Source organism: Poecilia reticulata, chromosome 16 (genome assembly GCF_904066995.2).
Source record: "Poecilia reticulata chromosome 16, P_reticulata-male-v2, whole genome shotgun sequence".
NCBI classification, from domain to species: Eukaryota; Metazoa; Chordata; class Actinopteri; order Cyprinodontiformes; family Poeciliidae; genus Poecilia; species Poecilia reticulata.
In genome coordinates this window covers 4791627-4863715 of record NC_088845.1, presented here as the reverse complement: position 1 = coordinate 4863715, position 72089 = coordinate 4791627, and the positions used below count along the sequence as shown (strand labels likewise).

At 36.6% G+C, this 72089-nt stretch overlaps 3 protein-coding genes across 4 annotated transcripts in view; all 3 read left to right on the top strand.

Annotated features, from left to right (window-relative positions):
• The window catches only part of LOC103477638 (semaphorin-7A), a 52702-nt gene extending 19698 nt beyond the window's left edge, over window positions 1–33004 (top strand). The window contains exons 4-14 of the mRNA XM_008430866.3: window positions 2352–2447; window positions 2758–2863; window positions 6157–6264; window positions 6565–6704; window positions 9178–9356; window positions 10859–10967; window positions 11179–11386; window positions 21237–21352; window positions 22124–22296; window positions 22716–22771; window positions 25592–33004. Of these exons, the coding sequence (XP_008429088.1) occupies window positions 2352–2447; window positions 2758–2863; window positions 6157–6264; window positions 6565–6704; window positions 9178–9356; window positions 10859–10967; window positions 11179–11386; window positions 21237–21352; window positions 22124–22296; window positions 22716–22771; window positions 25592–25941 (1641 nt within the window). The 3' untranslated portion in view covers window positions 25942–33004. The remainder of the gene's footprint in view (window positions 1–2351; window positions 2448–2757; window positions 2864–6156; window positions 6265–6564; window positions 6705–9177; window positions 9357–10858; window positions 10968–11178; window positions 11387–21236; window positions 21353–22123; window positions 22297–22715; window positions 22772–25591) is intronic.
• A 5065-nt stretch (window positions 33005–38069) lies between these two features.
• Window positions 38070–53454, top strand: tlr18 (toll-like receptor 18). Of its 2 annotated transcripts, XM_008430864.2 has the most exons (5): window positions 38070–38227; window positions 46168–47172; window positions 47752–47829; window positions 48784–48934; window positions 49451–53454. In XM_008430864.2, the coding sequence occupies exons 2-5, from the start codon at window positions 46178–46180 to the stop codon at window positions 49874–49876; spliced, it is 1650 nt and encodes a 549-aa protein (XP_008429086.1). In that variant the 5' UTR covers window positions 38070–38227; window positions 46168–46177; the 3' UTR covers window positions 49877–53454. The 2 variants fall into 2 exon arrangements, with proteins under 2 accessions (XP_008429086.1, XP_008429085.1); XM_008430863.2 differs by having other exon boundaries at window positions 47752–48934.
• Window positions 53455–55338: 1884 nt separating this feature from the next.
• s100a1 (S100 calcium binding protein A1) lies at window positions 55339–57398 on the top strand. Its single transcript, XM_008430862.3, has 3 exons — window positions 55339–55488; window positions 56721–56871; window positions 57085–57398. The coding sequence occupies exons 1-3, from the start codon at window positions 55427–55429 to the stop codon at window positions 57247–57249; spliced, it is 378 nt and encodes a 125-aa protein (XP_008429084.1). The 5' UTR covers window positions 55339–55426; the 3' UTR covers window positions 57250–57398.
• Window positions 57399–72089: the final 14691 nt, after the last annotated feature.

Genomic DNA, 72089 nt, shown 5'->3' with positions numbered 1-72089 from the left:
AACATTTAAATATATTCTAAAGAAGTTGCTGTCTGAAACCTGCAGATGTCTCAGTATTGTTTTATATTGTTTTATGACCTCAACAGTGTTGCTGTTTGTTGATTATTGTAAATGTGTGCTGCTTGTTCTTTCTACGTGTTCTTGCTTCTCTGCCAGGTCATTAATGTAAGAATTTCTTATTAACTCATCTGGTTAATTAAGGGTTAAAAAAAACAAACAAAAAAAAAACTGATACACTCTCACACTATAATTTAAAAGATTAATGATCTATACGATGTAATGGTTTGAAACTTTTGTTCAACCTTGATATGAGGGAAATGTTTTCATGGTAAAGGCCTCCCTTTTGACCTGACAATATTTTTCCCAAATGACTCAACAATTTAAAGACTCCACTGCATAACATAAAATATACCAGGACTAGTGAATTTGGTCTAACAACCATAGGGTTTTTTTGTAACAGTCTGATTGACTTCACCCTTTACTCTGACATTCACGCTGAAAGTCAGACCTTTTTGGCCGCGTCCGCATCCTGCCTGTCTGAGTGTTTGATGCGATGTGCTCAGTCTGCACTCGTCTCTGGCTCGACCCAACAGATTCATGAGAGAGAGAGAGACTCGAGTTCGGTGTTTTAACACTTCTGTTGTTTATTTCTGTTCAATTATTCATCTTTTATACATTAACTTGAACAATAAATAGTTGGAATGCATTTACTTGTGAAACATGGAATTCAGATAAATCGTGAGCAAAAGAAGCATGTTTCTTAGATGGAGATGAATCAAGAACTCTGTCTACCTCTGCATAAGTTTATCAGGAGCACACACACCGTTTCTTGGGGCTGAACATGACAGTTCTTCCTGAATATGGGAGAATTAAAAAAATAAAAAAATAAACCTACAAAGTCTGCATGACTCAATCAAATCTCACCTGGGGTTTTCCAGGCTGTTATAAAAACATTCCCACTCTTGAAGATAGTTTTTTTTAATTCCAGGTGGTATTAATCAGTGTGTGAAACCATCTCTGTAATGTGTTTTTCACTCTTGGTGAGCGGTCCTTGGTGATCATGCTGTGGACATGGAAACTACTGTGTGTTTAGAGAAGGTGTATGCAGACTCTGATGTTTCTGCTCATTATAGTTCCCAGTCAATTTGTCTGGTATCAGAAGATTAAAGCCAAACTTTGTCACAGATAATTGAAATATCAAATAGTTAAATCCAAACAACTACAATGGCTTGCACTCACTCACAGCTCTTTCAGTATATTATAACCACAAGCTGCAATTTATCCTCTAGAAACATATTTTTTCAAGAGATATAGGTTTATATTTTAACAGTTCATCATTTGAATTTCTTAAGGTGGTTGCACAAGTGCCCAAAAACAACATAAAACATACACAGCATGTGAAATGAACTGAAATGTCAAAGGGCTTGGTTAAGATGTAACATATGGAACCAACAACGTATAAACCTGTCTTGTCTCGCCAGGTAGAAAATATCAGTCCCAGTGTCGGGTGCAACCGTGACTTTACAGCTCACACATTTTAACTTCAGCTCTCCATTTGATCGTGAACATCAAAAATCAATGCCCAAACATGCACCAGCAACTATGTCTTTCAAAAACCGAAATACGCGTGGACACAAAATAAAAGAATCTAAGTAAAATAAAATCTCATCCCACTCTTCCACCTATCCAGCCACCTACATACCCACCTACACACGTCCAGTCCTCGTTCTGAATTTTAGCAATGTTTCTCTATCATCACTGGATATGTATCTAAACTGATGTCCTTGTTATTTTCAACATGGGGAAAAAAAAACCATCTCTTTAGACACACTTTGAAAATATCTTGATAAAGAATGAGCTGATGAGCTAAAAAACTGATTATTTATTAAGAATATTTCTGTAACCATATTCATTCTGCATCCATTTGTGTACAGTGCAGTCCATTATTTGTCCCTGTTGATGAAGTGATGCATATGCAGCATTGCAGTATTGTACTGCAGGTCTAAGCCTTTTCTGTTGTCTGCCAAAAGTGCCAAGCATGGATGGCTTCCAATCTTTTCTCAGCAGCCCATTTTTCCCCAGTAATCTGTTTGTTTTCTGTTGCACTTCTGCTTTGTTTCTCCATCCCTCTATTCTACCTTCCACTGCTTGAGTCCCATGGTAGACTTTCTGTTGTCTTTCATTTTGTTCTCTTTTTCCCTTAATCCCCTTTTCATCCTTTTCCGTTTTTCTCCCCTTCTCTTTAATCCTTAAACCCTAAAAGAATCAGCATATTTCACTCCCCTATCCTCTGCATCCTTCCTTGATGTTTCCCCTTTTTCTGTCTCACTCACTTCCTTTTTCTCCAACAGATGGAGTGCGACAATTTCATCACCGTCCTTCAGAAAGTTAATGACACCTTCATAGTATGTGGGACGAATGCTGGAAGCCCCAGATGCTGGATGCTGGTAAATATCTACAGATGAATTCCTTTGAGTTTCCCTGTCTCTGTTTCTGCTGCCATAAGTGCTTTCTGCAGTAAATTGAGCCATCTGTAGAGCAGCTGCAAACAGCATTTATCTATTTCCTCACTTATTTCTTCTGTTCATAAAATGAAGGCTAACAGTTATTTACACTCAAAGAGAATGTTCTTACTTCAATTTGATCCTTCACAGATAAATTGAAGTTTACCCAGTGAGTGAAGGGTAAAACAAGTAATGAGACAGATCTCAAGGAGACCTCCGCTTGGCTCCAATATCTTGCACCTTTCCCCTGCAGGTAAATGAGACGGTGCTGACAGACGTCCAAGGCGGTGGGATGATAGCGCCAGCCTCTCAGATTTCACCTCCCTTCCCTTCGCAGAAGTCAATCAACTTGCCTGCAGGTAATGAACTCCCAAAAACGAAACCCAAAATTGTGCCCAATGAGTTACATTTGCAGGGAAGAGAATGAAAACGTGGAAGTAAGATTAAAGGCAGCCAAGGGATGGTGCATGTGGAAATGAGGTATATCTTTATGCATGTTCTTTGCATGTCAAGTTCAAGTTTATTTGTATAGCACATTTCAGCAACAAGGTAGTTCAAAGTGCCTCACCCCACATAAACATCATACAGTAACACATTATGAAACAAGCAATAAACATTACATTTTGTCAAATGTCATTATTAAAATCATCATGCAAATACATAAAATGTACTGTCAACATGTCAGATCAGAAGGGCGCAGTGTTATTTCTCTAAGCCATGCTTAGGATCTCCATGCTGCTCCATGACTAAATTACGCTATTTTCAAAATAAAATAAGCAGACATGTTATGATATTGGAGATTACTTATTGCAAATAGCTTTGGCAGTGCCTTTCCTGACTGAACTTCACTCATTCAGTCTTAGTTTTCCACCACTCATGTACTGTAAAGCGTAAAGGTTTTGCTACCCCTTGCATATTTAGTTTAAAGTAATATTTGAAGTTCACCAACATGTTTCTTTTGACTTGAAATAATATTAGTGCCTAGCCCATACATGTATCTGATGCAGAATCTCTTTCTATTTATCTGCTTTTTCTGTACATTAAATCTAAATCTAAGTTCCATGCATTTGTTTGAGGCATAGAGATGAACAAGATAAATATTATTTGGGGAGTGAGTGAGTGTTTTAATGCAGTAGAAATTAGAAATTAATGAGCAGATCGATTTTCTTTAGCATTTGGTTCTCTAGAAGCGTTTCAATCTATTTCTAAAGCTTCTCCTTGGCACCTGCCTTACTCTGGAGTAAAGCCACCTTCAGCTCTTCATATTAACTCGGCCTATTTGTGTCAGGAGCAACAACGTGACGCTTATGAATCCTGGGCTGCCAAGAGCAATCTTGCTCTCGTAATCATCTTCTATTCATGTCATGAAGATGACTAAAGGTTTCTTTTCTCTGAAGTCCCTCAAAATATTAAGTGTAAAACGCTTTTTGATGGTTATACAGACTCACCATAAAAGTTATTATGTTGCCTATTACTGAAAACTCTGACTTGTTATTTAGACTCATAATCAAACCGTAGTTTGCTTCTTTATTATTAAGTTATATTTGGTTATAATTGGAACTTAATCACATAAAAGGTTTATTAATCTTGACTAAAAACAGATTTGTTATAAAATCCACTGTGGGCTGAGTAACTTGAGTCATTTTGAAATATAAATAACATCACTTATTCTGGCAGATGACTAATCCTAACATAAGAACAAATTACTTATTTGTATCAAAGGTTTTATGAAGCTACAGTTGAAGACAAGAACTGAAAATCACGACCAGCGTATCTAAATGAAATATTGCATTCCAGTTGAACACAAAGTTTGTGGTTACATCACTCTCAAATGTGCTCCAAATGCGTCGTAGAAACCAGTAGGATTCAGTCATTATTGTGTGCAGTGACCAGGCAGGAATTCTGGTAAGAATGAGTTGAGTTGCACTTGTATGTATGCAGACTCTGTACCAGATCATTTATTCATACTGGTAATAACATGGTACAATATACAAGACGACTTTATTGAGGTAAAAACTTGGCAAGTAGAAAACCAATCTTTTTCTTAGAGATTGAATGCAGTTTTATCAGTAGAGCAGCCATGTTTTATGTTGAGGTCAGGGCCAACAGAAGAAGTCTATTTTAACAGGTTAAGTCATCAGTCTAGCTATTCAGAAATTCCAAATTTTGAGTTCAATAAACCCTTTGCAGTCACTAAAGTTGCAATTTACATCACAAAATTGGATGTTTTTAGAAAATACTGTAGCGTGTTCTGTAGTCAGACTATTCCATTAGTCATCTGTGTCCTTAAGTATTCTGTAGTTAGATTGTTCCCGTGGTTTTTCTATAGTTGTACATTTTCTACATCAGCTCTGTGGTCAGGTGTTCCTGCGGAAATTTATGTTGCCATGGAGAAGAAGTTGTGAAGGGAATTGTGAAAATAACCTTCAGTTCGTCTGTATGGCTTAGCAGTGGCTCACAACAGCAACTTTATAAAATGTCCCCACTTAAACCAGAGTTATAAGGCGTAGAGGGATAAAGTGTTACAATAGTTATTAGAAAAACTGCCAAAACAGACTCTGTACTAAATAGTGCAACGGTAAGTTTTTGAGACCAATTTCATTTTATTTTTGCTTCATCCAGGGATGGAAATCCTATCATAATTAAAAAAAAAAACTCAACAGCTTTGCTAACCATTCCAATGGTAGGGTCCCCAGTTAAGACTTAGATAATGCATACATTAATCATAGTAAACTCAGTATATTGTTACAACTCGGCATCGGCAGATCCCCGACCCTGAAGTGAATGGTACGGCAACATCTGATCTATTTCTGTAAAGATTTTTACACTGTATTTTTTCAAATCTATCTTAGATTTCTTTATGTAAAGACAGTTCATATATAAGGCTGGATTTACTTGCATTTGCAAGCTAGACAGACAAAGCTTTACAACATAAAAATAAGACTCTTCAAATGAAACCCTTGAGTGTGTAGGTATTAAGTCTTGCATAACATTGCCTAAATAGGGCTGTATCTAATTAAACTGACCTTCAGTAGTCATTGTGCATGAAGAGGGACTTGGAAATTGTGTGTTTCTTCAGCCATCTAATGCAGATGGGCTGTTTGAAGAGGCACTTAAATCAGCGAGGGTTTGGGCTGTGCTGCTGGATGCTCCTCCACATGGGGGGGTTGATTGTGCATGCAATGAGTCGACCCCTTTGCTTGAGCTCAGTGGCATCTACATACTGATCAGTCCTGATTAAGATGTTACTGCCATGATTTCAAATGCTTCCCCCTCTGCATTGCTATGGAGACAGAGCTCTGCATTGGATTGTAACAATATGGACGTCTGTAGCTCATGGAAGCAAAGGCTGCTCTGCTTTATAATGTTGTCTTTACTTTGCTCTCGGCTCCCTATTCTCTGCCCTGCTTTTTTCATATTCTGTCTTTGTCTTCCAGGCCCTACTTTTGTTCCTCTAAACTCTGTGTTTAATGTTCTCTCCTCTTTGTCTTCCCCATTTTTCACCATAGTCAATTCTCTTCTTGTGTCACTCCAGGCGCCCCTTTCCTCCATTTCAACCTTGTACTGATTTGTCAAGTGTGCCCTGTTTTTTATTACCTGCCACTCACCATTTCTTCTCCTGTGCATCTTTTGTTTTTCCTGCCTGTCTCAGATGGGAGTCTGTACTCGGCCATGTCATCAGTGGGAGGTCACGCCGGCTCGATCCGTCGTACATTTGGCTCCCAGAAACTCCTGAAGACAGAACACATTTGGCTGCTGAGTGAGTAGGTGGGGGGGAGGGGGGGGGAGTCACGTGTAAGGTATACACGTTTAGATAATTGCATATGGAGATGGTGGGTGGTGCTCTCTGTAAATCCTCTACTATCGTTCCCATAGGGACAAAACCATGTAGGTGTATTCACGACTGCTGTCAAACTGTCTTTCCACTCAGATCCTCCTGGAGAATCTGACATGGTTCTTTTTTAAGATAGGAAATAACTGCACAAAAGTTGTAGTAAGGCTTTTAGTTTAAGCATTGATGTGTTTGATCTCTGTGGATATATTTAAATCTCACCTGTAGGTCCTCAGTTTGCTGGAGCATCCATAATCCCTGCCTCAGAAAAGTACAAAGAGGAGATCTATTTCTTCTTCACGGAGTTCAACAAGACAGCCCGAGTGGATGAGGAGCCATACAGGGCCCGCATAGGTCGAATCTGCACGGTAAAGAGTCTGCAAACAGTTTTTGCCAAATTTAAATACAATGTATATAAATAAGCATAAAATCCAACATTTTCTGTGTCAGGGAAGCTAGAATTACCAAAATGTATATTTACCTAACATCAGCTCAACATATAGTATCTAAATTCATGTGTCTGCTTTTGAAAACATTTGGCAGCATCAGTGGCTTCAAATCCTGTTGGGAATCTTCCCACTCTTACATTTTTAGTCCTCTTCACTGATGTTCAGACTCTAGCTGGGTCACAGCAAGAGATCAACAGAAGCCACTTGTGTCCTTTATTGGTGGCACACTCATGATTGATTGAGAAAATGTAAACCTTCACTTTGACTTGAAGAAACACTCCCTCATTCCCAGTAACAATTAAAAAAAATCTTATTTTAACAGTGTCTCATACATTACCAGCGTATTTTTATTTCATCCAACATAAAACTTAAAATCAAGGTGACCAACGTGTTTCTCTCCTAACCTTGCAAATATATTGCCAATAAAAAAGTATTGAAAACTCCAGGACTGTACAAATATGTTGTATCTGTGATGAGAAAAAACTGATAAATTACTGTGCTGATATTGCAAATGTCTGATAACATTGTGACCAAAGTCTGTTGCCTGGAGCAAAGACTTTAAGAGACAGATGGGAGCTGAATCATTTAGGATTAAAATCAGATAAACACGTCTCTGTAGTTCTATTGGCTGCATTTCTTCACACCATGTAATTTAGTGCATCATATTCAAAATATGAAAATGTATCAATGCTTACGTAATAGAAGTTATATTAAATGACTGCTGAACATCCAGGTAGTTTTTAAAGAGGGCTAGAAGGGGTTAAGTGTTGATCTTGGGGTGTCACACTAACATAAAAACCCAGACGAGAATCAGGATTGTAATATACTTTATAAAAGTGAATTATTCACAAGATGGAGGTCGAAGATTACATAAACGTAATTTGTTAAACGCATACATAATTCAGACTAATTGAAGCTATTGTCTTTTCTTAAGTGTTCATTAAAAATATTATCCACACACGACTTTCTCATCAGAGGGTATTATGGGATGACCCAAACTGAGGTGGTTGATGGTCATGCCTTACAACACTGTAAAACTTACAACACTGTATTTTTGGTAATGTCATTCATGCAATAAATAAAATGTTCTCCTTCCTGAGGGCTCAGTTAGTGATGTAAGCAACTTAACAACTCAGTTATTCTCCAGAACAGTTCATACTGAAAACCAGAGGTATGAACGCTATTCATTATGGCTCCTCAACATCCAAAACAATTATTATAAATCACATTTCAAATGATACAGTCATATTTGGAGTTAGAAAAGACCCAAATTCAGAGAAAAACTGTGGTGTAGCATTTAACATAGTAATGAGACTTTGTCAGAAGGTTTGAATGTTGTTCATGTATGGAGGTATAATTATTCATTTAAATAAGCAATGAGGTGGAAAAACCTTTCCGAATACGTAAAAAAAAAAAAAAAACATTACAGGTTGCTAGCTCTATTTCTGCACCACTTTACTTGTTTTGATTAATAAATAAACAAAAAATACAAAACGGTGAGGCACTTGAAGATGCAGTGGATCTCCAGGTGTGAACTACGCTACAGTTCCTATAAAATTATTTTAATGTTTTACTATCGCTCAGAAGACTGAATCTGTCATTGCGGAGTGAAAAAGTGCTGCCGCTTTGCTTGGAGGATGTTTTTAATCAAACGTTGCAATCAGCAGCATCAAATCAGGTGTTTCTCTAATTAGCTCTCAAAGGCAAAACACCTGCAGCTCTGTGTGAGCCGTGCCTCAGCCTCAAAATTCAAATCAAGAACTTAAATGTAATGGGGAAATGTTGAAGAGGTATATTTTCATGTTTACTGATCAATAACAGTCTCGGCTTTTTATGAAATGTCTTAATTTCTTAAGTGATTTTTTTGAGTTAGCATTTATTGTCTTTATTTCTGGGAGGAACGTGAATGAGTCCACCTGCTCTGGAGTGTCTCTAAGCAAAAGGGAAAATATATTTAAGGTTCAACAGTTTCCTTCAAACTTCAAAACCGCTGATAAGACTGAGATCAGTCCGGAAGGAAAACATGCAACAGGTTTTCTCCTTTTTCACAAAGTCACTGAAAAAGAATGTGAAACTTATACATCTGAGTTGAAACTGTCATTATTATTTCAGAGACTGCTTATTGCAATAAAAAGTATAACTGCATATTTAATCACTGAGCTCTAAATGAAGTCAGTAGATAATTAACATCTTGGACTTAATAACCAAAGCTTTCTAAAATAAACAGTGAACTGATTCTTTTCAGAGGGAAATGAGGTTCTGCTGCTCTGTGTTGTGGGACAGAACTGTGTCACGGGCAATAAACACAAAGTGATCAGAAACACAATCAGCCTGCAGACCTGGCTGCCCCTTTGTGTCATTGTTAATAAGAGCCCCTCTGTGTTATTTCCAGGTGGATGAAGGGGGCATCAAAGCCCTCCTGGCAGACTCTTGGACCACCTTTATGAAGGCTCGGGTGATGTGTGGTGCAGGAAACACACAGCAGCAGTACAACAACATGAAGCAAGCTGTGGTCCTGACAGCTCAGGACAAGAGGGCTGGGGTCATGTATGGCCTTTTTTCCAACGCATGGTAGGTGCAAACATGGCAACCTTTTAATTCTACCCCACAGTATGATTGGCTCTGTAAGAAAGCTAAACACATATGTACGATTTTAGAATACTGCTTCTTAGGACATGCTAAATCAATTGGAAGTGAGTGAATCCTCCAGCATAATGCTCATTAGATTGAAGATTTAATGTTGGAGTTGGGTCTGGAAAAAATACGATGTATAGTGAGTGGGTAGCAAGATGAATTTAATTAGACCTGGTCAAAATTCATTATTTATGCTAAGGGTATATCAGTTATTTGCAGCTTACTGTGAGGTTTATTTGGTTGTTTTCAGGTTCTTTATGTGGAGATTGAGATGATTCAGTTTTTTGAAATTGTATAAATTAAGCTCTATTTTAAACAAATGATAACGAAACTTGTATAAAATAGAACATGTTAAACCATTCAGCCAACTTCGTGATGACTGATGTTTTATAATTTACTGAATCTGATTGTTTTAAGCTAAGCATTTGAAATGAATTTATACCTGACGGTGTAGGATTGACCTAACTGATGAATTAGAGGCTGATGGGAATAAAAAAAGGTTTGTACTAAACCTTTCACTTTTTCACAAAGAGCACCAAAATAACCTTGATTCTCCATTTATGCTGTATGAATAAAATCAACTCGATTATTATAGTCATCATAGCCGTGGTGTTCAGAGACAAATCTTTTAATAAAAAAATATATGGTTATGCTTTGCTTTTACCATATTACAACCACAGAGTTTAACATAATTTGATATGTTATGTAGTAAGTCGACGCAAAGTTCAGTTGCAAATTTTCTTTACATATATAAATTAAAACATGTGAGCTGCATTTGATTGCAGCCCCTTTACTCTGATACTTCTTAATGAAATCAAATGCAATCAACTCTAAGAAGTAAATTCCAGTTGTATGGTTTAGTCAAAGCAGCCGTCTACCAGTAATTTCTACTTCCCTCTGTTGACAAGCCTTGTGGAGATGCAAATTACTTTTGGCAGCAGGACTTGTCACCTGCCCACACTGCTAAAAGCACCAATACTTGCTTTAAAAGCCATGGCCAGAAATTAGTCTGACCTGAATCTCATAGAGAATCTGTGGAGTGTTGTCAAGAAGACGACAAGAGGCACCAGAGCCAACAATGCAGAGAAGCTGACGGCCGCCATTAAAGCAATCTGAACTTCCTTAACCCCTTCAGTGCATTGAAGCAGTCCCTCATACTGCAAATTCAGTTTCACTTTTTGAATCGACAGAAATGTAGTTTTTGATTATGTTTTATCAAAAGAAGATATTTCATTTATCAAAAAGGAAGGAGTAAAATGAGCATGAGCAATGGCTAATCCTTGGTGCACCACGTACTAATCTAATTTGCACAGAAATTAAAAAGATTTTAAATATGCGTCCAATTTCTTGTTTCAAAGTGAAAGGTTGAATAAATAAGTTTCCCACATGAAAACTTAAATACCTTTTTGAGGATTAATTAACTTTTTCCTCCATTGTAGGGGAAGAACGGTGGTCTGTGCCTATTCCATCGAAGATATTGATCGAGCCTTCTCTAATTCTAAACTGAAAGGCTACAGCAGCTCATTCAGTGGCAATCGACCAGGGATGGTAAGAAAATTTGCCTTTTTGTTCCCTTTATTTGTCACAGTGCAGAGACAATATGTGTAAAAGCATGAGTCAGTCTGTAATTTAGTGACTAAAATGCTATTTTAAAAAAGGTAATAAGGGAAAAGCAATTTTGTGCTCTTTATATAAGCAATGTTTTACTTTTTGTACAAAACAGACTGATGTAAATCCATTATTCCCCCTTTCTCTTCAGTGTGTTAAAAGTCCCTCACCAGCAGACTCTCAGAACAACATCAAAAACCTTGGCGTGATCAGATACTACCCTGAAATAGAGGATGTAATTCGGCCGGTTGGTGTGAATCCACTCGACCTCCCCACAGATGATCAAATCACCCATGCTGTTGCGGATATTGTCCTGGCAGTCAATGATGAGCATTACACTGTCCTGTACCTCGGAACAGGTACGTGTGCACATCTGTGTGTCAAAATGATGAGAATGATGAGAGTGGCTACATGTGTAACATTTTTTGGAAAAAAAAAATCCATGTTTGCACCATAAAATTTCAAATTCTGACTGTTTTAACTCATATTATACCTGTTCTTTCTGGAAAATTGCTTCTTCTGAACCCAGTTCTTTCATTTCCTCTCAGTTCTGATTGGTTGGCGAATGAATAAACTGCCACTGAAAGAGGAGATCATTGGTACTCACTATTGGTGCAGCATACAGTGTCAAGAATTCAATTTTTATATCTGTTTTGTTAAACAGTTTTAGAAAATCTTACTTCAGTTAGAATAGAGGAGAATTTATGGGATGTTTATACATTTACCTCAGCTTAAGGAGGTGGCAGTGTTTGTGAGCTACAGAGAACTAAACTCATGTTGACACTATTCATCATCATCGTCAGCTTTATTAAAGACACAAATAGGTCCATAGAAAATAATACTACTACTACTAATAATAATAATAATAATAATAATAATAATAATAATTATTATTATTATTATTATTATTATTATTATTATTATTATTATTATTATTATTATTATTATTATTATTATTATCACATTGATCCAGTAGTTTTCATATCAGATGAACTTGACTAAGACAGGCATCTAACTTCTTGGTTAGGGATGTCTTTTCACCATCCTGTGTTCAATGTCTCTCTGGTAACTATGGGCAGGCTTAGTTACCAACATGTATTTTACTGCTTTTGCATCAGAGCAGAATTACACCACAGCATCAGGATACATGGTATACAGCAGATCCACCACTTGTAGCTGCCAAGCACCTATAATAATTGCAGTAGGATTCAGAGATATTTCTATAGAGATGCTAAAAACCAAAAACACAGCATTCTCTTACTTGTTGGTAATGTAGAATGTGTACTTTAATTGATCCTGATATTATTAGCTTTAGTTGTTTTACATGCATCAGTTTTAATCTCTTGCCTCTATTTCATAGCAGAGCAAATCTTTTGAGTCCTTGATTGATCAGCTAGCTGGCCTCCAGAGCTGTAGGCCATCCATGTCTTTTAATGTAAAAAGTTATTGATTTTCCACACATCACTGGACATTCAGAGGTTTTTACTGGATCTAAGGGTGCATTCACACCAGCCTTATTTTGTCTGCTTTAATCAAACTTTGTTTTGTTTGCCTAGAGAGTCTAGTTCATTTGGGGAGGTGTGAATATATAATTAAACTCTGACGGAGACCAAAAAAGCAAGCTTTGATTCACCTACAACCCTTACTCTCAGTTCAGTTCAACTGAACATTAGTGCGGTTCAAAAGCATATGAATACAACCAAAACAAAAAGTCTAGTGCCAGCAGGTTAAATGGCTCGTTGCCATTTTACAAAGACAAAAGAAAAATCTTACAACTGCTGATATTTAACACCACTTCATATTTGTTTCACATTTTGTGAATAAGCAATTTGTGGTTTAGTGTTTTTGTGTTGTCTCCTTCAGCGGGTCTTGGTGCAGCGCCACCACAGGTGAGGAGGTAAACAGGTTACTTAAAGCGTTTGGTTTGTTTGATATAAAATTGCAGCAAATGTTGCCCTTTTGGTCTCCAGTTGAACCAGACTATCAGGTGTGACAACAACCTTAGTGTGTGATGACAAGAGTAATACAGATGACATATGAAGGACTAAGCAGAACTAGAGATGTGGAAAAATACTGATTGCACTACATAATTACTGAGCTAAAACTGCAGAAATTTCAAAAAATAATTTTTTGAAAATTGTCAAAATTGTGTCCACATATATTCTAAGAGTTACCATCTGTCACCTCCCTTCAGTCAAAGCAGTGACTCTGAGGCACAGCTGTTGCTTGTAGCAATTCATCTAAAAATTGTGTTGCTCTTGAAGAGCATTGCTATGGCAACCATCACAAGTTGTATCCTCATGCTCTGTATGTTCTGAATGTGTCACAACTCTGAAGTTCACCAAAAAGATGTTTGTCGGTTCTCTCATTACTACAGTGGCTGTGTCCCTGTCATTCATCAGGCCTTTCTGGGTTGGGTGTATTTTTAGCAGACAGAAACGAATGTAATGTTAAAAAAAAAGAAAAGGTTGATGGCCGCTCACTGTGGGCTTTACTAACTGTGTCAGTTATAGCTGTGGAAAGGGGCAGTAATGAACAGCTGTGGATTTCTATGCTGGCCTAAAAAGAAAGTAGAACAGTTTAATTTGAACTGAGGCCAGGGAAAACATTGCATTAGAAACATACTTTTTATCTTTGTTGTTTTTATTTTCTGCACCCATAGATGCAGGCCTTGTCGTTTTGTAGATTTGTGGTTTGCCATAAAAGGTTTTCATTTTAAACACTTTTGATGTTACCTTGCCTTCACTCAGAGGGCAGGGTGTGAATATTCACCATGCACCAAGTGAAGCTCATCAGTCATCATAATTACTTTCAAAGAGCCTTTTATATTTGTGCAAATCATGGAGAGAAGTTACCTCTATGAAATTATTCAGCGTCAAATAAGGGAAACGGGATTAGTTTCAAAAAGTCAAAGCCAATCAAAGGAGCAGCTGTGGGTTTGCATTGAGTCCAGCAACGATAAAAAGGACATTTTGGCAGACTGGGGTTATAACTCCTCACCACTGAGGGAGAGTCCAGCAAATATGTTTCATAAACATAAAAGAGGCTGAAAAATTAGGTTTTGCAAAAGCTAATTGTAAGATGTGAGTCCATAAAGCAAACATCACTGAGTGCTCAAGCTATAACTGCAGTAATACTGGCTTACAAAGTGAAGCAAGACAACCACATACAGTTTAAACCAGGAGCGTGCATACAGTGTATAAACGAACATATGTTTTCCACTGTCAGATATTAAATCAGACTAACCTTCCCCTGTTGTAGGTCAGTTAGAATTGCCAAAAATATTTCTGTTTCCTAAATGCCTGAAAAATAAAATACATGTTGTTTTTTTAATTTGTATTAGGTATTAAAATAAAAATGTCTAATTTGAGGATCCTTTCCAAAACTTTGCATGATAGTTTGAAGGAATTTTGACCTAAATTGGTTTTCAGTTCTGTCCATTATTTCTCAAGACAATATGACCAGTTCAAAACAATTACATTTTGCTTAAAGACATTTTTAAAAGTTGGTGGTTTGACTGGCATCCTTGTTCGTTTTGTGTCAGAACTTTAACCTTCTGACTAAAGTCTAGGAGTAGCTGCTTCTTCCTCACTGAATGCCTTTTCAGCCCATGTTTGTACTGGAATCCTTTTACTGGTATACTCAGTTTTAGTTTATTCACATTGTGCTTTGAAACATTAATAATTTTCAAAGTCAAACAAAATAAAATGAAGAGAAAATATTACAAGAAATTTGTCAATGTGTAACAAAGTGAAAACACAACTTTGACAATATTGGTAGAAAGATTTATATCAAGATGGTGTTTTTTTTATGATTTGAGGTTTTGTTATCTACTTTTTGCTTTAGAAAACAGGAGAAAAGAGAAAGCAGAAAACAAATTACTCAAGTTTAATGTCACAGAGAAGAAACCTCTGGTTTCAACTGCAAGTCTGTCTTAAGTTGCATATCGGATACCTTGATATACATCAGATATGAAGCGTCTATCGGACGGGTACCACAGAATTTGGTTAAATATGTATGTTTTAAATTGGGTCTTGAAAACAGATGATGTTTGATACTTTGAAAATAAGTTTTCAAAGTTATTTTCAAACTAACTGCCATAAAGTAGAAAAAAAAATCTTTTATTTAGTTTTCACCCTTTTAGTAATGCGGCTGGGTACAAATCTTGTTAATAAGCAGAACGTCTCCTGGGTTTGGAAGCTAAAATAAATCATTTAAGAACACTGCCTTTGGACAAACTAATAAAGTGTCGCCATGCTCCTAATAAGTAAAAGCGCATTTTACTGTGATTTAAACACCTTGTACTGGTCCCGCTGGGACACAGTGAACCAAGCCAGCAGGGTGAAGCAGGATTTGACTAAATTAATTTCTTCAGCTTTTGATCACAACCCAGGAAACATTTAACAGGATTAAATTGATTTTTAAAATGCCAGTTCATGTTTTTTTTGTTTTTTTTATCTGTAGCCACCAAAATAAAACAAGGACATATTGTTTTTTCCTTGAACAATGCTTTGAAAGGTAAATAATTGGTGCAAAGTTTTTACTTTTCCACATAAAGTTAACTTGATTCAATTTAAACCACGATGGAAAGAGTTTGGAATTAAAATTGTTAGTATCTTATTACAGATACTGATTTCACCGAAGCTACATTTTATCACGAGTATCATAAAGAGGTGAGTCACAGAACTTTACCGCAGGGCTCATGGGCATCTGGGCATTTATAAAAAATAAATGTATAAAGTTGATGCGATTCCACAGGGATTTATGTGGAAGCTCAGAAACACACTCCAGTGATGCCTCTTAAACGTTGAGAGCAATCTGAAAACGAAATCACAGGGGTGGATGTGAGGAAATATTCACATGAGACCGCTGCCAAACTCTGAGTGTCTACTTGTCTATTATAACTAAGGGAAAACATGGACTTAAAAAAGTAGCATTAGTTTAGAGATTCACTTGCTCCTTGCAGTAGAATGGAAAGTTCACAGATAATCTTTTTTTTTTAGAAGAAGCTCTTAGAGCTTTTGCTGCACTTCAGGCTGAGCCAAGAGAAGTGCAAATGGATTCCTAAAAGCAATACAGAAGAACCCTTTCAGAAGGACTAAAGCCAAACAAATTAGCCTGCTTTTATTTAACTTACGTTTTCTTCAGTATGCAATCTTGATTTTAAAAAAAAAAATGTTTTCATCAGGTGAATGATTGTAAAACCAGTAGTACTAAAACTGTAATGTAGAGATGCAACAATCAGAGATTTTGTGACAAGTTTCTGACTCCGTCAGGCTGGTCTCAGTTTTAACCAGTTATTCTCTGCCTTTCCGGAAACAGAATAATCACAGCATATTAAATTTACATATTACAGGTTTCAAATGTGGCATAGCCTAAGCACTTCCCCTGCTAATACAAATAAGTATTTTCTACTGCCGTACCTTTAGTGATCAACCTTTAATTATTCCCATAAAAAGCAGGAGCTGCACTGTAGTTTATCATTACTTTATAAAATAAACATTTTGGTTCACAATCACAAGGTTAAACATAATTGAGCAAACTGGACTCAGTCTAAAATGACCATGTATAAATTTACCATTTTTCATATTCTTTATCTTAATTCAATGAGGCTGTAAATGAAACGTTGTGCAAACAATTTTGGCAGCGGATTTGTTTTGAAATTAAGGTGATTTTTTTTTTCCCTCTGAAAATTGACTTTATTTAGGTTTCCTGTAAAAAACTTGAACATGAGATAAAACTTACTTTTCTGTTTTTATTTTAATAATATTTCTTTGCAAGACAGTTTATAGCATGCAATCGTTTTATACCCACTAAAAACTAGAAGTGCATCATATTATCAGGGTACCTTTTTGTCACATGATCTGTTTAAAATAAACAGCTTTGACAACATTTCCTGCTTCACCATATTCTGTGACACAGAATTGGATTCTTCCAAATTACACTAGCTTTATTAAAGGGAATGGAAAGAACTGCATCAAATATGCATAAGAGCAGCAATATTGTAGTTTGATGGCTGAAAGATGCAATGAGCCCTAAGAAGTTCCTTAGCTGAAATAAAGATAGCAGACATGTAAAAGCCTGCAGAGTAACTGAAACAGTCAATATATCCATCAGTAGACTGTTAGAGGTGAAAAAAGAACCCATACTAAAGCGATTTATTTTACCTGAGTAAGTCAGTGACAGATTGTTCACCACAGGCACAAAGTGGTTTTGAGTGTTTTGGTCATGGAGGTTATACAGAAGCTTTCCTCAGGCCTGAAGAAATGTCAGGCCTGATATATATATATATATATATATATATATATATATATATATATATATATATATATATATATACTATGAAGTCAGGCTGTTTCAGCCTGACTTCATGTTCCAGATTAGAAGTTATAATCCTTTATTTGTTGCTGTGCTTGGAAAGTCACACAGCAGAGCCCCATCTGGTTTATCAAAATTTCAGTCGGGAAAGAAAATCAAAGTTGAGAGAAGTAAAACAGATTATTTCCGTAAAATTAGGGGATGTTTGAGTCAAAGCTATGAAAAAGCTTCTCTAGCTTCTTGTCTTCAACTAATTAAAAATAAACTTGTGTAATTGTGGAGGTTTAAAGGTAAAATGTGAAGCTTTTTACCATTAAACAAATGTCCCCTCAGCATTTTCTGCCTGGATAAATATAGCTAAAAACTGATTTACCAAGCAGATGTCACAGGAGTTCAGTAACGTCACCCTTTCCCCTTCAGCTGTTTCTTTTTGTGCTGATATGCTGGTTTGATAAAAGAGCTGAAAATAGCTGCAGACTGGATTAAAGAATCATGAGAATAAACAGGAAAGAATGGAGAATGTTATCTTTGACAACACGGAAGGATTTGAAGTCCATGAAAAAAAAAGAGACAAAAGAAAACAAAGTGACAGCAAGAACCTGATTGTCTGATTATAAATGAGAAAGTGCCTGACATGCAGAGAATTCAGAAAATGTGCAATAAAAGGCATCACAGTTCCCCAATTTTAGAGTGGAGAAGGTAAAACAACCTTTTATGTGACAAAAGACCCAAAAAAACAATCTGGGACTCATTTTTACATCAAACTGACATGTTATCTGGAGATGAAGAAGTTGTTTGTAGACATTTAAAACAAGCATTGTTCAGAAGTGAGAAGAAAAATTAACTATTAGAAATAAAACCCTGCAGGGAAATAGCAACCGACGGTGGCAAGACTGAGATACTGTAAACGGTGTAAGCTGTGGCTGCTCAGATGGGCAGAAAAGTGATGGCTCATAGCTGAAAATAATGACTCATCATCTTTCAAACTGAGAGTTCATGCACTATTGACTAACGGAGTGAAGCTGTACAGTCATGTCTGGATTTTCAGCTGCATCTTTTTATCTGTTGGAAGTTTGTGCACTTTTATCCATAGAACAGAAAAAAAACTAATTCTGTTTAAATTACAAAGCTTCATACAATCCTCATCTCTGGGCTGCATAATTTGTGTAGTGTTAAACATCAATGCTTGTTGCTGACAACAAAAACACAAATGGACACAAATGGTGAGATTGGCCAATAGAAAAAATTCAATCATTTAACCTAGCAACATGAATACAATTCATTAAGTCAGAGGTTTATCTTGGTTTTTCCCCCAGCCTGCTGCGCATTAGAGCAGAACTTCGAATGCAGACAGCAGACCAATAAATGAGTTTCTTGGTAATCAGCTCCCTTGTCACTCTGTTAGAGCAGTGACATGCTGCTTCCACAAGCGTATTTACATATTTAAAGATGCATTGACTTAAACAGCCATGGGACAAAAGAAACTTTCAATGAGTGTCACTTTGTTCTTGGAAAAACTAAGCTGATCAGTTTGAGAAATGGCTTATAATTTGCAATAATTTGACGTAGCTGTTTTCTGCATAGCTTTAAAAGTCTTTTAAATTGCCAATGGGGAAATTTGGTCATCTGTTTAAAAATCCTTTACAGGATCACATGTTGCATGTCAGAAATAATGTTGTAAGACCAAACCAAACATATTTGTCCAACAGTTCAAACTCGAACGTGGAACAACTAGTGTCTTCAGTCAACTGTAAAGGATTTTTACCGTCACCGTCATAGGAGGACAAGCTCCTACATGGGATGAACCACCGACAAATAACTGAAGTGGCTGATATCAGGAAATCCTACCAATGGCTGGAGAAAGCTGGACTCAAGGACAGCACAGAGGCTCTCATCCTGGCTGCACAGGAACAGGCCCTAAACACCAGAGCAATAGAGGCTCAGATCTACCACAGCAGACAAGACCCAAGGTGTAGGTTGTGCAAGGAGGCCCCTGAGACAATCCAGCACATAACAGCAGGATGCAAGATGCTGGCAGGGAAAACGTACATGGAACGACATAACCAAGTGGCGGGCATAGTGTACAGGAGCATCTGTGCAGAATATGGACTGGAAGCCCCGAGATCAAAATGGGGAAAACCCCCAAAAGTGGTGGAGAATGACCGAGCTAAGATCCTGTGGGACTTCCAGATCCAGACAGACAAGATGGTAATGGAAAACCAACCGGACATTGTGGTGGTGGATAAAGAACAGAGGAAAGCCGTTGTGGTGGATGTAGCAATACCAAGTGACTACAACATCAGGAAAAAGGAGCACGAGAAACTGGAGATTTACCAGGTCCTCAGAGAGGAACTGGAAAAGACCTGGAAGGTGAAGACCACAGTGGTGCCTGTGGTCATCGGGGCCCTCGGGGCAGTCACCCCCAAACTGGAGCAGTGGATAAAACAGATCCCAGGAACATCAGACGTCTCAGTCCAGAAATGTGCAGTTCTAGCCACAGCCAAGATACTGCGCAGAACCCTCAAGCTCCCAGGCCTCTGGTAGAGGACCTGAGCTCAGAGATTGAAACAGACCACCCACGGAGGGTGAGAGGGGAATTTTTTGTATATATATATATATATATATATATATTTTTCAATTTTTCTAAGCATTACATGTTTTGACATTCAGGTGACATTGCTGGGACATTTACTCTGATAATCCTAACTTCTAAATCAGATTAATGTTGAATAGCAGACTTCAAGTTGTTTGTAAATGTTCTGTAATGCTTTCCCAGATCAATGAAAAGCCTTAGCTGCTCATTTATTAAATCTTCATTTTATGGTCAAAGCTTTTCTATCAGATCATTGCTGGTGCCTTTCTTCCTTGTAAAACACATATTTTATCTTGTATCCATCCTGCAGACCCTGCTTCTCTATGATCGTATTGGAAACTGTGGAACTTTCTTTTTCTTATCACTGTATGGTATAATTAATGAAACACGCAATTAATCCGAGCACATTGTTTTCTATTATCTGCAAGGATGCCATGCTTTAAACCAGAATAACATCGCCACACTGAAATGAGCATAAATTAATTAACACTTCAAATAGAAAACAGATGAAAGAATGAGAATGTAACTTCAAAAATGATGGTGATAGTGATGGAAACTGTCAGGTTTGGTTGTTAGGAAACAGCAGAGTTCGCTCTGCTGTTTCCCCCAATTAGATTTTTTTTTATTTAACATTGGGCATTTTTATTTTTTTGACTGCATGTTGTCATAATTTTCACTTTGAAATCTTTTTACAATTTCCTGCTTTGTAACCACATATGATTTATAGACATTCCGTTGACTTTGTGCCGTTGAGCTGATGGTGTGTTTGAAAACAATCACATGTTGCTTCTGGATTATTATTCTTTTAATTTAAATAGGTAATGTAGAGGTTTCAGCACTTAAAATTCCAGTGAAGGCAGTAAATGTCTAACCAAGAATAAACTCTTCATGAGCTACCTGAAACAGTCATTTACATCTGCCCCCACCTAAATATATTAGACCAAAATAAATTGACATCAAAACTCTTTTTATATAGAAATAAATGACCCCAAAAATAGCAGAAGGAAAAAATGAATACGTAAAAAAAGTCAGATTTTTCTTGTTTGAAATGAAAACATTATCTGACGCATGCACATTAATGTTAATTTATGCATTACTCAGCCTTTTAAATTGGAATTACCAGTTGCAAATCCGTCAAATTGCATAATATTGACTGCCACTTAAGCTAAGTAAAGTAAAATTCATCAAATTTTAAAGTTTGAGTGGCAGCAAAGGGTTTTCTTTCGATGTGATTAAAACATGTCACATCTAACCTCCTCAGTCTGTGTCAAGTGTGTTCTCCTTCATTATTTCTGCAGATCAAGGCAAAGTTCTCAAGGTTCTTCACACCATCCAGGATGTCTTCATCATATCTCAGTATTCTCTGTTCCACAACGAAGGGCCTGTTCTAAATATGGCCATCGACTCACAAAAGGTACAAGTGATGCTTCTATAAAGCATAGCACAGGCTTATTTAAAGTGAATTTACGCTTTTAATCTTTAATGATACTCTATGTCTTTTAAAAAAAGGAACAGCTGCAGAAACCTCTTTAAAAAACAGCATAGAAAATCTTTTCTGTATCAGTGTCTCCTTCATGTGACCTGATTCCAGTGAAAAGAGATAAATTCAGCTTTACCATTTACCACTGATAAAGCTTAAACATCCACATATTCATAATTTATTGATTGAATACAACAGTCAAATGAAAGAGATGTGATATACTCACAGCAAGAAAACTGAATGAATATTCTGCATTTGGTGTATAAATTCAAAGCTTATGTTTAGAAGATGCAATTGCTTACGGTCAGGATAAAAAAAAAGTGGCTACATAAAAACTTTAAAATCTTATTTATTGACAGTCCTCACAAAAATGTGTAAAACGCTTTACAATAAATTCATGTTTTGTTACAGTAGCATCACATTGGTGTCTGGCTCCAGTTTTCATGGGCCGATGTCCTGATAGTTTTAAATGCTCCATACCAGCTGATTCAAATGGTCCGTTTATCTCCTTCAGGATGTCGCAGCTTACAGAGACTCATTATTGAACCAACGTTTGATTGAGGTTGATGAACCAGGGAAAGAACTAAAACATGCAGAATGTCGGCCCTTGAGTCCTGAGTTTGGACACCACTGATCTAGCACAACAAAAATTAGTGTCATTCAGTGACATATGAATACTAAATTGCTGACTCTTTTTCTCTCTAGGGTCACTTGTATGTCGGTACCGCCATGGAAGTCCAGCGTCTGCCGTTGGCTGACTGCAGACGCTATGGCCACACATGCAGAGAGTGCATCCTTTCCAGGGATCCATACTGTGGCTGGGACAAGGCCAGAAGAAAGTGCATCGCCATCCCGCCCGGATACAACGTCACAACTGGGTAAGTTTAGATGTGATGTCATCACTGCAGCACTATTGGCTCATCTAATTGCAACCAACAGATAAAAGACCCTTCGTCAGCTAAGTTTCTTTAACTCCTTTCAACACTCTAAGGGGAAATACCTCTATGGTCTGTGTGACAAGACGGATAAAAAAGTTAAAGAATGAGATTCTCAAATGTAAAACCATGTTACGTTTTGACTGTCAAGTTTTTCTCTGCTGTATTTCCAATATAAAAACAAGAGCAAAGACCTAGCCTATGAATAATTTCTCTTTTTTCTCTCTATTTTTGCTGTTATAGCTCTGCTTATGTTAATTTATGAGTAATGCCAGCTTTATGAAAAAAAAGAGACTCATTAGCCCCTTTGTGAAATAATTGTCTGCTCCTAATTCTGTCTCTCTCTCATTTTTTCTTCACAGAACTCTTATTCAAAATCTCGATAGTTCCAACTCCTCCATTTGTGAGGAAGCTGCTGGTGAGCTCTTATCTACACTCTCACACTCTCTCCCCGTCTTAATTAAACCAAAGTGGTAGCGTTTCTGTGCAACTACAGCAAAAACAAAAGATGACTATCATATAATTGAGGACCGTCCAAATTCCCCAGAGGGACAGTATCTTTCTATTTCACGACTTGCCCTGTCTCAAATCTCATACCCCAATGCAACCTTGACTGTGCATAGCAACTGGAGGCACTTAGTTAATCTGATGTTTGACATTGCATCTGTTTCAAGTTGTATCACTGGTTCCGGTTCCTGAAAACCAATATAGTTTAGTCTTATTCTATTCAAAGAAAGAACACTTTGTTTATCCCAAAGGAAACTTAAATGTTGTTTTAACTCAGATCATCCAGGAATCGTCAAAGAGTTGTTGCAGATGATGATGTCATGGGCAGAAAGGATCTCCGGTAGCGGTCAGTCCTGCAAAGAAGCTAGCATGTACGACAGTTTCATGACTCCCAAACACGACCATAAACCCTACTAATTTTCTAAATAATTCACAGTAGCATGGATATTGTTAGGTTTATTTTAGCAGAGATGAAGACCCACTAAAATGTTCCATTGACTCGAGTAATTTTATTCCTGCATGAAATCAGTACCCTACAGATATGCATTCTATATTCAAGGGGGGTATTATGTAAAATTATTTTTTTTCTTTATGTTTTTCCCTCATCAAAAACATACCTCAGGTGTTGCTTTTGATTCTTTCATGCATGTCTGAGTAATTCTTGAATCTCCTGTGGCAGACATTTAGAGTTCCTAAAAAGCTTGCTCGTATAATGTGGCAACTATTTCCATAAACCCACAGTCTCCAAATCCAGCTTTTGCCTCACAGTCCATCCCTCACAAACTACTCAGCTCCTCCATACTAGCAGCAGCAACATTTAACAAACTCCTGGTGGAACTGCGCATCTGCTGAACTTGTCGTACAAACTACTTCTTAGTCCGACGCTCCTAAAAATGACTGTCAACGGCATAATGGAGAAACATTGTTGTCATGATGTGCTGAAGGTGTCGTGCCGGAAAGAGTTGGAGCTTCTTAAAGTTTTTGTGGTCATTTTCCCTCTGCTACTACATTGAAAATGAGGAATTATGAAACAGGTGGAAGCAAACAATATCAATCGCTAGATGCTGGATCTTCAGAAACTGGAAATCAAACATTTGGACAGATGTGATGTAGTTGAATGAAAACAAATTGATTAGCATGTCCTACATATCAAAAACATGAAGTGTGAAAGAAATCTAAGACTGAACATCACCTTGGTGACACCATCCCCTGTAGGAAGAAGGGGGAAACCCTGGATCAAAGCCTGTCAAGGCCTGCAAAAAGGCTTGAGACTTGAGCAGCAGGACAATGACTAACACACTGTCAGTCTGGAATTGCAATTGCTGTAATTACTGTGGAAGGTGGTTTCACCTTCCACAGTAATAAAAAATAATAATCTGAAATAAAAAAAAAACATATTTCACATTTCAGATTCTTTCATTTTTTCCTTTTTTTGTCAACTTAAATGTTTAAATCAGACATTTTAATATTAAAAACAACCAGATGGAGTACAATAACTAGTTTTCAAATGATGTCTCACTTATTTAAAGAAAGAGCTGTTTAATCTAATCTGGGTCTATTTGAAAAAGTTATTACCCCCCTAAAGCTAAAATCTGGCTGTGCTTTCTTTGATGGCTACAATTTATAAATCAGACAATGAGTCTTTTTCATCACCGTGGAGACATTTCGGCCAACTGCTCTGTGCAGAATTGCTTTAATTCAGCTCCACAGGGGGATATTTCAGCATGCACAGTCTGTTTAGGGCTATGCACAACATCTTGACATACTGGAGAGCTTTGTGTCACTGTAACGCTGCATTACTGTATCTCACTTTAATTTAACTAACTGTTAGCAAGTCATTCGCCTTCATTTTGGGGCATCTTGTAAGAGGCTCAAAAGAGTTGTCCATTACCTTTTTTTGGCAAATGAGAGACAGGCCAAGACATCAGTGGTTTTCACCTCACAACCCTTTTGTTGATGCTGCTTTTGCCCAGTGCTATGGGCCCTTTAGTGACCTTGTCAATACATTCTTGACTTTTTTACTTTTTAGTTGGCTTAGTTTGTTTTTCCTTTCATAAAGTACGGAGCCCTCTAGGGGACAAGGGGAAAAAAATATTTTGCGTTCCCTCTCAAATGTGCTTACTGCAATACTTGCTGCTCTGTTTTGTATACAGTCACAAATGTCAATTTAAAATTTCAAATGTATACACATTTAATGAGCCTCAGTGTTTATTCTTAACTCTTTGGTGAAAAATCAGACTGGAAATCAATTTATTCACTGCATGTTTGTCAGATATTTCACAATGAGATATTAACATGCATGGGAAAAACCTTACGAAAACCTTATATAATAGCAGAAAGTATGGTGGCCACTGTAAGAACGCAAAACCTATTGCGAGGTAACGCAAAAGTATTGCAAGGGAATGCAAAAAAATTTTTTTTTTTCCTAGAGGGCTCCATAATAAATAAAATCATAATTTTAAAGCTTATTCTTATTTGTCTTATCTCTGTTTACTATGGATGATCTAAAATGTTTATTTATTACAAAATAGGACAAATCTGTAAGGGGAGAAAAACACTTTTTACTGGAGTATAAAATCTTCAAAATAGTACAATAACATAAAGCTGACAAGATGGGGAAAAGCTTAAGAGGTGTAAATACTTGACAGGTTTTTAACAAGCTTCTTTTTGACCTTCTATTAATTGAGTAACTGAACTATTAATGGAATAACTCACTTGTGTTTCTACTCAGCACTTAAGCTGCGGCAAACTTCGCCCAGAGAGATTGTGGTGAAGGGCAGAAACACCACCGTGTTCCTGCCCTGCCCCGTTCACTCCTTTCATGCCACCTACCGCTGGGAGAAGGACAACTGCAAAAGGAACTACCCGTGCCTGTTCTCCGGAGACTTCTGCGTACTGGGCCCGGTTGTTAACACTCCCTTGAAGGAAGGTGTCTTCCGCTGCATGGCCACTGAGGATGGATTCAAGGTGGAAGTCGTTTCCTTCAGGCTGGTGAATGATGGCAGGCTTATATCTGCTTCATTTGCCTCCACCTTGGGCCTTTCAGCCCTGCTTGCTGTGGTGACCCTATGGCTTCATTAACTATAGCTAACACTGATGCTATCTTCTCTTTTGTAGTGGCTCCAACTGACAGGATAAACAAGGAGCCATTGTAGGAGTTAGGTTCGCATTGCACCGGCACTCATGGTTGGGTTGTGCACCGACAACTGAACCCTTTTTTTATTTAGGTTTTTAATGAGAACATATTAGAATAAAAACGTTTAAACTATCCTATCCACCTTATTTTTGAACATGGAAGTAAATGTAGGTTTTTCTGTGATTCTTTAATTTCTTCATTTTCCTGGGCTAACTAACAGCAGCTTGGCTAAACTTGTGAACTTTGTCGTGGGTACATTTCCTAAAATTGTTGAACAATCGAAATGGCAGGTTAGTTCTGCACCCTCAAACTTTTCACAGGTGGGATGATGATATGAAGAAGTGACCTCGTTTAGCATATGAGGACATTTTTATATATTTGGTGTTGTCACTTGGTGCGGAGATGGCCAGGTGCTCCTGTGCCGCGGGTAAGGGGAAATCCTGCAGTCATGCAGTGGTGATATTATGGAAGGTAGGCTAATAAATTGTCACTTCACTGCATGCTAACTTACAAGATGTGTCTTTGTTGTAATTAGATTGCAAATCAGTTTAATTTTCTGCAAGAAAACCACATATGCCCATCATCTCAATTAGTTAATTTAAATAATCATATTGCATTGCTACTCAAGTAAAATTTTCGGATACTCTATCCGATACGAGTAACTTCATTGAATAGAGAACAACATTATGGCTTTGAGTTATTCTTAAAGCCATAATGTTAAGTTAGTTACCAAAAGATGAAGACGACAATGAAACACACCTACAGTTTACATTAAAGCAAGGCTTTGTTTTGTTTCTAAGCTGTTTCTTCTTTTTTCCCCCATCTTACTGCTGAACTTGTGCCATTTACCAGTAGTGAGTTACAGTAAGGACAGTACTGTAAAGAGTAAATGTTGTCACTTTACTCTAGGGCACACTCACACGGACCCATACACATAAATATACATACATACATGCATTATTATTATATCTGAAGAAATGAATTTGGAAAGGATTTTATTCTGCCTACATTTGTTTTGCTGTTCTTGTGTATTTCTATGAATTATTTTCATATAAAGCTTTAAAATACCAGAATTTGTAAATAACTTTTTCTGTCAGATAACATTGTGTTATAATCAGATACTCAGTATTTCAGAAGCTTTTTATATCAATTTCTTTTTTAATTATACTTGAGTCATTTCATGGATGGGTACTTTGCACTTTTTCTTAAATAATGTGAAGTTGTACTACTCTTACTTGAGTACAATTTTTGGGGACTCTGCCCACCTCTGGTTAACATAAACATTCAGAACTAACAAGTTTCTATCAGCTTGAATAGCAGTTAAACATCCCTTAGCTTACCTGCTTGTGCTAACCTCTTTGACGCGTCTCCTTTGAGATTTTATCTGGACTTCATTGGCCGGTCTTCTGTTGATCTTGTGTCCGTCAAATGAAAAGAGCAAACATACGGTTGCTCTTAAATTTAAAGCTTTTAACCACAGGCAAAGGGATTCCTCATCCTTCGGCAGGGGATGAAGGTCATAGGGCGCCAAACGTCCACATCCAGCTCTACAAAGCGGTTTGTGACTTAGCGACTCCTGCTCCAAGTATTTCTTTCCTTTGAACCAGTTATTCTCAAAGCCATAATGTTAAGTTAGTTATTATGAAGACGGTGAACAGTGAGTTAGATAGCCAGTGACCGGAAGTGCCTGACCAGAAGTCGCACACAAAAAAACACCATTCGTCTCCATATTTCTGTTCAAAATAAGGTGGATATCTTGGTCAAAAATGACAAATCTACAGCTGCAACTGATTGCATGAGATTAAAACTGTAAAATTCAGAACTTTGCTGACAATGTAATTCAAGCATGATGTGGTGCATTGTGAACCTCCCTTCTCTTATTAAAAAAGATGAACATATCCAGTGAGTTGGGCAAAAAAAACACCAATACCAGGCCAATTCTTTTAAACTTTTCTCTACATATTTTGAAATTACCTTGATTGTGCTTATTTGTGGATATGTAAACCTTTAATAATGCTCTTACATCTCTTCATTCCTCTTGTTCAACTTTATTGTCTAAGCTCATTGGAACCTAAAAATGTCTGGTATTAAGATTTTAAAAGCCTTAATACTTTTGCGACATGGACTCCTAAGCACAATTTTGCAGTTGAGGCTGAAAACTGCAGACTCAGTTGGACTTGGGGAAGTGTTCAGTGCAGCTGAGTCTAACAATGTGGCTGGGAGGAAGTGACAGCTTTTAGATGGAAAGTAGGCGGATGGGCCTCGAACATCGCTGTGTCTCAGCACTTCCTCCTCAGACTGGGCAGTTTCTAGCAATGTTACAGCAGAGGGTTTCAAACAACATAACTTCGCCTTGTTCACAGCTTGGTGCATTGTTCTTTTCCTTCCATCATGCCATCATCTCTCATTTATCCTGTCCCTCATAATCTGTGATATTCAATTAAATATCATTCTTATTTAAAGGTAGGTCCAGAGATAATGATCTTTTTAAGTAGATGGTGGCATGTCATGACCACAATCCATATATGTACATCAAAATTGGGAAATTGGAACCAGATAGCTGCTGGTCAAAGAGGAGCAGTTTTCTTTTAAATGAAAAATAATTTATTTTTACCAGACCAGTGGCGGTTTTTGATATGGGTGAAATTGCTCTTTTCCCAGGTTGCGCTTTTGTCGCGAGGAAGGTTGTCCTGTTCTGTTAGTTGCACCCAGATTGAGTTTTTATTGTGTATCTGCATGTCAATGGGGATTGTTTGCCCTCCTACGTTGTGCACAGTTTAAGCACTGTGAGTAAACGTGGCAATGCACCACAGCCAGTTGATGATGTTCAGCTCCAAACTAAAGGGCTATATCACTGTTTTTTCCTAATAACCTGAAATCTTTTGTGGTCTCGTTCAAGTCTGTTTTGACCTACTGGTATTTAAAAATACTAATTTAAAAGTACCAAGTCTTCAAAAGACTGACTTAATTGGTGAAACTGTACTTTTAAACAATAAAATATGGCAAAAAATGTGGGATTCATAGGTTTCTCAAAAACAGTTAAATTCTGTTCCTGTGTCATGCAACATTTATGCAAAAACCGCCACTGTACCAGACAATGCCTAAAGTTGTGAGCAAGACGTTATGCTATATAATCATTTCAGTAAAGACACTTAGATAAACACAAAAACAGTTGAAACTAAGTGAAACCATTTATTTCACATACATTTTATAGGTTTCCAGGAGAAGAAAAGAAGGCTTACCGACTGATGATATGTTTTGAATATTTTTTTTCTCTGCAAATGCTGATTTCTACCATTGCTGCCTACATATATAAGCATTTGTTTTGGTAATTTATTGATTTGAACGTGACACCTGACCACGGCAGCTGTATTTTTATATTTTTATTTTAAACCTCTGAAACAAAAGGCTTCAAGAATTGAAAGAAGATCATTTCCTGGTCTGGTAATTTAAGACCATTTACTTTAATTTAGTGCAAGGCGTTCACAGTTGTGCTTACCAGGCCATCACAGATGAACAGGAGCGTTTTCTATCGGAAACAAGAGGCAAAGTTTAAATCTAATCACTACAGCATCATATTTAATTTAACTTAATTTAATTTAATTTTTATGACCATGAACAAAAAAGGTGAAAAAGATGGATTGGATTATATTGCCATTAAATACTAAAACATACAATTAATCATGAACCTTAAAATATCAAACACTGTGCTAAACCTTATTATCTGATTATCTGACTAAGTAAATATTTTTTTCAGAGATGAATTATGCATTGGATTAACAGGTCCTTCATTGAGGCAATGGAGTATTATCGTTGACTAAAGGTACATGAATCTGTCTGAGATCAGCCTTCCACAGTGGTAGAAATGTCATTAAATGTTAATCAGACAACAGAGCCAGCCTGTCATGTTTTCTATTAAAGAGTTTATTTTAGGCCATTAGAGATGTGGGCTGCAATCTTCTTCTCCACTGTGAAAATGCATGTGTGTGACACAGCATTGTGTTCCTCATTTAGCTGCATCCATTCTGCTGTCCCCAGATGTGAGCCACTGACTGTGACATAAAAGGGTAAAATCAAAGGGAAAGCAAGGCATCTTTAAACACTGTTCACTTGGTGCATTTTGCTTCATTTATGTTCATTTGAAAACTCCCTTCCTTACGACAAATAACAATTTGTGTCTGATAAAACCCAAGTACTACTAGAACATCGGTCTTCCTTTCAGGCAAACTCACGAACCACTTCAGGTTTAATGGTAATCCTGTGTGTGTTTTTCTTTGTCAGCACCATGGTTGAAAACTCACTCTAGCCTTCAGCCAAGTGCTACTCAACATTTAATACAGGCTGTTTTACTCCAACCTGCCGCAGAGTTTTGGCGGAAAATAAACAAAAATCATGGATTTGCTCGAGGCATTTTTACAAATAACCTCTTTATGCTGCAATTTTAGCTGCTGATTACTGTATGTGTTTATGTGATTAGATTAGAGATGCTGTTATCACAAGACGCAGAGTAAAGTGGGATATGGAATCCAACTTGGTGATTGAGCCTGGTGGCATTAATTTTCATGTATCCCAAAACTGATTATTAACAAAGAAAAAAGGAAAAAAAAACAGCTTACATAAGGAAAAACCTACTTAAAAGTAACCACTCCCTTCTATCATAGCATGTAACTGTAGTTACAGTGAAAGAAAAATATGTGGTTGATAATTTATTAGTGTTTTCATTTGGGATAACCAAGGACATATGGGCATCAAATATTCTAAGACAAATATGAACTATGTCATTCCAAACTGAAATACTCCTAAAAATGATGTCCATTGACATTTAGTTTTTCGAGGGAGGCCATGCTTTAAATGGCTTTATGGCCTTTCAAATAAACCATATGAGATTAGATAAGATTTAGCTGCCATGCAGATTATTAGTGTATAATATTAACATTTATAAAAGGACAATTCAGCTAATGGTTGTCACTAAGTGACTTCTCAATCCGTTTTTTTTTTTGTCTCCAGTTCAAACCAGAGCCACAAAAAGAACAATTTATATAGAGTTCAAGACCTTAATAAAAACCAGTACATTTCCTCAGTATTACCTCATCAGTATTACCTCTCTTCGTCACCAGTGACATACCCAATACAGTAGTATTTGCTTTTTTCCACGTTGATGAAAAATTAGTTCATTCTGGACAGTGTTATGTTTCCATATACTTATGAGTCCTACTTACAGCTACAGTCCTTAATAAACTAAATCACACTTCTGCTGCCAATGTTTGCTAAAGTGCTAGGCTAATGCTAGCATGTATCTTTGCTATTTTGATAATTCAGCTCATAACATTACACGATGGTGTACTCAAGGAAGACTTTGGAAAAAAAAATGTATTTTTTAACTGAACACTTTTCTTTGAGCATTTTAAAATTCTGGGTTTTATCTGCAGCTGTCCTCCATACCTGTCTAAGCACACTGCTCAGATCAGGTCGCTTGGAAAAATATTTTAAAAAAGCTGCAGTATTTCTTGCACTGTTGAAAAGTCAACATAACATAATGTGTCAGGTGTAAAATATTTTTTTCTGTCCTGCACACAATGTTTGGCTGTAGTTTTTGAAGGATAGCTGGGTGACCACGTGGCTAGCTGTAACTAAGACAGATTTAAATCCATTAAAAGCAGTCAATCATTGTGATCAGAGTTTAGTAACCATCTCCAATACCAGTCATTTAACAATACCAGAAACGGGATTAGATTAAAACATCCCTAATTGGTAGGTGATGGTGCTGAAAGTAGAATAATGATGTGCAAACACACTTTAACTACAGAATGACTGCTCTGTGTCCATTTAAGCTAATGAGTAACAAATGATAGTTAATTTGATGCATTAATGAATATTAATAATTATCAAAAATACTTTCTATTCTTTATATAAAAACATTCCTATTAGTGTCTTATAATTTACTAATTTATTTAGTTTTTGTTTTTAAATATATTATTGTAGTCAAGGGGAAACTTTGTGTACAATGTTTGAATTATAGTTTCGTGTTAACATCAATTACATCGAAATTGTAAAAATATATTTTAACTACAGATATGAAGTAAGTATAGTAACTCAAACCTGTAAAACTACCACATACGAGGATCTATTCACAATTATTCAGCTACAAGTTCCCTTCTAATACATGCAGAATGCTGTGTAGAATTGAGGCGTTAACCTTCTGCTTCGACAGTTTTCAGTTTCCCAGCGACTGTTGGTAGGCTAGAAAAAAATAAATAAATCAACATTGTATAATATGAATTATCAAAAAATGTCATGTTTGAAGCCAATACTACTGCTTACATCTTTAGTTTAGGAATCAGGACACATGGTTTGTTTGCTCTCATGAAGGAAAGACATGATTTGAGGGTGGAATTGATTCTCCATTGATCATTAACCAACATTTTTATTCACCCAGAATATTTTAGCACTTGTTTAAACAACACTGTTTAGGATTTAGAGAATTTCCTGAACTTGCTGTCATCAATCAAGCTAAGAAGATCATCTGAGTCATTGCCTTGATATGGATTTTGGCAGTTGGTACATTTAGATTACGTTATCGCTTTTCTGGCATCTGTAGTTGTCAGCCAGTTGGCTAAATGCTAATCTCCTTCAAAGCAGGCTTTTGATTTTCAATAGGGGCAGAATTGTGGTGGATCCCGTTATCTGTTGTAAATTAATCAGTCCTGTTGGCGGGTTGCTTTTTTGTTTGCTGTGGGGCTTTTGAGTGTCAAGTACTGTACATGATGTGTGCCCATGATTCTGTGTCTTGGTAGATTTACTTTGAATAGCAATGTGCCAAACTCTACTATATAAAAAAGAGATTTACACTGTCTTGGTGCCATGCCATTCTAATACCATTTCATGACATGTATTTTTAAATAACAGATATCTATAGTGCAATAGATATTCATGTAACAAATTCATATTGACATGTGTTTCCCTGAACATGTGCAGTGAAAATTAATAAAATTATAAGTATAATGAAAATGATTTGTCATTTGTTTATTTGGGACTTTTTTCGTACTTTAGGGAGTTTGCATGAATTCACGTTTTAAAAGCTTTTTATGTAAACTTCGGCCTTGCAAAGACTTTATTTACCTACCAAGTTACAGAAATGCATAATTCTGTAAATGCAAACCAATACACTTGTATTGATGATTGCTTCAAGCCAAATTTATGAACCAAAAGCTCATTTCAAACAGGAAAGATTTGGCATGTGTACACATGCCAAAATGCAAAATGGTGGAGAGACCTGATTGCACAAGCAGGTTGCACAACTATCTGCTGGTCAAAGGTCCAGGTAAGACTTGAAAAATCTTATTTGAGAAATGTTTGATATGTTTGGGATATGTTTAATCACAAAATCATCTCCCAAATTTGTGGAGTCTTTATTTTGAATTTTTCTGTCCATCATTAAGCACAAACATGTTGTAAGGCCCTCAGGTCAATTGTGTTGCAACAACAGGGTAACACTTTACAGCAGTGTATGAAAAACATTAATTTTAAATTTTGTGTTTTAACTACAGTACATTAGTTTTAGATTTATTAGCAGAATTCACCAAATGAAATCCAACAAGTGTGCCGGTCTAACACATATGTGCTAATTAGCAAGTGTGCTAATGATTATTCCCACCTCTTCAACACATACATCATTAGCACATTTTTTAATTACACCCCCTAAAGCCTCTAATAAAAAGTGTAATAAATGAGGTTATGTCTTTTACTTCTTGGCTTTATGCTTATTTTCCCCTGATTGTTCAACTATTCACATGTAACCTTTTGCACCAATATTTAAATGTTTTGTCTCTCTTTACTTACATCTCAAAATGGATTCTGGCAGAGTAGGAGAAAGAACCTAAATCCTTTATGAGCTTTAGTTACCTCCATAGATTTTTAGGAAGAACCCCATCCAGAGAGCAGCTTTATCTCTTTTTCTTTAGTCACTCCTCTGTTGTCTGGTGGAGAAGGGTTTGGGTTGTTGTCATACTGAAAACCCTAAAATGACTCATCATCAACGTTCTAACAAAAAAAGTTGTCGTCCAGGATTTTATGGTACATGGCCCTGTCATTGACAATCTCAATACAGTAAAGTAATTTACCGTGGCCAGAAAAATGGCCCTCAATGAATGTTTTCCATAACTTCTGACCGGCTGTCTTACCCGAGCCTTGCAGATGTACAATCTTTTCACATTGTCATTTGACAGCTTTTTATGGCATGTTTTTACCTGCTGCCAAGGCAAATGAAAAGAAACAAACATCTAGTAATATGAGGAGTCTGAAAATAGTATTGATTATTTTAGTGTTGACAAAGTGCTTAGATTAGAGTCAAATACTTCTTTCACTAAAGGACATGCAACATTGAAAAGCATTTTTTTTTATTTCAGTATTACTGTTTGTAAAATTTTTACTTGGATTAAACTAGAGCAATTTCTAAGGTGGGAAACATTCAAAATCAATTAATGACAAACCTGAATGTTGAGCAAGTGATGTATAATAAGTCACTACTCTGGAAAATCTTTGATCTTCTAGCATTATTATTCAACCATAAACCTGCAGACCAGGTTAGTCATTTCAAGCTGATGAAGGTTGAATTTCAAGAAAATAGCTCAAATAAAACAAAAGTCCAACATACATTTTATTTCTTAATAAATCCATGTTAGGTTGAAAAGAAGGTTCTTGAATTTTCTAAACAAGTTGTTTAAAGGAAAAAGTGAGACTTTCAGGGAAAAAAACAACAATTTGCTTTTTTCTTTAAGCATGAGTCACCTTTCCAAAATTAGCAGTGGAGGTGGAGAACCTTTGATCAGTGTCAGAGAATTCAGAGCAGAACGAGAGTCCTCCCAAACCTTCGTCATGAATGAATGTGCACTTGGAAGCAATCTGGTTTCTAGTGAAAATTCTGCAGCCAAATGAGTCAGAACATATGAAAAGTGATAAATGATGACTCAATAGAGACCAATGCCTTGCAAATAATAGCACAACATATTTCAAAAACCACAAGATGAAGCTTCAAAAAACTGATGACAACTCGTGCAAAGGCTGTTTTTAGTCATGCAAGCAGCAAAATGATTCAAGTGGAGTTGAGTCAGCCATCTATTTCTCTCTGCTGATGGAAATATTAGAAACACTTGCTCGGACTTTGATGAAATTTTTTAACTTCTCTAGCTGTTGTCAGAAGTGAAAAATTGGTAATCCTCCTTCCTATTTGACAACCTCCGGGAGGCAAAGGTTTTCACAATCAGATTTAGCCATTTAACTGAAAAGTGCTTGAGAAGTTGTCAAAAATAAGGAATGTTAAGTTGGATGCATCTGAAAAAATTACCTACACATGAAGGTGATAGTCTTGTGCAGGCCCAACACGCCACCTGATGTTTGCCAATATATCGTTTCAAGACCTCCATTATGCTCAAAGTGAGTGGTATTGGCCTGTAGACATTTAAAGCTATAGGATTATTCTTTTTTAATAAAGCATTAGGACTCACAACAGGTGCAAGCTCAGGTTGAAAAGGTGCTGTAAAACTTCACATAACTGGGTTTCAGCACACCAAGCCAGATAATGACTGGTCCAAATGCCTTCCTGAGCTATTAAACCCCTGTCTGCAGCTGGGGATCACTGGGACGGACTCTTGATTGGTCTGGAGGTGGTCAGGTGAGATTGAAGCTGCAGGAGTTCACATTACAATGTTTACAACAGCTTCCCTCCTACAGCTGTTCTCGCTTCTTGTTCCAAGTATCCATCACCTCACTTTCTGTTCTTTATTAGTTCTCACCTAAACACCTTTTATAATGAGCAGATATGCCAAGTCAATGGTATCCCAGATTTATTTAGACAGCAACAGGCTTTGCTGTTGAGAAGTGAGTAGTTCAAGCACTCAGACCCCATCAATTTTTGGTAATGTTGTTTCAGGTTTCAATTTCCAGGTCTCGATTTTGGAAGCAATTGGCCTTCATGTAACCCCATTCGACTTCCCCATTGATTCCAGCCAGCTTGCCTGTAACATCCAAATAAAGCCTCTCCACAACATGACAAGTCTTAGTTTCTCCAATTTGTATTGGCCAGAATGTTAGAATAAAAAATAAAAATCCAGGTAAAAACGTTTTGTGACTGCATCGTGAACCAGCAGTTTGATTTAAGACATTTAACTTATTCTGAATATGGTTGCTGTTATTGTGTCTCAGCTAAAAGGGTCAGCAAAGAAGGAGAGTCTCAGTTTGTTTTTTTTTTTTGTTTTTTTATGATGATTAATATGCAGGGATTTTCCAGGTGTTGAAGCTGAAACAGAAATGTTACTCTTGTGCCTTTTAGGAGTGCTGATAATCTTAATGACCTTGCAGTTCAAAGAGATTCGGAGACTATGTTCAGTTATCAGACTTCATGATTTTACATGCACACACAGGGACTGTAGCTCATTAAATGAGAGTCAGACTTTAAACCAGTCACCTTTAAAACCTCATAGTAGACTATCCGAATGCAGCCGCCTCCCCTCTGACTTGTATTTCCTTCCTGCAACATTTAAATTTCCGGAGTCTTTACCCCAATCCGACAGCAGAGACAGATTTACTGTAACAGCGAAGAAAGCTGCATTTTTTTCCATGGACTCACCCAATCTTAGGATAAAAACATTGTTACACCAGATCGACAAGCAGAACGGCTCTTTCCAATTTAAAGAGATGCAAAGTCTGTTTCATTTTGAAGTTAGATTGCACAGCTTTGGTGGTACAAGGTTGCTCATTTTATCTTGAAAGGACTGAAAAGAAATCACAAACGTAATCTGGAACTGTGCCAAACCACAACACGGAGATCAACCTGGAACCCTGCTCAGCAAATAAAAAATAAATATGTATACGTTTCTAAGTGTAGAGAAAAAGTCATGATAGAATGCAACAAGACTTTCAGCACTGAAACAGCAAAGAGATTCTTATAACATTGGATTATAATGACAAAAAAATAGTAATATTTTACGGGGGACCCCCACTTGGCATCCTAAATGCACTTTTTCAAAACCATTATTTTGAAAGAAAGGCTGTCTTAATCATAATGCATTTAAATATTTTATACAAAAACCTTTTTGCATTCATTATCTTTTGCTAGTCATTTAAAGAATCAACCAAAAATAACAGCTTCAGTTATTTCTTAGATTGCCGTCAGGTAGAGAGAGTTGTTGACACTTGCTTAGAAGAATTTTAGATGTAATCGTAGACGTCTTAGTTCTTGACTCTTCTTTTTGAATGCTTTTTGTAGAACCTGTGCAAAGAGTGAAATCTGAAATGAGTAAAATCCACTCTTGACACTGTAGGTAAAGAATTGTTTGAATTTCGTGAACCCTATGGATATTTTCCTGTTATTTAACACTGGTTTCCAAAGAGGCAGAAAAGTTTTTGTTTTCTTTCAGAACTGCACAATATTCTATGTTTAGTCTTATTTCCCACAGATGTGGGTCATGTTTGTGGCCATGTCTTGTCATGTGAACAGAATATCCTGTACCCCATTTTTTTCTATTTTAAGACTGTCCCAAAGTTTTCCAGTAATTCCTGTAGATATAGTAGTCTGACTTATCCATATGTATGACCTCTATTTCATATAACGGCCACAGTAATTAATTTATGAGGTCTCGTTTGCAAAAACCTGGCTGAGATAACAAATACATGGGATATATCACAAAGCAGAGCAGTAAATTACATAAAACTGACTTAAACAGATGCCCAGAAACATTTCACATGGTTATCAATTTCACCTGCTCTTTAAATTCATGTAGGGTTGCAATGTTTTACACATTCAGTTCTCAATAAGCTTTAATAAGTAAGCTAATTAATATTTTACCACATTTTTTAAGCCCTGACAGCTTTAGTAAACAGTGTGAAAGGTCTCATTTTGGTTGACGCTAACTTTCAAAAAGTATTGCAACAGCTACCTTTACGTTTTGCCAGATAAAGTTCACTCTTAGTAGAATCTGGAACAGTGGGAAGGAAGAAAAACAGTTCCTCCACCGACACTTCCTACATTCCTGAGCAACTCGCACACAGACTGGAAGAGAGTGAAATGGAAAAAAAGACAGGCAGTGGGAGGGGGCGTGAGAGGGAGACATAAAAATTAAGTGAGCTGACAAAACAGAGCAGCTCCAGGCTAACTCTTCCAGAGTTGAGTCACTAATAACCCGGTGCTTTACCACAACACAGGTTAGAAACTGAAGGGAAGAGTCAGACTACCTGGTAAGTTGCATCTGATTTAGTTTGTTTGCAGGCTTTAGAAAATTAATCTTAAAGTTTTAGAAAGTATCCCTCAGCTATGACAGATTTCACACTAATGACGTTGATTTTTCTGCTTAGTGTACCTTGTCTGTTATCATGACAAAAAGAGAGTTGTCAGACACTTTCTGAGGTGGAAGTTTACTGCAAGGTAGATTACTAATAGCGCTGTAATATTTTGTCTGAGCATGTTTTGTCAAAGCAGTGCATTGCTACATGAAAAGTGCTTTCGAGAGTGTGCTGGTCGAATCAAACTGAAGATTACGTTTATTAATAGTTGGGGTCTAACCCTTGTGTGCCGACTCTAGAGAACTCAAAAACATGCGCTGACGTTGCATTGGCAACATTCTTTGCATTTTTTCCTCCCAATCATTTTACTAATTTATTTTCTATTGCTTCCATTCAAAATTTACCGTGCCCATATGCTTATCTGCCATATATAAAACACATTGGTGTGACAGCTTTAATTAAATTACCTTTGAGTATGTGATGATTTACAACATTCTAATCTTCATAGCAACAGCATTAGATTTTTGGGCAATTGATGAACCTTACGATCTGCTGAAGAATTGTGCAAGCATAAAAATAACCCAGCATAAATCCAATTAAACATAGCTTTACGTTTATTTAAAATTATATTGACAGATAATAAGTAAAATAATATTTTGTAGCCATATTCATCTGGTAATAGATGTTATCAGAGGTTCATCTACCGGAAATGTTAATTGCAATGGACCAGCTGGAAGTAATGTACAACTACAGGCAACAGAGCAGATGGTGGTCAATTTATTGATTACATATTTGACTTTTATTCTGTTCTGTTAGAATATAGTGTCACTTAGCTGCATTTACAAGCATTATGTTCAATAACAAAGTGGACAGCAAACACTACTTTACCCTTTATGGGCAGCTCATCTTGAGTAACCTGGGGTTAAAAACTGTGTTGCTCAAGATTGCCTCAATCTTGCCAAGACAAGAGGTTTGCCATTTTCACTTCCTCCATCCAAATCTGTTCTGCTCATTCAGGAAAGACTCTGAATATTTCTTTTTATGAAGACATGCTACTGATGACAAGACTATCTTTTTAGAGAAAAACATTCTGGCTGATTGGTTGCCTAATTTATGAATAGGTGCATTTGGCACAAGGTTGGTACAAAGCATGAGTTGATTAAGCCACCCAATAAAAACCAAAACTGGAAAATTCACAATATAAAGAAAAGTCAGAAAGACAAACACCTGCTTTGATCCCACATTTGGGCACTGCTGAAAGATAGGCATTCTTTATAAATGCTACTTCAAAAGTCAGCAAAAAAAATGTCTAACATCCCATCACTTTTTATCCTAATCATGAAACATTTATACTTCCTACATAATGTCCACAAAGTTTTACTTAATTCTAGCTTAAAAATCTTCTCTATTTAACCAGGTTAAAATCCCATTGCAGTCTAGATGTCATTTGCAAGGGGGACCTGGGCTGAGAGTATGCAGAATTATATAGATGTTTGATAGAGAGATAAATAATAAAAGGTTACTTTTAAGTGTTGACTTTATAGAGATGGCGTGTAAAGAACATGACTGATTTTATTGCACCACTCTAAGGTTTACTGGAAATGAAACTCAAACTTCCATGTTTGCTAAGACCAGAAAATGTTTTTCAGGCTCATTCCAGTTCCAAGGCCTCAGAAGGTTGAAAAAAAATTAAAGCAAAGTTTTGTTTAGCCCTTTGCTCAGTCATTGGTTCATGCTTCCCGGGTTTACTCAGTGATTCATTGTTCATTGTTCACCAACTTGTTAATACATCCAGATCCCAAAGCAATGGCCCATGATGAGTCAAATCACATGGGAGCTTTGTGTTTATTTTTATGGAGCGTAAGCCTGAGTTTCATATTTTCTCTTCACTTTTATTAGTTGTTTGCGTTTTTTTAAACTCTTGCTCAGAAAGAGTGTCCACTGTCAAAATAGAATGAGCCCAGGTGTAACAAATTGAACTGGCAATTTTCATTAAATCGCTGCTATCATCCACAACAATGAGCCAGATTGTGCAACTGCAGAGCTCTGGCAGCTCAAGACTGAAATGGTATTAACAGGCATAGATATAGTTACCCCCATTTCACAAATTAGTTGATGTAATGAAAATTGATGACAGAATGTAACCTGAGAAGAGTTGTTATTTTGTCATGGCAACAATGAGGCAGTGAACCATTATATTTTGGAACAAAGCTGCTTTGGCTCATTGCACACTGTGATACTTTTCCGTAAGAGGCAATGAAACTTTTAATTATTTTCTGGCATACGAGACACTAAGTCTGCAATGTAAACTAGAGGCGTACACAGAATCTTGCAAAAGTTACCACATCTTGTGGTATTTTTTACCCTTTTTTCATTTACCCCTCTAAAATCTGGTAATGTTAAATAAAATGCAGTGCAGCTGACTGCTTTAAGAAGTCACTTTGATGGTGACTATGTTGGAAAGAGTGTTCAATTTATTTTCTGAAAATAAAAACAATCTATAAAGACGTAGCCTAAATGCATCAGAGAAGCAACCAAGAGATCAATAGCTGCAGACATTCATAAGTTAGGATGGATAATATGTTGACAGGATAACTGTTAGCCATGCACGCAACAAATCTGAATTTAATAGAAGAATGGCAAGATTAATGCTGTTGTTATGAGAAAGCAATAAAAAGTTGTGTCTAACGTTTGGCACAAACCATGGTTATCTTGGTGTTAAAATGGCTGTGTAAAAATCAGTTTCACCAATCATTTTGATATGGAAGGAAGAACTTCAGCACATAAACATATTGAGCCTCTGTTGCTGGACAGGAGGAACATCATTACCTGAAAGCTCAGTTTTCCAGTGTCTACCGGTCCAATGTAAGCGCAGCTGTGTTTGTGGATAGCATGTAAACACAGAGCCTCAATAAACCAGCATACAGAACATCAGTGACATAAGTCTGCAGCCTTAATAAATCTTTCTTCTGTAAGAGGGGAAGCTGGCCTGGTGACATAACACTGCAAAAACATGTCAACCCAAGAACTGTTTGCCACTGGATATTGACAACTAGATAACTGATGCATTAATAGAGATCTATACTCTCTCTAGAATGACGTATTTCTTACCATGTCAGATATATAACAGTTTAATCATTTATGAAGCATTTGTTTCTTGTTCTTGCATAGCCAGCAAATCAGTTGCTGCCATAACAGTTTCAAATCTTAGACTTTATTTTCAGTGTGGTTTCAGAGTACTGTGTTTTATTTTAAAGTTTGGTTTTTGCTGCTACAGGATTTTGTACAAAAATTTTCTCAAGCCACTCACTGGCACTTTATCAGGTACACACTGCCAGGTGGCCGACAGGGTGTCAGAAATATTTCTGAGAATTTGAGCCACACTGACAAGATGGCATCACACGTCAGTTGCACATTTGTCAACTCTACATCCATGATGAAATTCACTAATCAAGTTAACAAATAACTCCGGTTTCCTCCCACAGTCCAAAAACATGACTGTCAGGTTAATTGGCCTCTCCAAATTGTCCCTAGGTGTGTGTGTGTGTGCATGGTTGTGTGTCCTGTGTGTCTCTGTGTTGCCCTGTGACAGACTGGCGACCTGTCCAGGGTGACCCCGCCTCTCGCCCGGAACGTTAGCTGGAGATAGGCACCAGCACCTCCTGACCCCACTAAGGGACAAGAGTGTTAGAAAATGGATGGATGGATGGAAGTTAACAAATAACAGATGTACCTAAAACAACATCAGTGCAATAAAATGCAAATCAGATATTTAAAACTGTGCAATGTGATTTTCTCTCACAATTGTTGATCAGTGGTATATCAAATGTTCATTCACCCTGTACATGTTCATTATTTTAATGAAAGGAAATAAAAACACGTGTGTCAACATTCCCCCTCAAGCTATTGCTAAGCTACTGGTTGAGTACATTTTATCCAAACTGTTTGCATTTGGACCAAACACTCAGCTCTGCTTGTCTCAAGTTTCTAAGTGCTAATGATTTTGGATGGAGGATGCAGAAAATATTTTTTCACCAAATATTTGAATATTCTCTAAATACTATTTCAAATAAATGTATTTTCTTTTTTTTAAAAAAAAACACTAAATAGACCAGGGAACATACTTCTAGAGCATGAACTCAGTTATAATATTCTTTAAACAGTTTTCTTTTCTTGTCCTGCATGGTGTCGCAACAAAAAGTCCTCAGGTAATATTTTATACATGAAGTTTTCAAGTTATCCTTGTGTATTCTCTCCAGTAATCCATACTAAGTTCCTTTAAGGTGCGTCTGTGTGGCTGTTTTGGACTGGTAACCTGTCTAAGGTGTAACTCGCCTCTCGCCCAGTGACCCACACAGATCGGCACCAGGCCTCTTTGACCCTACAAAGATTATATGGGTGTAGAAAATGGCTTGATGGATGTTTCCCCTGTTACCAGTGAGTCAAACTTCAGTGGTATCTTCCTTTATCAGTATTTAAGATGGACAAGGTTGTTCCAGGTCACTGGCAGTGCTACTCAACAGACTTATAAACATGACATAAGTTCTCATCGCTATTTTTCAGACATGAAAAAAGCAAATATATCTATTTTTTTCATGGAGTTTCCCTGTTGTTCTGCTTTATAAGCTTGAAAGTGAGCAAAACTGAATTTGAAAAAAATTAAGATCTCTATATTACCTACATTTTCTATGTCTATCACAATATACCTGTAGATCATAACTATGACTGCAACACCTGACCGCAGGAGCAAAGATCTATTTAAAACCTGAAATAAAGAGATATCTACTGCAGCATTCTTTTGCACATTCCTTTTGCAGATAGGCTTGCAAACCAAAGAACAGGAGCATTTTCTCTTTGGTGAACAAGTCAGGCACAAAAATCAATAAAGCAGACCCTGATAAAAACAAATGTCGTGTCAGGTTAATATCAAACCTGTTGCAGAGCATACCTATTCCAATAATCTTTTTGTCTGTACCTGGAACTAAAACCATTGAATTAAAAACTGAATACAACAGGAACTAAAAAATATTACCTTGAAACTTTTTGTCTTCTTATTTAGTGCAGGAAGCTAGTTAAGCTTTTTTAAGGGGAAAAAAGCAAACAAACAAAAAAACAAAGTAGATTTTATTTAAAGTGTAACTTGTTAAAGCTTAAATATTCCAAAGTTGATATTGAATGCATAGATATTTACAATAATGTCCATTATTTTTTATAGCTGTTAAATCCATTAAGGGTTACGGCTTGGATAGGTCACCTGTCTGACACAGGAAAAACAACCAGACTTGCACAAACTCACTTCAGTGTTGCTTAGGGTGGCCAACTAATCTAACATGGATATTTGTGGAGAATGTACCAGGAGAGAACCCACGCATGCACACAAAAAACAAATCAAAAATGTTTCAGATGTTCCTCTGCTTCAACACACATAAAACAAGGTGCGTCTTGAGAACCAACATTGAAAAACACTCTTCCAAAGACACATCGGTCTGAAAAAAGGACAGCTGTTTGTTAAAAATAACCACATATTCTTCAAACTATCTGGAAAGCCTTCAAAGGGATAACATCCCATATAAAATGCATGGACACTCACTTGTTATGCTGGTGAGGAATGACAGAAGAGCAAAATCCTTGAATAGCTGAACAGCTCAACACTTCCCCTGGTGGAGAGCTTTGGTTACTACCGCCACTACCACAATAAAAAAAAAGACAATAACTTTATTAGATGGCACTTGTTAGAAATAAGATAACAATAATAACACCCTTTAATTAACGCAAGATGAAATGGGATAAATTAAAATTAAAATACCTGTAGATCAGAATGAATATAATATATCTGAATGCAGATATTGGATATTATTTTAGAGCAAGATATATTGTATGCAATATTATTAAAATGGGAATGACACAAGAGAATTTACTATCAGCCAAACAAGTTTATTATCATTTTCTTTCTTTGTATTACTTTTTATCACCTTTGATAAAGTGGATGCCCTGCATTGACTTTATGTGAGGAAATTTCACTTTCCTGTAAACACATTGTCTGTTAATTTGATCAACGGTAAGAAGCAGATCCTCCCTTCAGAACTGACAAGATAAGTAATCAATGAAGCAGTAAAGCTTTTCCCGTATGATGTCATAAAAAAGAAGGAAAAACAGCTCAAAAGGAAGCAATATGACATTAATTCAGTGGAAAAATATATTTATTTTGACACATTTAACAACTGAAAATATTAAAGACTTTGTATGAGTCTAGCTGTAATTCAAACAAACACCTAATGTAAAAAAAAATAAAATAACATTTAGAGGAATTTACATTAAGAAACTCTTGGCTATAATATCTACTATTTGTTCAACATTGAACAATGATTTTGGAATTTTCAATAATATTTCAGTGGACTCATTGGAAAGAGTTACTAGTCTATCACATTTTTGTGCCTGTGTCTGGTCCAGCCAACATAATGACTCACATTTGTATTATGGTTCCAGTTTCATTCTGCAACAACCCCATCCAGGCAGAAGTGTTTATTCAAGCTGTGTCACTCCTGGACCCAATAAAACGAACTCTGTTTGTTCAGGAGGTTATCACAAAGCTTTATTTTTCCTTCACGTGAGGACAAAACAATTGTTTTTAGCATCTCAGTATCAGTGCAGGTTGAGCACAGGATTAGTTAAAAGTGACAGCAAATACAGTCTTCGGTGATTTAAAGCAGGGTAAGTGTTTTACAGCAAACAACGCCTGGATGAGTGAGTATGTCTGATCATATTTGTGTCAGCAAATTGATTATATTTAACACACTGTTCTTTTCCAGAAGATGTGTGTTACAAGGTAAATTCAGTAAATGCATAGTTAAAATTTGGTTTCAGGTTTTTACAAACTGATCACACATTTAATCCAGACAAACAACGGCACACAATTTTTACTTTCATAACTAAGTACAAAACATTTAGAACAAAAAAACATATTTCTATATTTTTCAAACACAGGAAATTGTGTGTTTTTGTAAGTGTACTTTATTAAATTATTTGGATTCTCTTTGATACTTTTACATACATGGACATTTTAAAACTTGCACAGAAAACAGTGACAAAAGGAAAAATATATATATTTATGAAAGGAAGATTTTTTTTGTGTACTGTATTGTCTGCTGAGGTAAGTAGGCAGCCAGAGCCAAGACATGTTGGAATTGATTGCCTTGCAGTGTCAGATGCAGATTTATTGCTGCTCACACAGTAAATGAGAGAACAACAATTACACAGACAAAACTAGCTTAAAATAAATTAGCAAATAAATAAATAAAAATGAGACAGAAATAATGTGTCTACTGTAGTGTATAGTTGTGCTTGCCTCTTGTTGTATGATCCTTGTTTGTTCATGCTACGGTGTGATGGTGTGAAAACCAAATCCAATAGATACATTAATAAGACAGTTAAAGGATGATCAATTTAAAGGTTTATTTGCTTTTGTATGGCATATCAAACAATGATCCAGCATTATTTTTTCAATCACCTGGTACTGAGGCATGTTATCTAATCTCCATCTGAATCACACACATTTTTTTGATGTAAATACTCAGTTTTGGCTCCATTGATGCCATGATTACATTATTTCATTCCATGCCTTACTATACAGGTGTTCTGTCTGCATTGATGAAGATTCACTCACCTCAGCGTAATGAATGATTGAGTTGCTGAGATAACAACAGATTCTGTTTTTTGTTAGAATTTACTTGAGATAGAAACAGTTTTGACCTTTAACCCCAGTTAAATTTGAAACATTTCTTCTTAGTCTTTTGAAAGAAAATGTTAAAAAAAACATGTCATTGTTCAAAAATAATTTTGATCATTTCCGCTTGAAGTTGAAAGTTAGTTAACAATGTTTTTATTTTATTTTTCAGATCTGTAACCATGATTGGTGAGTTGATCAGTGTCAGTGCTCTCCTTCTTGGAGCTGTGTCATCTCAATTTTCACCAGATCCATCTTCACCTTCCACATTTATCTCTGATGAAGGACCATGTCGGATTTACAACTTTGGTCTGTCAGCAGACTGTCAAGGAAGACAGCTAGATTTTGTCCCATGGAGACAACTTCCAGTCACACTTGAAAGCATTGACCTCTCTTATAATGGACTTCATGTTATCAGTGCTGCTGACTTCCAGAACCTCCCTCTGCTTCGCATCCTTCTGCTGCAGTTCAACAACATTACACACATTGCCAATGAGGCTTTTAAAAATAACCCATTACTGGAGCATCTCAACATTTTTAATAACTCATTGCATGAAATTCCTGCATCACCTCTGACATCCCTCCTCAATCTGAAGGAGCTCTTCATGTCAAATAACCTTTATAGACATGCAACTTTAGCAGACAGTTTCTCTAAATTAGTCAGACTCAAAGTTCTGTCCTTAGGTGGCCCTTTGGTGATGGGACTAAAGAAAAATGATTTTCAGCCCCTAAAAAACATCCAGCTCCAAGCTTTTGCCATCAAGTGCTCCTCCAATTTAAGTTACTATGAGCCAGGAAGTTTAGAAGTCATCCACACAAAACAGATGGGCTTTGACATGGCGATCGATCAACGACCAAATGCTCTCCATCATATGCTACGCGATCTCGCCAACAAGACACTCAGTGCCATTCAATTCCGCAACCTGTTTGAATTCACATACTACATGGGTGATGAAGATATTTTCCTGAACTTAAAAGACATTATAGCATCTCAACTCATCTTTCACAGAGGCAAGTTCAACGAAAATCTCCTGAAGATGGCATTACTGAACTTACAAGTGACTCCCATCAAACGGCTTAGACTTCAGTACATCGACTTTGCCCGTTCACCAACATTTGTCGACAGTGGAGCAGGTTCTAGCATAACCGAGCTGAGTCTGGATAACTTGGATCTTTGGTAAGTGTTTTCAAAGATTTAAGTGTTCATGCAAAGATGTAGCGTTAAAAAATTATTTGGAAAATCTAAAACTAAGTTGGCATTATGACGTGTTTGTTAATATATTGACTAAAATTAGCTTATGCTCACAGTCAAAAGCCCAGCCTTTCGGGTCATATCATCATTGTCATATCATTGATCTTTTTTTACTGTCGTAAGGAAGTAAGAACTGTAGCCACATTAGGAGCCAAAACATTTGCCGAACTGAAACCCAAGCCCAAGCAGATCTTAATAAATTAAAACAGAAGATATTTTATGAAGATGTTACATACGCAGGAATACCTGAAGAAACAAAATGATTGGAGCATAATGACTTGAGTTTTCTTTTGTCAAAGAATGACAAAAATGACAAAATGCTGCGGTGATGCAAATGTACACCGTCTTACAAATTTGTTCTTATTTGAGTTGGTCTATCATGTAAAATGACATTGAAACACATATTTACATTTTTGTTCTTAATGTTGCAAAATTTGAGTTAGATCAAGGGTCTATCTTTAGAAGGTGCTAATAAAATTCTAAATAAATCTGAATTTTTTACAGGTATATCAGCAATCCTGATGTGCTGCGATTTGACTGGCGCTTCACCTGGTTCAAGAAAATAAAGCAGCTGTCTATTCAGTATGTGTATTTCAGCAGTGTGCCTTGTGACTCCTGGGCTGAGATGGAAGGTGTGGAGTTATTAGATGTTTCAAACAATCGACTAAATGATGATGTTCTCTACAACAAGCGATGCAATTACAAAGGTTTCATGCCAAATCTTCTCACCTTCAACCTGAGCACCAATGAGTTGACCAGTCTAGAAGACATATCGTCTCTGATAAAGCAGTTCAGGAAGCTGCAGGTACTGGATCTCAGCAACAACAAACTGGGATCTGCAAAACAAAGTCGACACTGTGTTTGGACACAAAATATAACTCGTTTCATTGCACACCACAACTACTTTTCAAGCGAAGCATTTCATTGTCTACCTACCACTGTTTCTTACTTGGATCTGTCCGACTGCAACATGGACCAGCTGGACTTGACCTACTTTAAGAAAGCCACGAACCTAAAAATTCTGTTACTGAGTGGGAATAAAATTAAGTTCATCCCATCTAAGTGGGAGTCCCCATCTCTTCAGTTTTTAGCTTTGGATGGAAATTCATTTGGCTTGATAAGCAAGGCATCCTTTCAACATATGTCTCAACTGTCGCGGCTCAGGGCAGGAAACAATCCCTACCATTGCACTTGTGAGCTTCATGCTTTTGTCCAGGACACCATCACAATTGGAAAGGTTAACCTCACTGACTGGCCACTGAATTACAGATGCTATCACCCAGAACCGTTCCTCAATACCTTAATATCCAAATACTTTCCTGGTAAAGTAGCGTGTGACATCAGACTTGTTATCATCATTTCTGTTGCAACCACTGCCATAGTGATCTTGATATTTGTTCTAATTTGCTATATTTTTGACCTCCCATGGTACACTAAAGCCACGTATCAGATAATACAAGCCAAATACAGAGCTCACAAGGAAAATCTAGCAGGGGATGTTGGGAACTTCAACTATCATGCCTTCATATCCTACAGCCACTCAGATGCTGACTGGGTGAGGGACCAGCTCTTACCCTGCTTGGAGAACAACAAGAACCCCTATCGTCTGTGTATTCATGAGCGGGACTTTATGCCAGGAAAATGGATCATTGACAACATAATTGAGAACATTGAAAGCAGTCGTAAGGTAAGAGAAAGTACTTTTGATTTCAGCTAAGAACAGTGAAAAAATGTAAATCCTTATCTGCTTCTATTGCAAATAACTTTTCAAGAAAACAAAGTGACCAGGCAGATTTGTTCTTAGCAAAAAATTGTTTAGCAATGGTACAAGCTAGTTGATTTGCTTATATTTTTGAAATTTTACTTATTAAACGCATTAATACAGCCCTTCACAGTTTTAGACATCAGGTAGTCAAAATCACATTTCATGAATTGGCAATGATTAGAGTTCAGTGTGCTGCAACTTCGTCCCCTGCGAAGTTCCCAACGAACCAGATGGTCAACAATTGGTTTGTTGACCTCCCATGACGTCCCATGGTACACTAAAGTCTGACTTGAAACTATAAAGTTTAAAGTCAGAAAAATCAAATACTTTAGGCCCAGAAGTCAGAACATGTATTTTTATTTGCTACATTTATGTAGTTTTGTTAAACCACATTTCTTTTAATCAAGAGTTAATTAAATTTAATGTTGTCTTTTACAGGTTATTTTTGTCCTTTCCCGGCACTTTGTGAACAGTGAATGGTGCAACTACGAGCTGTACTTTGCTCAGCAGAGAGCAATGGGAAAGACCTTCAGTGATGTCATTCTGGTGGTGAAGGAGCCCATTGATCCAAGTTCCTTGCCCAGCAAATACTGCAAGCTCAAAAAGATGCTGAGTACCAAAACATACCTGGAGTGGCCCCAACAGGTCAACCAGCAGCCATTTTTCTGGGCACAGCTGAGGAGTGTTCTGGGTAAACCCACAATGACTCGAGAGGGAACTAACAGCATCAGGAGTAGAAACTCATCTGGACGATTCTCTGTCGTTGAAGAAAAGATACCAGAAGTAAACAAACCTCTTGAAGGCAACAAAACAGACATTCAAAGTGAAATTATTCACAGAACTGAAATTGAACTAAAAGATTAAAGAAAATTAGAGGCACAGTGATCAAAATATAATGTGATTAATCACATTCCGATAATGTCTTTTTGGCAAGTACTTGTCCATCTTGATAAGATCAAGATGGACAAGGAAGTGGTGGGATAGCAGGACTCACCACTTCCTCACTTTGTGATGAGAGATTAGTATATAAGAAATCCCCTTTAGGGTAAAGATGAGGTAATTTTTTTCTCCTTACATTACCTCAGGCCTTGTCCTCTACTGACAGACCCTAAAAGGTCACTTCAAATTAGACCTTCTATGTTCTTGATGGATAAGAAATGTCCCAGTTAAATATATATCTTTCTTTATTTTTCAGTGTTTGTTAGTTGTATGTTGCAAACTTTTAGGTTTGTCCCTTAGTGGGGTCGGGAGGGTTGCTGGTGCCTATCTCCAGCTAACATTCCGGGCGAGAGGCGGGGGTCACTCTGGACAGGTCGCCAGTTTGTCACAGGGCAACACAGAGACAGATAGGACAAACAACCATGCACACACACACGCACGCACGCACGCAAACCCCCACACACACACACACCTAGGGAGAATTTGGAGAGGCCAATTCACCCAACAGTCCAAAGAGAACCCACCATGCAGAGGGAGAACATGCAAACTCTATGCAGAAAGACCCAGGGCCGGGAATTGAACTCAGAACTTTCTTACTTCAAGGCAACAGGTCTACCAACTGTGCCACTGTTCAGCCCATGTGTCATTCATAATCTGTGGTAAGTATAGTCCAGTATGCACTCACTGACAGCTGGCAAAGTAATGTGGAATAGTCATGTACGAAAGACTTTGTTAAGACCTGAAATTCTACTGAACATCTGAAAACCTCTGAGGAGAAACATAAAACCTTTAGGGTTACTTTTCTTTCTAGACGTCATCAAGCAACATCCTGGGCAGTTAGCCAGTCGATTACAGGACCCATATAATGACATGAGAGACTATTTACCTAAGAGTCTTATTATCAAACTGAGAGAGGAGGCCAAAGGATCAAGATCGTCCTCACAGAGGACAAATCTGCAAATTCCACAAATGTCCCAGATAACATTTAATCACATGACCTGCTTGCCATGAGACAGCTGTGTAAATCATTCTATAGCACTTTACCAAAAATTTGGAAAGGAAAAAAAAACAAAAAAACACATAAATAAATAATATAGAGTCACTGTCAAAAATAAACACCATGAAATAACTAGTCTCCCGTTTATAGGTATTGCACAGCTGTGAAGTTTGATACTTTGAATTTTTTAAAATTGTAAATAAAACAATTTTTATGTAGATAATCAAGCAGCGTTTGATTATTGTTACAAGTCATTGGTTTAGAACTTTCATCTACATGTACTGTCTTAATATTTCAGTAATTTTAGATTGAGATTTATTTAGTCATGATTTCTTTCCACTTTGCAAATGTGGGTTTTGTGCTTTTCTTTGTATTATTTTACATAAGTGATTCCCTTTTTTCTTAGCGATTGACATCACAAAAATAATTTAGAAAACTGTGAAGGAGACAGAAATCACAATTTTGCACTGTACGTGACAATGGATTGTTCTGTGTGTAAACATTTTTGTTCAAAATATGCAGTTCTGTTTACATTTTGATGGAGACAATTTAAATACATTCAATTACTTAAATGCATAATGTGCCTGACTCCAGATGCTTGTATTTACTTGACAGTCATAGTGTCAAAGTAAAATTTTGTACTTGGAAATGGGAAAAGGTTTGTGTGATGCTTGTTCACACGAGACTTTTGCTGTGCATCTATTTTGTTTCACTTTGCCAATAAATAAAAATATTAAAGAGTTTTTCTTTATTTAAATCAGTGAAACAGTGTAGGGTTGTGGTTTGAATTCAAGAGAAGTTCAATTTTAAGACACTGTCCGAAGGAACATGTAGATAAAGAAAGTTTTGCCATGTGCTATTTATTGTGTCACAGAACATTATTAGAGGGGGGTGGAGTATATTGTACTCATGTAAGACTTGAATAGGACTAAGGAGTAAGGGAAATAGAAAATAAGAATACCAATGTATGAGACCAAAATCAAATAGACTCAGAAAACAGCATGCAAGAATAAAGAAATTAAGTACAAAGGAATTAATACAAGACCTTTTAATCATTACTAATGTTTATTCTATATTGCAGCCATGTTGTTCCCTCTCCACAACATGGGAAACATATTTACCAGCAAGTATTTAAATATGTTCATTCCTCTAATCATAGTTAACAAATGCTGTAGATTTGGGGACATTTATTTGCCAAAGTTACCTGGGAGGAACAAAATAATTCAGGTGTTTCACATCATCTGTTGCCCCTCCATAACGTGGGAAAATATAAATTGACCAGCAAGCCTTTAATTATGTTTATTTCTCTCATCATGGACAAAAAATTCTGTAGATTTGGAAATATTTACTCTTTAATTGCCAAAGTTACCTGGGGGGAACCAAATAATCTGTTCCCCCATGGGAATTAATTCATTTACAAGCATGTGTCTTTGTTGTGCAGGTTGAGAGGAATAAGCACAGTTAAAGACTTGCTGGTAAATTAATTTGTTCCCATGTTATGGAGGAGGAACAAATTAATTCAAGTAGCTAAAATATACAATATTCATTGTCGTTAATGAGAGGAATAAACATAGTTAAAAGACTTGCTGGTAATTTGTTCTTATGAAACAGTGGGGGAACAGATTATTTCAAGCAGCTGAAATATATGTTTCACCCCTCATAACGTTGGCAAATAATGAGCAAATGTAACCAAAATCACATGATTTATTGTTTATAATGAGAAGAATAAGCACATACTTATGGAGGGGAGGCAAATTATTTCCGATCCTCTTGACCATTAAAAAACAACACAAAACGGTGTAAGACCTCAACGTAACACCTTGTTTATGTATTTATTTTGCAGTTTTGTTAGCTGCCGATTAAACTGAATGTTACAAACTTGAGATGATTATATGAGTTGTTTTACTGAGAAATCGATCAGAAGCGCCGTGAAAATGAACGGATCCGTCTCTCTGGCTGCAATGCGCGCTCCCGACACAAGGGGGACAGATTTTCACAAGGGAATAGACGTTCGCACAAGACTCTGTGGACGGGCAGGTAATTTCCGTAAAATGCCTTCCCATGCCGCCAGGCATGAGACCATGTTTATTTAATAATTAACTTTAGGGTTTTGTTGTTGTTTCAACAGCAGCTGTCGATTAAACTGAAAGTTACAATCTTAACATGATGTGAGTCGTATTACCGAAAAATCGATCATACGCATCGTGAAACTTATCTGGATCCGCCTCTCTGGATGCAGATTTTCACCGGGGATTTCGCACAAGACCTGCCTCTGTTTCCTGGATTTTGACTCACTGGCTCCCCCTTGTTGTCATTTGAACCTTTTGCTGTGACACTAACAACATTTGTGTTTCATTGCGTTATTTACTTGACCTCCAAATGTCACAGCAGGCTCAGCAGATAGACAAATATTGTTTCTCAGTCAGAAAAGTAACTTGTGATGTGTGAAGTTGCCAGAATTTGAATATCTGTTATACAAAGAAAAATAAATCTATAATTCATATTTAATATGAATCTAGATCAAGTCCAACTGCACAACATTGTAGAGGACTTTCTTCTACTGACAAGCTTTCTGTAGATAGGGATTTCATTTTCTGCAGGACTTAGCACCTACCCATACTTGGCATCAATGCTTGCTTGAATAGCCATGGTACTGGTCAACAAACTGGTCATGCCTGATAAAAACTGTTGAAATTAAGATTAGATTATTCAGCCCAATAATAGACATTAGCTGAACGCTGTTATTAAAGCAACCTTGGCTCTCTGAAACCCATTAGCAGAGTTTTTTTTTTTTCTATTTTTTTAAATGGAAAAACAATGAACAACTGCAAATTTATTGAATGGACCTTAGAACATTTTCTGATGTGTATTAATACTTTAGTTTATTTAATACTTGGACAATACATGACTTAAATTGAACTGAATATTTACAAAGAAATATCAAGATAGAGATATACCTTATTAAACATAGTCAGGTTATTTTTGTGATATAATCTGATATGTAAAACCGTTAAAAAACAAAAAGGTATGCATATGTTTCCATGACTTTAAAGGACATAGCTGCAGATGGAAAGCGGCATAAATGACCTCACTGGCCGTGTTTGTTTTAACAGCATTCTTGTTAAGGATATCAGCTCCACTCTAGCTTGGTTTTCCTGTTATAAAATGAAAATATGAAAATGCATATGAAACCTTTACACAGTGGCCAGCGATGCAAATACTGATGCAAATGCTTAAGGGTTTGAACAGCAGCCTGTATCCTTAAGTGAAGCACTAAAAGTCGCCTTTGAAAGCCATTTGCAAAACAGGACGAAGTAACAGCCTTAATCATGAGTCATTTTATAAATTGGTGTCATATTTTAGTAATTCATTGAAAAGTTTGCCTTGTGGCTTAATTTAAAAGAACCTCACTACAATGATATTGGAGCATAAATCTTGTTGTGAAATAGTTACGATTAACCCCATAATTATTGCCCTACAGAAGAGAAGAGCTGCCATGCAGGCAAAATAACAATAGCACTATATCATGTTGGACTGGTTCAAGGTTGTTCTTGTTCTAACAATACACTTATCATACAATATGCTGTCTTATTAGAAGTTATAGTTCATGATCATTCAATATATTTATAACAATCATTTCATACTTTATCACCTTCCATGGGTCTGAAAATGTCTCTTGGTTATTAGAACCATAACCTGCCTGAATGAAGTTCAGGTGGTTTAGTTCGGAGCTTCCTCTGCCCCTCTGGGTCTCATTGGTACCTCAGTGGGATCAGACTGATTGTTCCTCCTGGAAAGCACCGTTTAACTTCCTTCTCAGTTTGCACATGGTTATCAAGTTGTTCAGCAGCAGCAAAATTTCTCCTTGGCTCAACCCAAACATGAAATAGAAGCATGGAAGCTTGAAATAATCCTCGAGACCACATCGCATTCATGTGATCATGATCATTCATATTGGTTCAGAAACAAGAAAGGGTGTAGGAGCCACACACCAGGGGCACATTTAAATCCCAGGTGTAAAAATCATGCATTTAGAGCAGGAAGCTTGAAATCCAATCACTCAATAGTGATGTTAATGCAAATGCTGAAAAAACGTTTGTAATACCAGACCTTGTTATATTGTGTGGTTTGTTTGTTTGTATGTTGTATCTGTGGGTTGTAAGAAACTTAACCCAGACTTTCTGAAGGGCCTAGGTACCAAATGTATATTGTAAAAACATAAAACGTATATTTTTATAATAATAAAGCTTTCAAATTGTAATATGATGTAGTTCTATTTTTTCCTCTTAGTTGCAGCTCTGTGCCTCCTCACTTATCTGGGTGTATTTATTGGCTGATAAAAAGTAAAAGCAGTTTGTTGGTTAGAAACTGCCTTAAATGGCCTGGCAACACACCTGTGCAGCAGGGAGCGGTGCTTCTCTGCACAGGGAGGTGCTTATCTGATTGTGGCTTGGACAGGCAGCACCACATATAAACTGATGAGAGGAAAACTCAGCAGCAGAAGACTCTTCAGTCAGGAACTATTTGCATCACTATTCAAGTAAGTAAATTGCCTCCTCTGCTTTCTCTTCTTTCTTTTTATGTGCCACTGCATCTGGAGACTGCATCAGTTCATGTTGAGGAGCTTAATTTTCACCAACGCTGCGCTTCACAGTTAGAAACTCTAATTTGTTCTTCGAATCAGTCAGGAATAAATAATCACAATTATTGCAAATAACTAGCAGGGATATTGCATAATTCAGAGAAGCAGCATTGCAGCAACTTTCAACTCTGTTACCCGACTTTGTACACACACTCACACTACCAGTGGTCCATTGTTGATGTGTGCGTGTATAGGCTGATATATATATATATATATATATATATATATATATTGCAGTCAGTCGAATTTGACACAAGCTACGATTGATTTTATTTATTTATTTCTAATCAGTTTTACTTTGCAAGTTGCCCTGCAGGGGGTCTGGTCTTTGTCTTTCTCGCTGATGGGAGGTGAGATGACCCCAGTGTTCACTTCTTCTCGAGTGTCAGACTGCAGGGCTGATGTAAGGTTAGACAGTTGACCTGTTCTGACTTCACTTGACATCAGTGACCCTCATTCATATGCCTTAAATATACAGATGGAAGTTTGCAATAGAGGTTTTCACTTCTGTGATATTTACAGGGGAATGTAAACTTAATATTAGCTACTGGAAACTGTAATAATAAAAAAGCTGCCATTACTGGCATGCAACATGTTACTTGCATGTTAAGGCTAATTTCTTCACCTGGTAAATCAAATCTAATACTGTATTTGCTAAATATGATTTCCCTTCTGTTTTCAGAGCATTTGTAGGAAACTGTGATGTTTGTGGAAAACTACTTGCCCACTGTGTGATAATTGGTATCTTGCCAAAATTGGCTTAAGCTGCATGTCAAGATAACTTGAAGTGAAAAGGCATTTAAGTTACTACTATATAGATACATGTCAGAGTAACTTCAGTGTTCAAAAACTGAAATTTTGGAGAAATTAAGATTATATGGAGATGTGTTTTCTTTGACAATGGTTGAAATATAATTGTCTATATGTGAATGGTTACGTTGTTCAGCTACAGACTGGAGTGCATGGATACTGTAGATCTCAGATTAATGCTAACAACTAACTAGCTCTTTTGTTGTTTGTGCTCCATGCAGAGAATATAGCAGCATATTTCTCTATTTGTTCATTACCCTCCTCCCCCTTCGCTACAAAGAAAAAATATTCTTAATGTGTTTTCTACTCCTTAATCACAGGACTGCAAAAATGTCTTCCACTTTGCAAGGAGCCATGGAAGACCTTATCAAGGTCTTTTACCGCTACTCAGGAAATGAAGGTGACAAGTACAAGCTGAACAAGAAGGAGATGAAGAAGATGCTCCAGGAGGAACTCTCAGAATTCCTGAATGTGGGTTTGAAAAATAAAACTACCTATTTTTTTTAAAATGCCCACTGTAGAAACAAATGCATAATGTTATCTTTTTGTTCTTCAATGAGGAAATTTAAACTCCAAAAGTTATGAGTTGTAACTTACAAACTAAATGATCTTGGAATGGATTTAAAAAATAAATAAAATTCTTGTGTTGAGTTTAGATTGATGGCTTGTTTTATTTGTTTTAAGGGTTCAAATGATCCCGCTATGGTTGAGAAGATTATGACTGGCCTAGATGACAACAAAGATGGTGAAGTGGACTTCCAGGAGTTTGTGGTTTTGGTCGCTGCGCTGACTGTGGCTTGCAACGAGTTCTTTGTGGATTGTCTTAAAGAGAACAAGGGCTCAGTCTAAGCTGGAAAGTTGGTTCATGACATTGAATCTGACAGGATCTACAAATGCAGAAGTGGTGTGAATCCTCACATATCATCTTGAAGATGGTCAATAATTTACATTTACCTATCCATAATTGGTCTGCCATCTTTAATAAAACATAGTGTTTATCCTGTGTCCATGAGTATTTTTGGTTATCTTGTTGCGCTGAAGGAAAGAGAACGGGCTTTTTAAAGAGACAGGCATAAATATTTCATTGAAGTTGTGTTTTATACATGCATTTTTAGAACAACTGAAGTAAACAAAGTTACTTGATAGTCCCATTATGTGCCTGGAAAATATGTAACACTACCACACTTAACACAACGGAGGGTTTCTCTCAAAGAAATGTCCTAAATATGCCTATAACTGCATCGCTGCAATGGAGAATGAATCTGATTTGGGGGGGTATAATGGTTGTTAAACACAAATGACAAAAAAGAATAAAACGGTGAGAATGCAGCCACAACTTTTTACCTGTCACCTAAAATTTGAGAAGCAGTTTTATGTACTTTTTATTTCTATAAGTAAGGTAATAAAATCTTTACTCAATTTGCTGGAATAATTAGGTCTACTTTTTGAGTTGAATTAATTGAGGGACCCAAAGGTTTAGTCAGTTTATGGGGCATTTAATGCAACGTGCAGCAAAAAGTGTCTCCCATCAAAGCTCAAAAGCTTTATCCTGTTCCTAAACGAAGGCAAATGTACAAGAACATAAAACAAGGCCTGCATAACAAACTAAACCCCATACTTGGAAAGCTTGGGTTTAAATTTTCAAAAACTTTTAGGCTTGGTTGAACAAACCCAGTAGAGTGATCTTACAGCTGCATACCAACCTGACATGTTGTGCAATAGGGCTGTTTAATGCTTTTAAGGTTTATAAAATGTATTCAACAGGAAACCAGCGCAGATGTAAGAACTGGAACTTATTCACATTTCTCTGTACATTTACCATTAATATGAGGTACGTTTGTTTTTTAACTGCAATCTTTGTATTGGAGATTTTGGAAAAAAAAAATCATTTGAAAAGACTGATTTAGTGATAATATTACTAAATACTGCCATGCTAATTCTATTACTAATAATGCCATGTTTTGATTTTTATATTTTTATATGTTCCTCTTAAACTGAAGTTTTTTGTTTATTTATTTTTATTTATATTTTTGCTTTTCCATTTCAATTTGCTTTTATGCTAGTGTAGATTTTAACAAGGCACAAAATGCTGCCTAGTTAAACTGATCTAATCTTCACCCGAATAAGGTAAAGAAGCAACAGATTTAATATGTTCAGACTGGTTTGAATCATAACTTGTAATATGTGATCAATGAAAGGGCTGCTTTGAAGAAAATAATGCAAGTTTACCTCAAGGTTGAAAAAAAGTAATAATAGTTCAACATGCCCAGCAATCTCCCTTTACAAAACTTCACCCAAAAGCTGTTGGTTAATGAACAACTATTTCATGCTCTTCCTCGGGTAGATTCCCACTCTGGTGCTTTTATTTCCCTTTACATTTGCAATAAGTGACCAGCAGATGGCGACAAAGACTGTATGCTTACCAAAACTGAAAACGATGAAAAGGTACTTACACAGATTTAACAAAACCACAGTCACGCTACAAAAAGTTCTAAAATAATTTGATGAAGTCATCTCACTGTTATAGTCATCTATAAAACGTATTAAAATCTACTGTCTGATATATTTACAGATGAAATAACCAAAACAGTATATTTTTTTTACCTATAAAGTCTGTTTTCTGGTGAAATTTGGGTCACTTATTTCCTAAAGGCTTTGTTTTAGTTGTTTCTATGGCCTATTTCTGTATTTGTTGTTTTGTTTGTAATCATTTCCCTTTTGTGGTTTGCATTTGAGAACAATATTGATTTTGAAACTAACTTGTAAAACTCAAGACTAACTCCTGATAACTATGATTTATTTTATGTAAAATAGGCAACTCTCAGTTTAACTAAACATTTCCACTTCCTGGTACAGTTTGAACGTTACAGATACTTTGTGTTTTTTGTGTGATATCTGTTTTCACACATACCTAACTGAAAGGTTATTGAGTGAAGTCAAAGATTATTCTTAGCAATTTATTGACACATTTAGAGTTTTATTAAAAATGTACATTCTCACTAATAATACCTTAACTAAGCAAAGAGATTTAATAAGAAAAACATTATTATTTGAACCTCACATGTTTGTAAGCAGTTTGTTTTTGAGATAGTGGCATCTTGTATTAACTAAAGCTCCAGAAACATTGACTGATGTGTCAAGAATGTTCAGCATGAGCAAAGTGTAACACAACAAAACTTTACCAATATAATGGTAAGTGAGAAGCAATTTTGCATACACAAATAACAGTGTTAAGCTACAGAGCAACAGTTTGTCCTTAAAAAGGAAACTTTAAACATTTTCAGAAAATGCTGCTGTATTGTGCTTTATTACAAATAGTTTTTATTTGCTCATGCATGTGTTTGCTTACAATTTTCCATTAAGCTCATACAGAAAGCTAAACTATGTACTGCTCCAGTTACCCATTAACAGACTGACTGGGTCATCTTGTATTACCTTACTTCTTTTGTTTGAGGTCAGACCTTCTTCTGTGGTTTTACTGCTTCAAACTCTGCTTTGTGATATAAAAGTTTGTGACCAGGACCAGCTCTTTGAGTCTGAGAGAATGATCAAAAGAAACCACAGACTGAGGCTCGATTAACCATACGACAGCAGGTGGACAGTCGGAGAATCACCGTCATTCTTTCTGGAACGCTGAGTTTTTTTCTAAAAAACAGGATGTGGACTGAGATACTACATTCAGCACCACGACACAAAATACGTTTTAAACTCTATGAAGATGGTATTTACACATCTTAGTGCTTAAATGTGGCGTTTAACCATCAAAAGGTTAAATGAGATTAATAATAATTCTTTCTTAAGAGTACACTGAATAACTGATAAAAAAATATGTCATATCAATAAATAAGGGGCACACCATTCAAACCTGCTAGCGACAAGAAATCAAAATGGTAAAAAGTGAAGCATCTCCATTGAGAAAGATGAAAACTTTGACATTTGGAATCTGCTCCGTTTTATCAGACAATAGTAAGACTAAAACTACTTGAAGTGAAAGAGAGTTATCAGGGGATCCCTCCTGTTTGCACAGTTTCTGCAGTGAAAGATGGACTTGGACAAGCAGTGATAGGAATTAAGTCAATGTTTACCTCTCACCTTTCTTATCGAGGTGGAAGTTTGCCCTCTACCAGACCGAGCGCCTCCTCCTCCCCTTGCCTCTTACTTTAGTATTCCAGCTTTTCTCTTCATTGCATGTTCAGCTGTTGAGCAACTGATTACGGCAAAGTGTGAGAAGTAGAAGTTGAAACCACAAAGAAGCAAAATCCCATTGATATAACATGCATAACATTTATGAATACATTATGAACTTGCATTGTGTTGGCAGCCATTAACCTTTTCCACCAAGTTCAGCTCTAATCCTGCATGTAACTCATATTGATACTATATGTTTCTTATCTTTCTTTCTGGCTGGTGGTGACTCATCTCTCATTTACGTCCAAATCCAGGCACTGTTGCTTCATAAAGGAACTCCACCTCAAACATTGCAGATATACATATGTGTTTGCAAAGTGATTATGTGGGTGTTCTGGTTGCACTAGAAGAATGCCAGGAGATAAATACATTTCGTTTCGAGAAAATATCAAAGATTCAACTGAATAACAATGTCCAAGTAAGAACATTTTAACTTCTTTTTTTCTTTACTTGATTAAATAAAACAAATGCTTTAGTTTATTTGTGAGATTAAAAAACATCTAAAATATAAAAGTATTGTTTAATTTCTGTTAAAAATAAAACAAAAAAAATTTTTTGCTTGTTATTTCTTTCAACTTAACAATCTTAAATTTGGAAACAATTCATATTATAGGGCTTCATTTCAGCTCAGTTCAATACAGTTCATTTTTTATTGCGCCATTTCATAAGAAAAGTGATCGTCAGCTGTCACGTCTAGCACCAGTTTACTCCAGATTACCGTATTTTCTGCACTATGAGGCGCACCTAAAAACCTTCAATTTCCTCAAAAGCCGACAGTGCGCCTTATAATCTGGTGCGCCTTATATGTGGACCAATATTGAGCCACAGGAGGTCTAGTAACTACAGTAAGCAGCCGCCAACTTCATTTTTGCCTGTAGAAGAAGAAGCGCGCGGAGCATGCTGGGATAGTTGTCAGAACCCTGGTTTTAATCTATTAGTAAAGTTTGACTGACCTATCTACCTACCGACCGTCTAGAATCAGGTCGTCTGCAGGTCATGTAGCATCACGTTCTCCACTTACATGCTGTGCGTGAACGGAGAAGGGTGACCATCGTCCGGCCACGCCCCGGTCCAGTCGCGGAAGGCTCTCCTCGCCAACCGGAGTCGGACTGTTTTATTGACATTCACTTTATTGCAGCTCCATCTAGTGGATGCATAACGTAACTCCAGCCTCTCCTGCAGAGTCTATTCTATGCGCCTTATAATGTGGTGCAACTTATATATGAAAAAAGTTTTAAAATATGCCATTCATTGAAGGTGCGCCTTATAATCCGGTGCGCCTTATAGTGCGAAAAATACGGTATATAAGAGAAAGACCGTTATTAAGAATCGAATCCCAGACCTCAAATCTACACAAAGTCTGAAGTCTTTTGTGAATTAATTTCAACCAAACATGGTTCTAATCTTTTAGAATTAACACTTCCCATCTACATTTTTATTGCACTTGAGTAAAATATGATTTCCCCTGCTGCTCCAAAACACTATCTAACCCCAAAACTAATGAATACTCTGAGCTGTGATTTATGCAACATTATCTCCACAGGTGTTTTACCACGCCCATCAGTACAATAACAGAAAGTGAAATTCTGTAAACGGTAATTTAGTTAATTTTTCCGATGGCACGTAGCCTTTCATATAAAACATGAAATGTTTCCTTACCAGAGCTTCCACGACTTTAAGAATTTGCAATTTTGTTGGAAAAAAAATAAAAATAATTCAAATATGGAATATTTTTAAAAGATTTCTCAATAACTTCATTTTTTCACAGTTTCTTCCCTCTACTTTTACTAAAATAAATTTAAACTGTTGTTTTGGCAGCACCAGTTTGCTTCCCTAGAACTAAATGTAGAATAAACAGAAAATAAAAGATGGTAGAAAATATAAATCTGTAACAGTCTACACATGAAACTGGGGCAGAAGATGATGCATGCGTTACTGACTCAAGGTGAAGCACTCATCACCTTGAGTAAATATAGAACTTTTAATGCTTTGTACGTCATGATATTATGTCATTCTCAACAACTACAGACCCCACTCCTTTTTACGTCAATTGCGCCTGACTGTTTCTACGTAAGAGTGTGTCTGACAAACTCAAGCAGTCAAGACAAAGACACGCCATCCCAGTGCAGACAGGGAGTCTGCAGGCAGAGTGAACACAGATAAATTATACTGACTAATGGCTCATCAAACTGTCACAGTGAGCTCAGACAATGCACGCAGCACTGTCCAACCGCAGAATGTTAATAACAAGATGAAAACACAAAGGTAAAAGGGAAGGTTATACTTAAAGTTCCGGATGTGTGTCACTCAGGTTTTGGCAGAGAGGCGCCACCATTACATGTGTTGACACTGAATAAACGTGAGTGTGTGCGTGAGTATGTGAATGTGAAGCCAGAGATAAAAAGAAGGTACAACAATAATAACATGAGGGGAACTAATCCTATTTATGTTAACGCTTCATAAGATGACATTTCATTTTCTAATAGTCAAAGCTGAAGCTAATTTTTAGGCACATTATGAAGGATCTAGTTAGACTTGCACATACTGTCTTTATATTTAACCTTTGTTGGATATGGGAAAGAACCAGTGGTGGGAGTTAGTCATCACTTATTAGGGGCTATTCAGTTCTTCTTTCAATTTCTATAGCATCTTTTTAAAAGGACTATGAACCATAAATGGATGTATCACAAAATGTTTTAGCTACTTTCAGACCTCAGTATATCTTGATGCTGATGACAGGCCAGTGTCTACATTTGAGGAGTAAATTCTTCAAAAGTAGTCACTTTTAAGTGTCTACTGATTTTTTAATCAGCACCAAACTGCTGATTAAAAAATGTTTCACATGCAGTATTAAATATGTGCTCATTGAAATAATACAGATTTCATAATAAAAACAAAAAAACACACCAAAGTGTGGGGATTAACTGGAAATATTCAGATTGATAAATTTGCAAGTGGTGTCAGAACTGTTCTCGTTTCTGTTTAAAACATTTTTCAAACCACAGATATCTTAGCAACAGTTTGTGAAAATGTATTACAGCAACCGGCTTTTTATGGCTGACTGGTGACATAAACATCTTGAAAAAGGGGAAATAAGAAATATCAGGAGTTTATTACAAACAGCTACTGTAAAACCCGTAATTTAAAAATACCAACAAAAATACCATCATGATATTTAGGACCAGACCAGCATGAGAAATCAGTATGTCTGCACTATTATTATTTTTTATAAAAATGGGAAAGTGCTTTACCAGCTAGGATATCCTGTAAATTAGGAGCAAAAATTGACGAGAAGCAATGGGTTTATTCTTTGATTTTATAAATTCAGTGGTCTGTAAATTTGCAAATGTGGCTCATTGAACAGGTAAAGACAGACTCTTGTTCTGCTGTGGTACTGTTGAGTATTTTTTAATCTCAAACAAGTTACAGATTGCTGTTTTTATGACTATTGACTATTTTTTTCCCCTTTTGAGCATTCAGCTGGCTTTAATTGACTGATTCTTGTTTTTAATTTAAACATTACACAACTTTATAGCTTTGGAAAAACAATGTTGCAACTACAGTAAGAAGTCTGCACATAAATGTTAGCCCAGAGCCTCAAGGATTGAGGGATTTAGTTTTGTGCCATAGACATTTGGTTTCCCTTGAACAGAAATTGTGGAGAGATTTTCTCTAAAGTGTAAACCAGCTGGGAATTTCCTAAGTGTGAGAAAATATGCAGAAAGCTGTAAAAAAAAAAGCCAACATATTTTTGCTTTGTGATGTGACAAGTTATGGGTAACCTCTAGGACATACATTATACTTAACAGCAGCATTATGTGAATGAAGTGCTTCAACTAATATTTGTATAAATAAGAAATGTAAGAACAGTGAAATGACTTTGGGTCTTCCCCTTAAAATGACCTTATGAACCTGTGTTACAAAACATATTCATCCCAACCACTGATGTTTCCAGAGAAACACTTTCAGCTTCTCAACAGGCAAGTGATTCTGCTTTGTCCAAATATGGTAAACCATGATTAATCAAGTAGGTACTTTCAGAATTATTTGAGCCTGTGTTCAGCCACTAATGCGCTAAAATGGGGTTCATGACCTTTTAGTTGGCTGGAAGGAAGCGATGACAAACTGATCCTGTGAGAAGAATTAAGTTTGTAAAACTTGTGGTTATAAATGGAATGAACTTAGATACCACTTGTCTAGTCATTCTGATTATACTTATTTTTTCTGTCTAGCCAAAATTCACTTATCCACACTCGTACTCTAATTTCAACCAACCTTTCAACTACCAGACACTTTATATATATATATATATATATATATATATATATATATATATATATATATATATATATATATATATATATATATATATATATATATATGTCATAATTATTTTTGACGATTTTGCAGTCAAAATCACTGATTGTGTGGGACTACTTCACAAATACTCACAAGGACTTTTGCAATACTTGCATTTATGTACGATCGTAAATGTGACATTTTGTTACTTGCCATATCAATCACAGACTATAACTTGACATCAAGTTCATCGAATGGAGAAGAGTAATAGAAGTAAAACATACTGCCACCTGCAGGAGGGGGCTAGTATCACTTAGGTGTAATGTTTTTGACTATTCTTGCAGAAAATGTGCAATAAACTCACAAATATCAATAGTGTAGAAAAAATTGGGGAGATTTGTTGATTTTACTTTAATTTCCTCAAAAAATGGAAGCACTCGAAAGGGATGGTGTAAACCTGTAGCACATCCACATTTCTGCAAAGAAACATAATAATGTTCAATATCTGTTCCAAAAATAATTTTCATGCTTGATGTGTCTAAATAAGGTTTCCTTATTTACCACGAGGACAAACAATAAGGTATATACAGATTGCTTCTTTTTTTGCAAAACAAAATAAATAGAAAATGCAGGTTACTTCATTCGCAAAGAGATAATCTCTATCTCAAAAAGTCTGGCTCAAGTCTGTCAAAAGTTTATACCTAATTTAAAGTTATATGGATTTTCAGATTATAACAATGCGCTGCATAATGTTGAATATGTGCAAGTAATTAGAAATGTAACTACTGCTCCTAGTTTCAAGGAAACACATTAACATATTCCTAGTTTTATGCAAAAGTGAAATGATGCGTTTCCTAGAAATCGCATGTAGTCTGTGATCATTTTGGGAGCTTGAGACAACCGGTCTAGTCATGTCTCCTTTTTTCCCCTGGAATTTAGCATTGAAGCTTCTTTTGTTTAATGTATCTTCTTTTACCATTCAGATACAAAAACCACCTACTATTAAGTGAAACTATATACTCTTGTGTCTGAAATGTAAAATAAATCACTTTACCTACACTAATTGCCAGTTTCTACATCCTGTCCTTTGATCAAATGCTGATTAACTCAAAAATGTTCTGCTATCTTTCTTTTACTTCCTGTTCACTTAGTTTTGAAAAGTAAGATTTGTGTCACGAGCGGCTCTGTTGTCATTGACAAAAAGAAATACAGGGCAACAAAAGGAGACCCTATTGATTAAAGCTTGCATTTTTAAATTAATAAGGTTTAATATGTATCTAATAAAAACCTGTTGAGCAGAAGTAGCTGCATCTGTTTAAGTATCACATTAATCTAAAGACTTTTGTCCATTTCTGTCGCAGGCTGTTTGCTTTTGTTTTCAGCTGATTAAAACTACAATAAATTGTCAAATCTACAAACTCAGATCCTAGATTTTGTAGTCAAGTTATGGAAGATCAAGTGAAGTATTACCTTAAGGAGAAACAATTAGAAACATCGGAAGAGTGTGAAACTTATCAGTTCGAAGCAGCAGACCAGGACCGAAGGAGTATCACGTTTTCTGTCATCATTGTGACCGGTCAGCAGCTCTCATTCAGGGCACAGTGAGGCCACTAATACCCTTGGGGGGTAGGTTTCTGTGTGCGGCCAAAATAGATGGTTTCAGTAGGTTGTTTAAAGACTGATGGAGGCTGTCAACCTCGCCGGCCTTCGCAATCCCTGCCAGAGTCCGATGCTGGGCAGAACTCTTACATTCAGTCTGTGTAAATGCGCGTATTATCGGGAACGGAGGGCATCCTAGTGCCGAACTTTGACCCTCAGAAAGGGGATCCGGACAAAGGAAGTTGAACAGAGAGGTGAAAAGGGGAGATGGAGGGCAAGTGGACGCCCGGCGCCACATTATGCCTCTTGTCTATCAAACTCACACCCCTCAGCTGCCCCATTCATACGCAACTCAGTCCTTCACTGAAAGTGAGAATCATCCAACAAAAACCAGTGGTCAAAAGTTTGTTTTCCTGCCTAGTTATGCTGCAGAAAACCCCAAGTTCAGATAATAAAAGATAATTCCAAAATGGGCTTTATCATATAAACTTGGATGTGCAAATGGGAGAATTCAAAAAGCTTTGCTGTTAAACAGTGTAGCATGACACTTTACATGCAATGTTAATGTTAATATTTAGTGTTAAAAAGCTGTTTTTTCAACCAGCCTTTAAAATATTTTAAAAAGTTGAAGTAGGGATGTCTAATTTAGATGGGTTCTTATGGCATATTTTTTCAATTACCGGTGTCCTTTTCCCTGATGAAACTTGACTTTTAATGTCTGTTATTGGTCAACAAACTGTAATTATGTTTGCCCCATTTCCAGAGGCCATATGGCTGCTATTTGCTTAGCCAATTTAAAATAAGTCTTCTAATTATCAAGTGTACAGTCTGTAAAACTGTACTTAAGCGCTACATAATTATTCACAATGACTGTCAGAGAATGAATAACACTCCAAACACTGGGGATGGGAACCATCAATCCATCCAATGTCTGTACCTGCTTCACAGGGAATCTGGTGCCTGTTTCCAGCAATCACTGGGTACTTTTTCTCTGTCCTTCAACATTCCTTCTGTTAACATTCCTTCGTTTTTTATCCCCTAAGTTTCTTATTATATTGGTTTTATTTGATGTAAATTACTTTAGATTGCCCATATTGTCTTTGAAAAGTCGCCCATACATATAAACTGTGAGTGTCATTAGTGACGGATATCGTTTTGTAAGAGGCAAGGCCTGCACCCAAAACCCTTAAGGGCTTCAGTAGTAGTTGCATTTCTTGTTCCACAGTTCATTTTCACTTTCAACAAAACCCAAAGTGATGTTACACACTGACAGCAGCGAAGTGGTCACAGAACTTTATGTGGATAAAATAACACAAAATATCTATGAACATGTCTTACTTTATATAATGTTCCAAACAAGATTAACACATTTAAAACCAAACCACATACCTGCAGTCGATCTAACAAATCTGGGGTTTTCCTAATGATCTAATTGTTTTTATACCTTTTACAATAACATTGTGAAGCTAAAGAGAGACATCTGTGGTTTTCTGTCTTCTAATTATCAAGTGTACAGTCTGCAAAACTGTACTTAAGCTCTACATAATTATTCACAATGACTGTCAGAGAATGAATAACACTCCAAACACTGGGGATGAGAACCATCAATCCATCCAATGTCTGTACCTGCTTCACAGGGAATCTGGTGCCTGTTTCCAGCAATCACTGGGTACTTTTTCTCTGTCCTTCAACATTCCTTCTGTTAACATTCCTTCTTTTTTTATCCCCTAAGTTTCTTATTATATTGGTTTTATTTGATGTAAATTACTTTAGATTGCCCATATTGTCTTTGAAAAGTCGCCCATACATATAAACTGTGAGTGTCATTAGTGACGGATATCGTTTTGTAAGAGGCAAGGCCTGCACCCAAAGCCCTTAAGGGCTTCAGTAGTTGTTGCATTTCTTGTTCCACAGTTCATTTTCACTTTCAACAAAACCCAAAGTGATGTTACACACTGACAGCAGCGAAGTGGTCACAGAACTTTATGTGGATAAAATAACACAAAATATCTATGAACATGTCTTACTTTATATAATGTTCCAAACAAGATTAACACATTTAAAACCAAACCACATACCTGCAGTCGATCTAACAAATCTGGGGTTTTCCTAATGATCTAATTGTTTTTATACCTTTTACAATAACATTGTGAAGCTAAAGAGAGACATCTGTGGTTTTCTGTCTTCTAATTATCAAGTGTACAGTCTGCAAAACTGTACTTAAGCTCTACATAATTATTCACAATGACTGTCAGAGAATGAATAACACTCCAAACACTGGGGATGAGAACCATCAATCCATCCAATGTCTGTACCTGCTTCACAGGGAATCTGGTGCCTGTTTCCAGCAATCACTGGGTACTTTTTCTCTGTCCTTCAACATTCCTTCTGTTAACATTCCTTCTTTTTTTATCCCCTAAGTTTCTTATTATATTGGTTTTATTTGATGTAAATTACTTTAGATTGCCCATATTGTCTTTGAAAAGTCGCCCATACATATAAACTGTGAGTGTCATTAGTCACGGATATCATTTTGTAAGAGGCAAGGTCTGCACCCAAAACCCTTAAGGGCTTCAGTAGTAGTTGCATTTCTTGTTCCACAGTTCATTTTCACTTTCAACAAAACCCAAAGTGATGTTACACACTGACAGCAGCGAAGTGGTCACAGAACTTTATGTGGATAAAATAACACAAAATATCTATGAACATGTCTTACTTTATATAATGTTCCAAACAAGATTAACACATTTAAAACCAAACCACATACCTGCAGTCGATCTAACAAATCTGGGGTTTTCCTAATGATCTAATTGTTTTTATACCTTTTACAATAACATTGTGAAGCTAAAGAGAGACATCTGTGGTTTTCTGTCTTTCTACTGGATGGAACCTGCATGATGTGCTATACGCAGATTAGTGTGTGAAGGTTGAGAGAGCTATACAAACTCTAACTATGGTTTATAAATTTTAGGACCTTTGTGCCTTGAGACAACATGTCACAAATTGGCGCTATATAAATTAACAGAATACAAAAGGCGTAATACTGATCAAATCCAATGTATCATTTTTCAGTTTGTTAACTTAGACACCAGATCAAAATCTTAAGACCGCAGAGGAAGTTACAAATCCCTTGTCAGTTGGGCGTTATGAACTACACAGTTGTACTGTTGAAAGATCCATTCATCACTACAGAGACAAGGGCCCTCAGTCAAGATTGATGCATGCTCCAACATCTCCACATAAGCAGGCGTGATTTGATGTTCCTGAACACCCTGAAGCTCTGTTGGTTGAAAGATACAATTTCCCACACCATGATGGAGCCTCCTCTACTGCAGCACTAAGAAAACAGTGAGATCTGTTTGTCACACCAGTGACGCTTGAAGCCACGTGGAATGTGAAGACATCTTTTTTTTTTTTTTCAGAGACTAAAACTGTCCTCCACCTTTCAATGCCCCATGTTTGAAGTTCCCTTGCAAAAACCAACTCGATAATTTTGTGGCCTGGAACAAAACATGACCTTTGAAGGAAATTCTTTATTCATTAAGCTTTTCTCTCACACGCCATCTTATAATTAGTGGACTCAGCAACAGTAAGAGCCTTAATTTGGGTCCAGAATCTGCTTTTGATTTCATGGATACCCAGCTGGATCCTCCAGCTCAGTACAAGGGAATTTTTTTTTGTTTTGTTTTCCGTATTGTGACTTTATAATCTCAGCCCCTCAGGATTCATAGTTCCAGCGTTACTAGAGGCTGTCTACACAAATCATTGGGAAAAAGGTGTAGTATACCCTGAACAAGTCAACAATCCAACAAAAAGAAGACATACATCATAAACAAGCACGCAAATTGGTGAAAACTAAAGAGACTAATCTTATGTGTGACATTTGGACTGTGTGAGGAACAGCAGAAATGAACAAATGAATGGAGAGAACTTGCAGACCTCATGCAGAAAGGTTTTAGCTGGGTTTCAAACTCAAGACCTATTGTGTTAATAATAATTATAATTTCTTCCTAGTTATTAGAACTTTGGTTACATGGCCTCAACCAAAATTAAGTATTGGACTGGAAAACTATCAGTAAATGTCTCACCTTATATGACTCTGAACTGCATTGTAAACAATAGAATCAGATCAGAATATTTGAACATTAGTTTTCAAGAGTGTGTGAATAAAGTTTTAAAACCTTGTTTATTTTTTAAGATTTTTTTTCTGTTTTACATTTTTGACTTCTCCCAGCCTGTCTTTACAGATAGAGAGTGGAAAAAGCATGTGTGTAAGACCTACCTATAAAATTGCAGTAAGACTTCATAAACACATCACTGATGAACACTCTACAGAAAATTTGGAACCTGTGCTAAAGAGCTAAAATAAGAGCCCTTGTCATCTGTGATTGGCTGTTGGGAGGCGTGAGCCACCCACCTCTTGCCCTGACCCTCTGACTCCAGGATTTTAATGCAGCTTTCGCAGGGTCAAGGCTGGGTCATCACAGAAACCTAATGACTTCCTCCTAATAAAGACTTGATATATGAGTTCTGTCATTGGCCCCTGACCAGCAGGTAACCCCAAAGCCCGGACGGAAAGAGGGACTCCACCTGACTGAAGTATTATGATAAGTCAAACAAATGACTTTTCATAATAGAATTTATAAAAACCCACCTAAAACAAACTAAAAAGCTATCAACAGTACTTGTTTTACTAACATTACTGAAGTTGCTCTGTTTAATAAGATTCAACAAAAATGTAAAATCAATTTCCTTTTTCTTGAGAATGCTATGAAACCAACGTTTCCTTTTTCATGTCCAGGAGAGTTAATATAAAATCTGAAGTGGAACTGCAGTCTTGGCATAAATACTTGCCGCAAAGTTGGAAGACAAGAGGGGTAGCAAAAGCAAGAAAAGAGAACATAAATGAAGGAAAGTTTGTTAAAAACAAAAATAGATGACTGGAAGGTAAAAGCAGCAGATTCAGCCATGATAAGTGACCATGCTGGACGCTTCCTCTGAATGCTGCGGTGGTTTTAGAAAGACATCTGCATGTGTGTGTGTGCGTATGTCTATGTGAGCAATAGAGGGGGTTCATTTAAGCAGAAAGTGTCTAATCTCTGATTCACTAATATCTGATTTTACTGGAAGAGTTACATGATATACTCAACACAAGAAAATATCCTCCGTTCATACACACACACACACACACACACACACACACACACGCACGCACACAAGCATACATAGAGCTACACAAACACATGTTGCTATGGTTAATTTTTTACATTTGCAGCACACACCTGTGCTGACAGAGATTAATATCTGTACAGTTGATCTCCTTTCAGTGTTTCCATCTTTTCAATTGCAATAGTGTTCACAGTGGACACAAGATACCAAGCTATACATGCAGAACAGTTACTGCAAAAAGAGTGTGTACATAACATGGGCTTTAGGGAAGAATTTAAACAACACGTCAACCATCTGCAATGTGCACCTTTGCAAGTTTAAAACATTTCTGTCTGAGCAGTTCTTACATTTAAATTGTAGTACAAGAATATTGTAAACAAGATAGTTAAGCTTGAATAAATATGAAACTGGTTTATCTATATGCAACCAGATAA

What these genes read in the sequence shown, in the direction of transcription:
- tlr18 (XM_008430863.2), top strand. Translation starts at nt 46,178, where the DNA reads ATGATTGGTGAGTTGATCAGTGTCAGTGCTCTCCTTCTTGGAGCTGTG. An exon ending in CTGGATAACTTGGATCTTTG is followed by an intron (nt 47,173 to 47,751) that starts GTAAGTGTTTTC and finishes AATTTTTTACAG; the next exon opens with GTATATCAGCAATCCTGATG. An exon ending in ACATTGAAAGCAGTCGTAAG is followed by an intron (nt 48,935 to 49,450) that starts GTAAGAGAAAGT and finishes TGTCTTTTACAG; the next exon opens with GTTATTTTTGTCCTTTCCCG.
- s100a1 (XM_008430862.3), top strand. Translation starts at nt 55,427, where the DNA reads ATGAGAGGAAAACTCAGCAGCAGAAGACTCTTCAGTCAGGAACTATTT. An exon ending in CTATTTGCATCACTATTCAA is followed by an intron (nt 55,489 to 56,720) that starts GTAAGTAAATTG and finishes CCTTAATCACAG; the next exon opens with GACTGCAAAAATGTCTTCCA. An exon ending in AACTCTCAGAATTCCTGAAT is followed by an intron (nt 56,872 to 57,084) that starts GTGGGTTTGAAA and finishes ATTTGTTTTAAG; the next exon opens with GGTTCAAATGATCCCGCTAT.